The sequence below is a fragment of the Arachis stenosperma genome, chromosome 4 (assembly GCF_014773155.1).
Source record: "Arachis stenosperma cultivar V10309 chromosome 4, arast.V10309.gnm1.PFL2, whole genome shotgun sequence".
In the NCBI taxonomy this organism is placed as follows: Eukaryota; Viridiplantae; Streptophyta; class Magnoliopsida; order Fabales; family Fabaceae; genus Arachis; species Arachis stenosperma.
This window is the reverse complement of record NC_080380.1, coordinates 117211645-117283733: the sequence shown is the minus strand read 5'-3', so window position 1 is coordinate 117283733 and position 72089 is coordinate 117211645. Positions and strand designations below refer to the sequence as shown.

Sequence of the window (72089 nt, the reverse complement as noted above, 5' to 3'; positions counted from 1 at the left end):
GGCGTTTAACGCCAGTAATGGTACCATTTTGGGCGTTAAACGCCAGAATGGGCACCATTCTGGGCGTTTAACGCCAGGTGTGCAGCATCCTGGGCGTTTTGGAAAAACGCCCAGTGATAAAGGATTTCTGGCGTTTAACGCCAGCCAGGGCACCTGGCTGGGCGTTAAACGCCCAAAAGGGGTAGCAAATGGGCGTTAAACGCCAGAATGGGTGCCATTCTGGGCGTTTAACGCCAGAAAGGTGGGGGGACCACATTTTTGTTTTCAACTCAATTTTTTTTCAAACTTTCCTCTTTTTAACCATACTCTTCTACATAAATGCACTTCAACCTTTCATTATTCACTTTCAAATCTTCACAAATCAAAACCATTCTTCAAATCTATTTCAAATTAATCCCAAATCTTCTTCAAAAACTCACCCTTTTCTCAATTTCTTTTCATATCTTCTCAAATCTCCTTTCAAATTTTTATTTTTTTCGAAATCTCTTCTCCCCTCCCTTATAAATTCACGTTTGGGACCCCCTTTTACCCACACCATTCGAATTTTCTCTTCCTCCCCCTCTCTTCTCTCTTTCTTTTTGCTTGAGGACAAGCAAACCTCTAAGTTTGGTGTGCTTTTCCGTGATCACTAAGCCAAGATTCATCAATATCATGGCTCCTAAGGGAAAACAAACCAATTTAAGAGGCAAGAAAGAGAATAATCCAAAGAATCTTTGGAATGAAGAGAAGTTCTTAACCAAAGAACATGAAGACCATTATCATAAAATAATGGGTCTGAGGTCAGTGATCCCGGAAGTTAAATTTGATCTGAAAGAAGATGAATATCTGGGGATCCAAGAGCAAATTCGAAACAGAGGATGGGAAGTTCTAACCAATCCCGAGACAAAGGTTGGAAGGAACATGGTTCAGGAATTCTACTCAAATCTGTGGCTAACAGATAAGCAGAGAATGACTGGAACTGCTTACCATACCCATAGAACCATGGTCAGAGGGAAAGTTATATACTTCCATCTGGACAAAATAAGAGAAATATTCAAGTTGCCTCAACTGCAAGATGATCCTGATTCCTTTAATAGGAGGATGGTGAGAGTAGATAAGGGGTTGGATCAGGTTCTAGAGGACATATGCCTCCCTGGAACTAAGTGGATAACCAATTCTAAGGGTGTCCCAAACCAACTCAAGAGGGGAGACCTCAAACCAATTGCAAGAGGTTGGCTAGACTTTATTGGGCATTCCATATTGCCCACTAGCAACCGTTCTGAGGTCACCATCAAGAGAGCAGTGATGATTCATTGCATTATGCTTGGAAAAGAGGTGGAGGTCCATCATGTGATTGCTTGTGAGATTTACACAATTGCAAATAAGAATTCCACTGAAGCCAAATTGGCTTACCCAAGCTTGATTTCCTTGCTCTGTAAAGAGGCTGGAGTGAAGATGGGAGTAGATGAGTTCATACCCATTGAACACCCAATCACCAAAAAGTCAATGGAAGGACAAGTGCAAGACAACTCCATCAAAAGGAGGGCGCATGAGTTCCTCCCTGAACTCCCTGAAATTGGCTACTGGGCCAACCTAGAAGCATCTATTAACAAGTTGCAAGAGACTATGGAGCAACTGAAGGAAGAACAGCAGAATCAAAACTGCATGCTCTGCAAATTGCTGAAGGAACAAGAGAAGCAGGGGCGTGAAATCCAAGAGATGAAACGCCAAAAGCTCTCCTCTCAAGCTGAGGGAGCATCCACTTCTCAAAATCAAGGTTGTTGAGTCCTAAATCTGTGAAAACCTCTATCATTAGGAGCCTATTTTTTTTCGTTTTTCTTGTCTTATTTTATATTTTTTTTTAGTCTCATCTTATATCTATATTTGAGTCTTGTTCTTAGTTCATAATTAATAAAATTTAAGTTTATGCCTTAAAGCTATGAATGTCCTATGAATCCATCACCCCTCTTAAAAGAAAAATGCTTTAATCACAAAAGAACAAGAAGTACAGGGTTTCAAAATTTATCTCTGAAACTAGTTGAATTAGTTTGATGTGGTGACAATACTTTTTGTTTTCTGAATGAATGCTTGAACAGTGCATATGTCTGTTGAATTTGTTGTTTTTAAGAATGTTAAATTTGTTGGCTCTTGAAAGAATGAGGAGAAAAGAGAACTGTTATTGAGGATCTGAAAAATCATCAAATTGATTCTTGAAGCAAGAAAAAGCAGTGAATCCAAAAAAAAAATTTCGAAAAAAAAAAGAAAGAAAAAGAAGGAAATAAAGTTGTGATCCAAGGCAAAAGAGTGTGCTTAAGAACCCTGGACACCTCTAATTGGGGGCTTTAGCAAAGCTGAGTCACAATCTAAAAAAGGGTTCACCCAATTATGTGTCTGTGGCATGTATGTATCCGGTGGTAATACTGGAAGACAGAGTGCTTTGGGCCACAGCCAAGACTCATACACTAGCTATGTTCAAGAATCAATATACTTAACTAGGAGAATCAATAACACTATCTGAGTTCTGAGTTCTTATAGATGCCAATCATTCTGAACTTCAAAGGATAGAGTGAGATGCCAAAACTGTTCGGAGGCAAAAAGCTACTAGTCCCGCTCATCTAATTGGAGCTATGTTTCTTTGATATTTTGGAGTCTATAGTATGTTCTCTTCTTTTTATCCTATTTTGATTTTCAGTTGCTTGGGGACAAGCAACAATTTAAGTTTGGTGTTGTGATGAGCGGATAATTTGTATGCTTTTTGGCATTGTTTTTAGTATGTTTTTAGTATCTTTTAGTTAGTTTTTAGTATATTTTATTAGTTTTTAATTAAAATTCACTTTTCTGGACTTTACTATGAGTTTGTGTGTTTTTCTGTGATTTCAGGTATTTTTTGACTGAAATTGAGGGTCCTGAGCAAAAATCTGATCCAGAGACTGAAAAGGACTGCAGATGCTGTTGGATTCTGACCTCCCTGCACTCAAAGTGGATTTTCTGGAGCTACAGAAGCCCAATTGGCGCGCTCTCAACGGCATTGGAAAGTAGACATCCTGGGCTTTCCAGCAATATATAATAGTCCATACTTTGCCCAAGATTTGATGGCCCAAACCGGCGCTCAAAGTCACCTACAGAAATTCCAGCGTTAAACGCCGGAACTGGCATAAAATTTGGAGTTAAACGCCCAAACTGGCATGAAAGCTGGCGTTTAACTCCAGAAAAGGTCTCTACACGAAATTCCTTCATTGCTCAGCCCAAGCACACACCAAGTGGGCCCGGAAGTGGATTTTTCTGTCATTTACTCAATTCTGTAAACCTTAGGACACTAGTTTACTACTTATAGGATCTTTTGACATTGTATCCGTACCGAATGACCTCATAACATTTTGTACACGTTTCTTTCCACAGTATGAGCCTCTAAACCCCATGGTTGGGGGTGAGGAGCTCTGCTGTGTCTTGATGGATTAATGCAATTACTACTGTTTCTTATTCAATCATGCTTGCTTCGATTCCAAGATAACACTTGTTCTTAATCCGGATGAATGTGATGATCCGTGACAATCATCATCATTCTCAACTATGAACACGTGCCTGACAACCACCTCTGTTCTATCTTAGATTGAGTAGTTATCTCTTGGGTTCTTTAATCGGAATCTTCGTGGTATAGGCAGGACCTGATGGCAGCATTCAAGAGAATCCGGAAGGTCTAAACCTTGTCTGTGGTATTCTGAGTAGGATTCAATGATTGAATGACTGTGACGTGCTTCAAACCTGTAACCTACTGGGCGTTAGTGACAGACGCAAAAGAGGGATTCTATTCCGGTAGGAGAGGGAACCAAACCGGTGATTGGCAGTACTGTGACAGAGTGCGTGCATTAACTTTCACTGCGAGGATGGGAGGTAGCCATTGACAACGGTGAGACCCTACACGAGCTTGCCATGGAAGGAGACTTGCGTGTTTGATGAAGAAGACAATAGGAAAGCAGAGATTCGGAAGATGGGGCATCTCCAAACCTCAACCCATTCTCCATTACTGCAATACAAGTAACCATTACATGTTCTTTTGCTTTTTACAATCAATCCTGATAATTTCTGATATCCTGACTAAGATTTACAAGATAACCATAGATTGCTTCAAGCCGACAATCTCCGTGGGATCGACCCTTGCTCACGCAAGGTATTACTTGGACGACCCAGTGCACTTGCTGGTTAGTTGTGCGGGATTGCAAAAGTGTTATTGCAATTTCGTGCACCAGTTAGAAAAATGGGTTCTAAAAAGAAACCTGAAAGTGGTTTGATTCAAATGAACCGGTTCCGTTTCAAATGAGTTGATTTTTGGACCGGGTTGGAACTTGTGATTTTGTATGGCCGGTTTTATAGTAAATTCAGTTTTATTTACTTGAACCGAGAAATCTATGATTTTAAGAGTTTCAGTGAATTTTAAGGAATTGATATAGGTTGACCTTCCCTAAAGACTTGGGACTCTGCCGAGAAACTTTTGTTATAAAATCCCATTGTTGGATGGGTGATTTTGAATGCTTTGAAATAAATTCTTAACTTGCCATGGTTTGGAAGTTTGGAAAGAGAATGCCGAGAGTGGCTCTGTTTTAAAAAGGAAACTCACTTCGAGTAAATTTGGCTTATGAGCCTGAGATGATTTGAGAAATGAGATTTCTAAAAGCCAAGGCTAAAAAGAGTGGAAATTTGATTTCAAAGAAAAATGAATTGAGAAAATGATTTATGGCTTAAATGTCGATTTCATGAATTTGATGATTTTGAATGTGGAAGTGCTGTTTTGTTGAGAGTCGGATTGGCTGTGTATGTTATGAAGAGTTAATTATTTGTTATTGAGATGCTCTGTAGTGCTTTAGATTATTATTTTTGTACCCTCGCCTTTATCTTGATATATTCTATGAGAGGGATAGGAATTGTACTGGATAATGTTTGTAATATTATTTATATATATGTATGTATATATATATGGATGTACTCTTTATGAGTTTTTGTAAGTTGTATGGTTTCTTTGGATGTACGTTATCGAACGAAAGTATTTTTGGGAACGGTATTTGCGGTTTAAAGTTTCAAACAGGCTCATATTTTAATAATAAATAGCATAAGAGTCGTCGTAATATCCGAGCTATCAGAGTAGCGCAGCCGGAAGCGTGAGCTTTGGTAGTTAGGGTGTTACATTATGGTATCAGAGCAGTCCTTCCTGTAGAGCCTGAGGAATGGACCGACTATGCTTCAATTGCATACTCTGAGCGCTTGTCATGTATTAGGTCTTGTCGAATGACGAGAGTTAGAGCTTTATGCACATGACGGTCTATTGATTAATGCTGTTAGTCTTGCATTGCAAAATTCTTGGTGTTAAGTTTGGCCGGCTTAATACTAGTGAATTTTGTATATGAAAGCGCTAATGGGTTATCATAGATGATATACGAGTTTTGAGTAAAGCGAATCGCGGGTTTTGGGAACGTTAGAAACTTTTTCTCGAGGCTATTCAGTTGTGTTTTGAATTCTGTTCGAGTCGACCTATTCTTTCGTATCCTAACTTGAAGTTCTTGGTTGCTAATCCTTTTGAAACGTAGCTTGATTTTTCAACTTTATTCCTCCATTCATATGCATTCCTGTTTGAACTTAATTGCATATGCTTGTTTGGAATCCTTGTTGCATCTATCTTCCTCGGTTTGAGTTCTTCTTGATTCACGTATTCTTTGATATAGTTTTGAACTTGTCTTGATGCGCTGTGCCTTTTTACTCCGGATTTCGAGTTCATTATTAGAGAGATTGTTGATTCAATTTTTCTCCTATTTAACAGTGATTACAGCCAATTTTTGAGATTTTTATGAAAATTTCGGTTGAATAGATATATACTATATATGAACTTTGAAGATTTCTTATACAGTCTAATAACTATTTATCTCTAATATCTTGCCTGTACTTTTACTAATTTACGGAACTACATTTACTTTAAAATACAATTTGACTTCTAGTAATTTTACTATAGTTCCAATGCACATCTTCATTTGATTATGTACTTGGATATTTTTCAAAATTTTGGAAAGGAAAGATTTTTCACTTTTATCCCGGTTGAGTTCCGTTTGATAAGCTTTACTTAACTTATTTTGAATTGAGTTTGATTTAGCATGCTATATGATTTATGCCATCGTTGTTCTTTTGAGAGTGTTGGACTCATAGCTTTCTTCCTATGAACGGACTAAATTCTCTACTAAACCTTCCATCTATATGAATGTCATACTTGACCTTATTTTTAACTAATCTTTTACAATTGTGAACATTACATTGAATTTGGTTTTTCCAATCTTGTGAATCTCATTCTTATATGAGTCAGTTTGATTCGTTTTAAAATAGTGCATCATTTATATATCCTCTCATTATCTTTACAAGAGTTTTTAGTCAAAGATTTATCCTTGAGAAATTACTAATGATTGAGTTGTCTTTTCCTACGACTTTTCTTTTGGGTTAATTTGAAGCTTGTTGGATGTTTCACGACTAGTGAATCTTGTTTGAACTACTTTGATTTAAAACCCTTTCTTGCATGGCTTGACTCTTTTTAAGTACATCCTAATTTTCTTGAATATCTTTTTGAGACGGTGATTTCAAGTATACTTTGGATTCTTGTTTCGGACTTTTTGAACTTTTGAATTCTCTTTGAAAAGGTTCTAAACTGAATTTATTTTTCTGTTGCTTGATTGAAATTGAAATCATTGTTCAATTTTGACAAAGATGATTTAAAGTTGACATGCGCTATTTTAAATGAGGTTTTGAGAAGTTTCCTTGTTTAACGGACACCTGTTCGTTGTAACACACCACTTAATTCCTTTACCAATTTATAGCAAACTTTTACCTCGGATTTTCTTTTCTAAATAGAGTTTAACTTTCTCTTTCGACCTCGCTAAGATTTTTATACACGCTTGTTGGAATGTGGACCTTGAGAATTTTTTTTAAACAAGCATTTGATTTTTTTTCCGAGTCTTCTGAACTACTTTTGGCTGAGTTTGTGCACCTGACTATCTTTCTAAAATATTTGAGGAAATATTTTGGCTCTTAGCCAAACTTGTGTGCATTTTGTTTTAAAACTCTACATAATCTACTTCAACGTGAAATTGATTTAGAGCAAAGCCACATTTGTGCTTTTGTTACTCTCTTGAAGAATGTTTATTACTTAATTTTCTTCTAAACTGCGAAGTAATTTTTCTGCAAGTTTTCGATTCTTTTATGAACAATGTATTTGGAAGTATTTTTAATCATGCTCTTAAGTTCTGTGAGCTTTGCCTTGGGTTTGAGATATTCTCTTCTGTAAACCTCATACTTCTTCGACTCAGCTTGAATTTGTTTCAAACCAATGCGCTGATTTTCTTCCTATGGATCCTATTGAATTTCTTTGATCCAAGGGTCATCTTTGAGGTTGTCAATTGATTTATTTCTAGCAAACTTCATTTGCTTGATCATCCTTGTTGTCTGGAATTGGATACACTGTCTTGAATCTATGAGTATTATCCTTGACAATTGCCTCTTCTTTCTAAATCTTGTATCCTTCTGAGTAGACTCGAGAATTGTTTTGATATCACGTGCGACTTGTAGACATAGTAACGCGATGCGTTAGTTCTTTAAGACGTGATATGTGTATAAGGAAGTTGAAGCGGTAGGTGTGCAACGTTATGCGTTGTGGATGTTTTGTTCCTTGCGAACGGACTTGCGGTCGTTAGGCTTATGATCGGTTATGGGGATTGAAAAGTGCCTGATGAGGTTGAAAAGTTGAAGCCTTGAGGCTGATATGAGATTAGTATGCGGATGTTGAACACGTTGTTTTAACCCCATCATGTGTTATACCCTTCGAAGCCTTGCTTTACTATCACATGATTGACCCATATCATCTTTTGTATTGAGCCTACCTTGTAATGTTGCTTTGCACTCACATTCCTACCTTTGTATCTTTATGCATATGACCACCCAAGTATTTGGAAACCGTATATATATGTTTATATGTTGAGATATTTTTGCTTCTTCCTCAAATGTGTTCAAGGGTGAACTGTTATGAAATTTCTTTCATTTTGTATCAATTTTCGAGGGCGAAAATTTTTATAAGGTGGGTAGAATGTAAGACCCAGAACTTTTGAAAAGTCTTATTATGATCAAGTCTCAAATCATATATTTATTTATAGCCTTAATTTCGGAAATTGTTTTATTAAAGACAATTAAGGCAAGTTTTGATTTATTGAATTTGAGACGAGTTATGATTATTATCCAATTTTATAATTATTGGATTATTTTCTATATTTAAATTATAAAGTTGGCAGTTATGAAATAATAAGGATTTTATACGATTTGGATTAGATAAGTAATATTTGGAATATTAATACTGCTATTTCGAAAAATGAAGAAATTAAGTATATTATTTCTAATTATTTGATTTGGGTATTTTATTGAAAGTAATTTGTAAAAATAGAGGAACAAATAGTATTTTATACATTATTATTGTTGGACTAGAATTTACTTCTAATTACTATATTATTTCCACTTTCATTTGAAATTACCATTTTATCCCTAACCCTAATTTTCAAAATAATGAAACCCTAACCCAGTGAACCGTTACCCGACCCGGTTCCCTTTTCACCCACACTCAGCTCCCAAACCCAGCCGCCACACTAAATCTGTCTTCATTCCTTCTTTCATTCACGCCACACACGGTTTCCCTTCTGTTTCCATGAAAGAAAGAAAAAGAGAAAGGGAGGAGAGAAACGGGAGATCAGAGAAGAGGGAGGCAGCGCGGTGGGTGCCACTGCCACCGTCGCCGCCGTTGCGAGCTGAGGGGAAAGAGAGTTCTGGGTAAAGAGAGAGAGAGCTCGCGAACCAGGGAGATCGACCCACGCCTCGCCGCCGCGCTACCGTCGTTCAGTCCGCCCGCGAGCTGCCGCCGTGAAGCCATGCCATTCATCTCTGCCCATTCGCGATTCTGCTACCCATCTCCCCGTTCTGTCGCCTGAAGGGTATCACGAAGGCGAGAAGGAGCTCGTGAGTGAAAGGAGCGCGCAGGGGAGAGGAAGGAGAAGCTGGTTGGTCGCCGCACCTCGCCGTCGTTGCTGGAGGTCTGGGAGATGCCATCAATCGCCGTTGAGCCGCGCCGGACCCAGGACTGCGAATGTGAGGGGTGCGATGCAGGGGGCCGATGAGAGAAAAGGGGAACGCACGTGCGCGCGCAGGGGAAGGGCGCCGCTGCTATTACCGCCGATTCTGAGCTGCCGCCGCCATTGCCGTTGGAAGCCGCCATTAGGATCGCCATTGCTTTGGTAAGCTTGCCCTGTTTCTGGTTCTTCTTAGTTCCATCAATTCAATTTTAGTTTGAAGCTGCCACTGAAACTGTTGTGTTTAAGAAAAGGGGCTGTCATATGATATGTTGTCGCTGCCGGAGGACCTGCGGCTCTGCATTTCCGACCGCCGGTGGTGGCGCGGGTGTTGCTGGAATCTCTGTTAGCTTGCCCTGTGCTGTTGAGTCACCACCGATGCTGAGAATAGGTGCTGAGAACTGCTAACGGAGCAGGCTGAGTCGTGGCAATTCCGGCTGCCAACAGCGGTTCTGTGGTTGTCGGAACCACTGCTGAAGCTTCTGTCCTTTGGTTCAGTTAGTATTCTTTAGTTGCCGTAAGTACCTCTGCCTCGAGACCTTGCCAGTTCATATCCCGTGATGTATTTTAAGATTTTCTCAATAATAATGTTTTCTAGGATTAAGTTATCGGAGCCACATGTTGCGCGTAAGGGTTGTCCTTGCTGCTGCGAGAGTAAACAAAGCTATGATGTAAGCTGCCGGTAAATTCAGGTTGATTGAGAGTTCTGGTGACGCTTTTAGATTATGATATTGCGTTTTGAGGTAGGGGCGCTTTCCAAAAACTATGTTTTATGTATTGGAATTATTACATATGGATACTGATGTGAGATATTGTGTATTTAGTGATTGTATCTGCCTTATGTATTATTTGATTGACTCGAATGATTATGGATGTTGGTTTGGCTGAATTTGTTGTGCGGCTTGTGAAATGTAATGTTTGAAGTTGATTATTTAAAGATCTGAATTTGAGTTTAATCCGTTGAGGATTGATTTGATTTGAGCCAATTATTTTAATGATGTGAAAAGTCGAATGCACTTTTGAATTCAACTTGGTTTATTTTAATTGATTTGGTTTTGGACAAATGATTTGTTATTGAACCGTTTCTTTAAAGCTTTAGAAATGAGTTATATTGATTGATATTGAGTTGGTTTTGAAATGATTTCCTTGAGGTACGCCACTGAGGCGATTGTTGGATTTAGCTTGCTTTAAATTGATTTCTGGTTTTGAGCTGTTGAAAAGGAATGAGAAATGGTTTAGTTGGGACCCGAACCGGGTGGCAAAAGTCCAAGTTTTAGGGGAGGTGCTGCCGAAATTTCTGCAAAATCCTAGTCTTGTTTGAAAAGTTATTTAAGAAGGGTTAGATTTGAGAAATTGTATTATTTGATTTATTAAGAGGATATTTATGTTTTCAAGCTTAATTTATTTAATGAACCTTATACGTTGAGTTCGGCTTATTTAGAACTGAACTATTTTTACTGTTTGAATCACTGAAGGAAAGAATGACGCTCTAATATTGATTTTAATATAAAAAGGGGTTTTTAGTGATTTCAAAGGAATCTAGACTTTTGATTGATTAATCAAGTTTGAGGCATTTTGGAAGAGTTAGAAAAATGGGTTCTAAAAAGAAACCTGAAAGTGGTTTGATTCAAATGAACCGGTTCCGTTTCAAATGAGTTGATTTTTGGACCGGGTTGGAACTTGTGATTTTGTATAGCCGGTTTTATAGTAAATTCAGTTTTATTTACTTGAACCGAGAAATCTATGATTTTAAGAGTTTCAGTGAATTTTAAGGAATTGATATAGGTTGACCTTCCCTAAAGACTTGGGACTCTGCCGAGAAACTTTTGTTATAAAATCCCATTGTTGGATGGGTGATTTTGAATGCTTTGAAATAAATTCTTAACTTGCCATGGTTTGGAAGTTTGGAAAGAGAATGCCGAGAGTGGCTCTGTTTTAAAAAGGAAACTCACTTCGAGTAAATTTGGCTTATGAGCCTGAGATGATTTGAGAAATGAGATTTCTAAAAGCCAAGGCTAAAAAGAGTCGAAATTTGATTTCAGAGAAAAATGAATTGAGAAAATGATTTATGGCTTAAATGCCGATTTCATGAATTTGATGATTTTGAATGTGGAAGTGCTGTTTTGTTGAGAGCCGGATTGGCTGTGTATGTTTATACATATTGATTGGTTCTGGATTGAACCGTGAGCCGGAATGGATGTGTATGATATGAATATTGGCTGGTTCTGGAATGAACCGTGAGCCGGATGGCTGAGATGGATGGTGATCCATGGATGAGGTTGAATGCATGTTTATGCTGAATCATTGATAAATGTGAATGTTGCACTTCCACTATCTGAGATACGGGTTTCCCTGGGTAGTAGCAGCGGCTAGCCACCATGTGCTCCAGGTTGAGACTTGATACTCTGTTAACCCTATGTCGTAAGTGTGGCCGGGCACTGTGAAAGTCCCGGATGAGCTCGCCCCCGAAATATTCACCAGTGAGGGTGATGGATATGGATCATGTTTATGATCAAGTTTATGATGAGTATAACTCGAGTTGGGGATGCGCGACAGAGGGACAGTCCAATGGTTAGCTACCAGGACTTGTCGGGTTGGCTCTATAACCGACAGATGATATCATCAGCCACTAGGGACAGGCATGCATCATATGCATCTATGTGACATTATTTGGGTATGCATATTGTACTTGGTTTGCCTATGTGATTAACTGCTAATTGTTCTACTTGCAATAACTGTTTGTTTGTGTGTGCATCTTCCTACTTGTGTTTGCTTCTGGAACTATGTTGGATTGTGGTGGATTGGTTGTGGTTGGATTGTTTGGGCCTAGGGCCGTGGTTGAATGAGATGGGCCGATGGTTGATTTCGGTTTTGTGGTTCTGGTTTGGAATAAGATATGAAAGGTTATTTTGGTTTAGTATAGATAAACCTTTTTGAAATGCTTTGATGTTCTGAGAATTGAACGGTTCCTCTTTCAGAAAAGATTTCCGACTTTTCTTTTATTATAAACCGTTGTTTTTGAAAAGAGGCATAAGACGGTTATTAATCACTGGTACGGTTTATCTTCATGTATCCTATTACAGTAATTCCCAAAAACCCTCTACTGAGAACCCTTTCGAGGATGATGTTCTCACCCCCTACATTTTTCCCCTTTCAGGATTTGGGCGCAGAAATTATGAAGAGTTAATTATTTGTTATTGAGATGCTCTGTAGTGCTTTAGATTATTATTTTTGTACCCTCGCCTTTATCTTGATATATTCTATGAGAGGGATAGGAATTGTACTGGATAATGTTTGTAATATTATTTATATATATGTATGTATATATATATGGATGTACTCTTTATGAGTTTTTGTAAGTTGTATGGTTTCTTTGGATGTACGTTATCGAACGAAAGTATTTTTGGGAACGGTATTTGCGGTTTAAAGTTTCAAACAGGCTCATATTTTAATAATAAATAGCATAAGAGTCGTCGTAATATCCGAGCTATCAGAGTAGCGCAGCCGGAAGCGTGAGCTTTGGTAGTTAGGGTGTTACATTATGGTATCAGAGCAGTCCTTCCTGTAGAGCCTGAGGAATGGACCGACTATGCTTCAATTGCATACTCTGAGCGCTTGTCATGTATTAGGTCTTGTCGAATGACGAGAGTTAGAGCTTTATGCACATGACGGTCTATTGATTAATGCTGTTAGTCTTGCATTGCAAAACTCTTGGTGTTAAGTTTGGCCGGCTTAATACTAGTGAATTTTGTATATGAAAGCGCTAATGGGTTATCATAGATGATATACGAGTTTTGAGTAAAGCGAATCGCGGGTTTTGGGAACGTTAGAAACTTTTTCTCGAGGCTATTCAGTTGTGTGTTTTGAATTCTGTTCGAGTCGACCTATTCTTTCGTATCCTAACTTGAAGTTCTTGGTTGCTAATCCTTTTGAAACGTAGCTTGATTTTTCAACTTTATTCCTCCATTCATATGCATTCCTGTTTGAACTTAATTGCATATGCTTGTTTGGAATCCTTGTTGCATCTATCTTCCTCGGTTTGAGTTCTTCTTGATTCACGTATTCTTTGATATAGTTTTGAACTTGTCTTGATGCGCTGTGCCTTTTTACTCCGGATTTCGAGTTCATTATTAGAGAGATTGTTGATTCAATTTTTCTCCTATTTAACAGTGATTACAGCCAATTTTTGAGATTTTTATGAAAATTTCGGTTGAATAGATATATACTATATATGAACTTTGAAGATTTCTTATACAGTCTAATAACTATTTATCTCTAATATCTTGCCTGTACTTTTACTAATTTACGGAACTACATTTACTTTAAAATACAATTTGACTTCTAGTAATTTTACTATAGTTCCAATGCACATCTTCATTTGATTATGTACTTGGATATTTTTCAAAATTTTGGAAAGGAAAGATTTTTCACTTTTATCCCGGTTGAGTTCCGTTTGATAAGCTTTACTTAACTTATTTTGAATTGAGTTTGATTTAGCATGCTATATGATTTATGCCATCGTTGTTCTTTTGAGAGTGTTGGACTCATAGCTTTCTTCCTATGAACGGACTAAATTCTCTACTAAACCTTCCATCTATATGAATGTCATACTTGACCTTATTTTTAACTAATCTTTTACAATTGTGAACATTACATTGAATTTGGTTTTTCCAATCTTGTGAATCTCATTCTTATATGAGTCAGTTTGATTCGTTTTAAAATAGTGCATCATTTATATATCCTCTCATTATCTTTACAAGAGTTTTTAGTCAAAGATTTATCCTTGAGAAATTACTAATGATTGAGTTGTCTTTTCCTACGACTTTTCTTTTGGGTTAATTTGAAGCTTGTTGGATGTTTCACGACTAGTGAATCTTGTTTGAACTACTTTGATTTAAAACCCTTTCTTGCATGGCTTGACTCTTTTTAAGTACATCCTAATTTTCTTGAATATCTTTTTGAGACGGTGATTTCAAGTATACTTTGGATTCTTGTTTCGGACTTTTTGAACTTTTGAATTCTCTTTGAAAAGGTTCTAAACTGAATTTATTTTTCTGTTGCTTGATTGAAATTGAAATCATTGTTCAATTTTGACAAAGATGATTTAAAGTTGACATGCGCTATTTTAAATGAGGTTTTGAGAAGTTTCCTTGTTTAACGGACACCTGTTCGTTGTAACACACCACTTAATTCCTATACCAATTTATAGCAAACTTTTACCTCGGATTTTCTTTTCTAAATAGAGCTTAACTTTCTCTTTCGACCTCGCTAAGATTTTTATACACGCTTGTTGGAATGTGGACCTTGAGAATTTTTTTTAAACAAGCATTTGATTTTTCTTCCGAGTCTTCTGAACTACTTTTGGCTGAGTTTGTGCACCTGACTATCTTTCTAAAATATTTGAGGAAATATTTTGGCTCTTAGCCAAACTTGTGTGCATTTTGTTTTAAAACTCTACATAATCTACTTCAACGTGAAATTGATTTAGAGCAAAGCCACATTTGTGCTTTTGTTACTCTCTTGAAGAATGTTTATTACTTAATTTTCTTCTAAACTGCGAAGTAATTTTTCTGCAAGTTTTCGATTCTTTTATGAACAATGTATTTAGAAGTATTTTTAATCATGCTCTTAAGTTCTGTGAGCTTTGCCTTGGGTTTGAGATATTCTCTTCTATAAACCTCATACTTCTTCGACTCAGCTTGAATTTGTTTCAAACCAATGCGCTGATTTTCTTCCTATGGATCCTATTGAATTTCTTTGATCCAAGGGTCATCTTTGAGGTTGTCAATTGATTTATTTCTAGCAAACTTCATTTGCTTGATCATCCTTGTTGTCTGGAATTGGATACACTGTCTTGAATCTATGAGTATTATCCTTGACAATTGCCTCTTCTTTCTAAATCTTGTATCCTTCTGAGTAGACTCGAGAATTGTTTTGATATCACGTGCGACTTGTAGACATAGTAACGCGATGCGTTAGTTCTTTAAGACGTGATATGTGTATAAGGAAGTTGAAGCGGTAGGTGTGCAACGTTATGCGTTGTGGATGTTTTGTTCCTTGCGAACGGACTTGCGGTCGTTAGGCTTATGATCGGTTATGGGGATTGAAAAGTGCCTGATGAGGTTGGAAAGTTGAAGCCTTGAGGCTGATATGAGATTAGTGTGCGGATGTTGAACACGTTGTTTTAACCCCATCATGTGTTATACCCTTCGAAGCCTTGCTTTACTATCACATGATTGACCCATATCATCTTTTGTATTGAGCCTACCTTGTAATGTTGCTTTGCACTCACATTCCTACCTTTGTATCTTTATGCATATGACCACCCAAGTATTTGGAAACCGTATATATATGTTTATATGTTGAGATATTTTTGCTTCTTCCTCAAATGTGTTCAAGGGTGAACTGTTATTAAATTTCTTTCATTTTGTATCAATTTTCGAGGGCGAAAATTTTTATAAGGTGGGTAGAATGTAAGACCCAGAACTTTTGAAAAGTCTTATTATGATCAAGTCTCAAATCATATATTTATTTATAGCCTTAATTTCGGAAATTGTTTTATTAAAGACAATTAAGGCAAGTTTTGATTTATTGAATTTGAGACGAGTTATGATTATTATCCAATTTTATAATTATTGGATTATTTTCTATATTTAAATTATAAAGTTGGCAGTTATGAAATAATAAGGATTTTATACGATTTGGATTAGATAAGTAATATTTGGAATATTAATACTGCTATTTCGAAAAATGAAGAAATTAAGTATATTATTTCTAATTATTTGATTTGGGTATTTTATTGAAAGTAATTTGTAAAAATAGAGGAACAAATAGTATTTTTATACATTATTATTGTTGGACTAGAATTTACTTCTAATTACTATATTATTTCCACTTTCATTTGAAATTACCATTTTATCCCTAACCCTAATTTTCAAAATAATGAAACCCTAACCCAGTGAACCGTTACCCGACCCGGTTCCCTTTTCACCCACACTCAGCTCCCAAACCCAGCCGCCACACTAAATCTGTCTTCATTCCTTCTTTCATTCACGCCACACACGGTTTCCCTTCTGTTTCCATGAAAGAAAGAAAAAGAGAAAGGGAGGAGAGAAACGGGAGATCAGAGAAGAGGGAGGCAGCGCGGTGGGTGCCACTGCCACCGTCGCCGCCGTTGCAAGCTGAGGGGAAAGAGAGTTCTGGGTAAAGAGAGAGAGAGCTCGCGAACCAGGGAGATCGACCCACGCCTCGCCGCCGCGCTACCGTCGTTCAGTCCGCCCGCGAGCTGCCGCCGTGAAGCCGTGCCGTTCATCTCTGCCCATTCGCGATTCTGCTACCCATCTCCCCGTTCTGTCGCCTGAAGGGTATCACGAAGGCGAGAAGGAGCTCGTGAGTGAAAGGAGCGCGCAGGGGAGAGGAAGGAGAAGCTGGTTGGTCGCCGCACCTCGCCGTCGTTGCTGGAGGTCTGGGAGATGCCATCAATCGCCGTTGAGCCGCGCCGGACCCAGGACTGCGAATGTGAGGGGTGCGATACAGGGGGCCGATGAGAGAAAAGGGGAACGCACGTGCGCGCGCAGGGGAAGGGCGCCGCTGCTATTACCGCCGATTCTGAGCTGCCGCCGCCACTGCCGTTGGAAGCCGCCATTAGGATCGCCATTGCTTTGGTAAGCTTGCCCTGTTTCTGGTTCTTCTTAGTTCCATCAATTCAATTTTAGTTTGAAGCTGCCACTGAAACTGTTGTGTTTAAGAAAAGGGGCTGTCATATGATATGTTGTCGCTGCCGGAGGACCTGCGGCTCTGCATTTCCGACCGCCGGTGGTGGCGCGGGTGTTGCTGGAATCTCTGTTAGCTTGCCCTGTGCTGTTGAGTCACCACCGATGCTGAGAATAGGTGCTGGGAACTGCTAACGGAGCAGGCTGAGTCGCGGCAATTCCGGCTGCCAACAGCGGTTCTGTGGTTGTCGGAACCACTGCTGAAGCTTCTGTCCTTTGGTTCAGTTAGTATTCTTTAGTTGCCGTAAGTACCTCTGCCTCGAGACCTTGCCAGTTCATATCCCGTGATGTATTTTAAGATTTTCTCAATAATAATGTTTTCTAGGATTAAGTTATCGGAGCCACATGTTGCGCGTAAGGGTTATCCTTGCTGCTGCGAGAGTAAACAAAGCTATGATGTAAGCTGCCGGTAAATTCAGGTTGATTGAGAGTTCCGGTGACGCTTTTGGATTATGATATTGTGTTTTGAGGTAGGGGCGCTTTCCAAAAACTATGTTTTATGTATTGGAATTATTACATATGGATACTGATGTGAGATATTGTGTATTTAGTAATTGTATCTGCCTTATGTATTATTTAATTGACTCGAATGATTATGGATGTTGGTTTGGCTGAATTTGTTGTGCGGCTTGTGAAATGTAATGTTTGAAGTTGATTCTTTAAAGATCTGAATTTGAGTTTAATCCGTTGAGGATTGATTTGATTTGAGCCAATTATTTTAATGATGTGAAAAGTCGAATGCACTTTTGAATTCAACTTGGTTTATTTTAATTGATTTGGTTTTGGACAAATGATTTGTTATTGAACCGTTTCTTTAAAGCTTTAGAAATGAGTTATATTGATTGATATTGAGTTGGTTTTGAAATGATTTCCTTGAGGTATGCCACTGAGGCGATTGTTGGATTTAGCTTGCTTTAAATTGATTTCTGGTTTTGAGCTGTTGAAAAGGAATGAGAAATGGTTTAGTTGGGACCCGAACCGGGTGGCAAAAGTCCAAGTTTTAGGGGAGGTGCTGCCGAAATTTCTGTAAAATCCTAGTCTTGTTTGAAAAGTTATTTAAGAAGGGTTAGATTTGAGAAATTGTATTATTTGATTTATTAAGAGGATATTTATGTTTTCAAGCTTAATTTATTTAATGAACCTTATACGTTGAGTTCGGCTTATTTAGAACTGAACTATTTTTACTGTTTGAATCACTGAAGGAAAGAATGACGCTCTAATATTGATTTTAATATAAAAAGGGGTTTTTAGTGATTTCAAAGGAGTCTAGACTTTTGATTGATTAATCAAGTTTGAGGCATTTTGGAAGAGTTAGAAAAATGGGTTCTAAAAAGAAACCTGAAAGTGGTTTGATTCAAATGAACCGGTTCCGTTTCAAATGAGTTGATTTTTGGACCGGGTTGGAACTTGTGATTTTGTATGGCCGGTTTTATAGTAAATTCAGTTTTATTTACTTGAACCGAGAAATCTATGATTTTAAGAGTTTCAGTGAATTTTAAGGAATTGATATAGGTTGACCTTCCCTAAAGACTTGGGACTCTGCCGAGAAACTTTTGTTATAAAATCCCATTGTTGGATGGGTGATTTTGAATGCTTTGAAATAAATTCTTAACTTGCCATGGTTTGGAAGTTTGGAAAGAGAATGCCGAGAGTGGCTCTGTTTTAAAAAGGAAACTCACTTCGAGTAAATTTGGCTTATGAGCCTGAGATGATTTAAGAAATGAGATTTCTAAAAGCCAAGGCTAAAAAGAGTCGAAATTTGATTTCAGAGAAAAATGAATTGAGAAAATGATTTATGGCTTAAATGCCGATTTCATGAATTTGATGATTTTGAATGTGGAAGTGCTGTTTTGTTGAGAGCCGGATTGGCTGTGTATGTTTATACATATTGATTGGTTCTGGATTGAACCGTGAGCCGGAATGGCTGTGTATGATATGAATATTGGCTGGTTCTGGAATGAACCGTGAGCCGGATGGCTGAGATGGATGGTGATCCATGGATGAGGTTGAATGCATGTTTATGCTGAATCATTGATAAATGTGAATGTTGCACTTCCACTATCTGAGATACGGGTTTCCCTGGGTAGTAGCAGCGGCTAGCCACCATGTGCTCCAGGTTGAGACTTGATACTCTGTTAACCCTATGTCGTAAGTGTGGCCGGGCACTGTGAAAGTCCCGGATGAGCTCGCCCCCGAAATATTCACCAGTGAGGGTGATGGATATGGATCATGTTTATGATCAAGTTTATGATGAGTATAACTCGAGTTGGGGATGCGCGACAGAGGGACAGTCCAATGGTTAGCTACCAGGACTTGTCGGGTTGGCTCTATAACCGACAGATGATATCATCAGCCACTAGGGACAGGCATGCATCATATGCATCTATGTGACATTGTTTGGGTATGCATATTGTACTTGGTTTGCCTATGTGATTAACTGCTAATTGTTCTACTTGCAATAACTGTTTGTTTGTGTGTGCATCTTCCTACTTGTGTTTGCTTCTGGAACTATGTTGGATTGTGGTGGATTGGTTGTGGTTGGATTGTTTGGGCCTAGGGCCGTGGTTGAATGAGATGGGCCGATGGTTGATTTCGGTTTTGTGGTTCTGGTTTGGAATAAGATATGAAAGGTTATTTTGGTTTAGTATAGATAAACCTTTTTGAAATGCTTTGATGTTCTGAGAATTGAACGGTTCCTCTTTCAGAAAAGATTTCCGACTTTTCTTTTATTATAAACCGTTGTTTTTGAAAAGAGGCATAAGACGGTTATTAATCACTGGTACGGTTTATCTTCATGTATCCTATTACAGTAATTCCCAAAAACCCTCTACTGAGAACCCTTTCGAGGATGATGTTCTCACCCCCTACATTTTTCCCCTTTCAGGATTTGGGCGCAGAAATTATGAAGAGTTAATTATTTGTTATTGAGATGCTCTGTAGTGCTTTAGATTATTATTTTTGTACCCTCGCCTTTATCTTGATATATTCTATGAGAGGGATAGGAATTGTACTGGATAATGTTTGTAATATTATTTATATATATGTATGTATATATATATGGATGTACTCTTTATGAGTTTTTGTAAGTTGTATGGTTTCTTTGGATGTACGTTATCGAACGAAAGTATTTTTGGGAACGGTATTTGCGGTTTAAAGTTTCAAACAGGCTCATATTTTAATAATAAATAGCATAAGAGTCGTCGTAATATCCGAGCTATCAGAGTAGCGCAGCCGGAAGCGTGAGCTTTGGTAGTTAGGGTGTTACAACTTGAGGATCAAACTAATTATTCCACTTGACTTTCCTTTGCTTTAGTAAAGGTTAGCTAAGTGGGATTAAAATCCAATTCTCATCACAATTGATAAGGATAGGACTTCCAGTTCTAATACCTTGCCAAAAGTTTATTTTATTATTACTATTTTAATTTTACTTGTCATTTAACATACTTCTTTCTTACTTTCAAAATCCCCAATTTACAAGATTCATAACCAATAATAAGAACATACCTCCCTGCAATTCCTTGAGAAGACGACCCGAGGTTTGAATACTTCGGTTATCAATTTATTTAGGGGTTTGTTACTTGTGACAACCTAAACGTTTTGTACGAAGGAATTTTCTGTTGGTTTAGAATCTATACTTACAACGCGACTATATTTTTATAAAATTCTTTACTAGCAAAAATCCTAACGTCATGGAGCGTCCAACTTAAGGACGTTAAAGCAAAGTGCTGGGTGGGAGACAACCCACCATGGTATGATCACTCTTTTCCCTCTCCTTAGTTTTCTTTTTCAATAACTCTTCTCACTATTAGTACATATAGTTGCATCTTCATTCTGCATCCTGCATCATAAAAAAATGGCATGTGACGTGACAGCGTCGCCGACGCGTCCGCGTCATATGTGCCTTGGAAAGAGAAGAGAATTTTACAGAGAGTCGCGTGAAAGCGTGGCTGGAGGCGTGCCTTTGGCACAAATACGTCCACGCGACCACGTCGCTGACGCGTCTGCGTCATGTGGAAAAATGGCCTCCCACACGTCCGTGTCACCCACGCGAATGCGTGTTCCAAAAATCAACGTAAAAAGGGGTGTATGGCAGAATGTTAGGCTGGAATGGGGTTGGAACCATGCTAGAAGCACAAGCCCAACCGTGTGACCGCGTGCACCACGCGTCTGTGTCATTTTTCAAAAAATGGCATTTCACGCGATCGCGTCACCCACGCGAACGCGTCACCCTCAATTTTGGCAAAATGAGTTTGAAACAGAAAGTTGTGCGAACGCGAGGCTGCTCTCGCGCCAATAGCACAATTCATATCACGCGTACGCGTGACCCACGTGTACGCGTGACCCACGCGTCCGCGTCACTTAGAAATCGCACCAACCGCGCGTTCGCATTGCCTGCGCCGCATAGCTTATCCAGATCAGCCAAATATCATATCTTTTCTTCCCCAAATCCTAATTTTTCTTTTTCCTTCTTCTTTCTTTCTTCTTCCTTCCTTCCCTCTTCATTCTTTCCCACTTCTTACTTACTTTCCCCCCCCCCCTTTCTTTTTCCACTCATCATCAAGGTTCTTCTCTTTCCTTCTTCTCTCTTTACTTTTCCATTTATTATTTTTATTTTCTTCTTCTTTTTCTTTTTTCCTTTCATTATCTATGTTTTCTTTTTCTTTTTCTTTTAAACCCTTTTTATTGGTGTTGGAAATTTATTTGGGTCTTTATTCTCTATATTTCGATTGTGGATTATTAAGGATTGGCAGAAGGAGCATTTTTGCTCGCCACTTGGTGCAGGGATGAATTATCCTTGACACCTCAGGATCTGTGGACCCCACAGGATCCCCACCTACCCCACCACTCTCTCTTTTCTTTCTTCTTTTGCTCGAGGACGAGCAAACCTTCTAAGTTTGGTGTGGTAAAAGCGTTGCTTTTTATTTCTCCATAACCATTTATGGCACCTAAGGCCGGAGAAACCTCTAGAAAGAGGAAAGGGAAGGCAAAAGCTTCCACCTCCGAGCCATGGGAGATGGAGAGATTCATCTCAAGGGATGCACTTTCCTCCACAAAACTATTGGGAGCAAATCAACACCTCCCTAGGAGAATTGAGTTCCAACATGGGACAACTAAGGGTGGAGCACCAAGAACATTTCATCCTCCTCCATGAAATTAAAGAAGATCAAAGAATCATGAGAGAGGAGCAACAAAGGCAAGGAAGAGACATTGAGGAGCTCAAGCACTCCATAAGATCTTCAAGAGGAAGAACAAGCCGCCATCACTAAAGTGGACCCGTTCTTTAATCTCCTTGTTCTTTATTTTCTGTTTTTCGAATTTTTATGCTTATGTTTATCTAGTGTCTTATTACATGATCATTAGTATCTTAGTGTCTATGCCTTAAAGTTATGAATGTCCTATGAATCCATCACCTTTCTTAAATGAAAAATGTTTTTATTACAAAAGAACAAGAAGTACAGGATTTCGAATTTATCTCTGAAACTAGTTGAATTAGTTTGATGTGGTGACAATACTTTTTGTTTTCTGAATGAATGCTTGAACAGTGCATAGGTCTTTTGAATTTGTTGTTTAAAGAATGTTAAATTTGTTGGCTCTTGAAAGAATGATGGAAAAGGAGAAATGTTATTGAGGATCTAAAAAATCATCAAATTGATTCTTGAAGCAAGAAAAAGCAAAAAAAAAGGAGAAGAAGAAAAAGCAAGCAGAAAAAGCCAATAGCCCTTTAAACCAAAAGGCAAGGGTAGAAATAAAAAGTGATCCAAGGCAAAAAGAAGTGTGCTTAAGAACCCTAGACACCTCTAATTAAGGACTCTAGCAAAGCTGAGTCACAATCTAAAAAGGTTCACCCAGTTATGTGTCTGTGGCATGTATGTATCCGGTGGTAATACTGGAAGACAGAGTGCTTTGGGCCACAGCCAAGACTCATAAAGTAGCTATGTTCAAGAATCATCATACTTAACTAGGAGAATCAATAACACTATCTGAATTCTGAGTTCCTATAGATGCCAATCATTCTAAACTTCAAAGGATAAAGTGAGATGCCAAAACTGTTCAGAAGCAAAAAGCTACTAGTCCCGCTCATCTAATTGGAGCTAAGTTTCATTGATATTTTGGAGTCTATAGTATGTTCTCTTCTTTTTATCCTATTTGATTTTCAGTTGCTTGGGGACAAGCAACAATTTAAGTTTGGTGTTGTGATGAGCAGATAATTTATACGCTTTTTGGCATTATTTTTAGTATATTTTTAGTATATTTTAGTTAGTTTTTATTACATTTTTATTAGTTTTTAGTTAAAATTCACTTTTATGGGCTTTACTATGAGTTTGTGTGTTTTTCTGTGATTTCAGGTATTTTTTGACTGAAATTGAGGGACCTGAGCAAAAATCTGATTCAGAGGCTGAAAAGAACTCGAAATGGATTTTCTGGAGCTACAGAAGCCCAATTGGCGTGCTCTCAACTGCGTTGGAAAGTAGACATCCTGGGCTTTCCAGCAATGCATAATAGTCCATACTTTGCCCGAGATTTGATGGCCCAAACCGGCGTTGCAAATCAGCTTTAGAATTCCCGGCGTTTAACGCCGAAACTGGCACAAAAATTGGAGTTAAACGCCCAAACTGGCATAAAAGCTGGCGTTTAACTCCAGAAAAAAAGTCTCTACACATGAAAGCTTCAATGCTCAGCCCAAGCACATACCAAATGGACCCCGGAAGTGGATTTTTACGTCAGTTACTTATTTCTGTATACCCTAGGTTACTAGTTCACTATTAATAGGACCTTTTGATATTGTATCTCTACCTCATGACACTTTACACGTTTTACATTGTACCTTCTATAGCATGAGTCTCTAAACCCCATGGTTGGGGGTGAGGAGCTCTGCTGTGTCTTGATGGATTAATGCAATTACTACTGTTTTTCATTCAATCATGCTTGCTTCTATTCTAAGATATCACTTGTTCCTAAACTTGATGAATGCGATGATCCGTGACACTCATCATCATTCTCACCTATGAACGTGTGCCTGACAACCACCTCCGTTCTACTTTAGATTGAGTAGATATCTCTTGGATTCTTTAATCAGAATCTTCGTGGTATAAGCTAGAACTGATGGCGGCATTCAAGAGAATCCGGAAGGTCTAAACCTTGTCTGTGGTATTCTGAGTAGGATTCAAGGATTGAATGACTGTGACGAGCTTCAAACTCCTGAAGGCTGGGCGTTAGTGACAGACGCAAAAAAATCACTGGATTCTATTCCAACCTGATTGAGAACCGACAGATGATTAGCCGTGCTGTGACAAAGCGCGTTGATCATTTTCACTGAGAGGATGGGAGGTAGCCATTGACAACGGTGAAACCCTACATACAGCTTGCCATGGAAGGAGTCTTGCGTGCTTGAAGAAGAAGACAGTAGGAAAGCAGAGATTCAGAAGATATAGCATCTCCAAAACCTCAACCTGTTCTCCATTACTGCAAAACAAGTACTTATTTCATGTTCTTTTACTTTTCACAATCAACCCTGATAATTATTGATATCCTGACTAAGAGTTACAAGATAACCATAGCTTGCTTCAAGCCGACAATCTTCGTGGGATCGACCCTTACTCACGTAAGGTATTACTTGGACGACCCAGTGCACTTGCTAGTTAGTTATGCGGAATTGCAAAAGTGTGATTGCAATTTCGTGCACCAAGGATCATCAAGGTCGATGAAAAAGAGAAAGCCTTTCCAGTAAAGGACACTGCACGGTTCACTAACCGCTACTGTGAGCAGATGTTCCCCATTCTGGCGGAGAGGAACTATAACAATGAGCACCTTCTCATCCTCCCGACCCAAATTACTGAATTGGTTGAGCCCTGCATTGAGCGGAGACAATGGGGATTCCTACAGAGACAACCACGACAGGTTAATCTATCATGGGTAGTTGAATTCTACTCTAACTTTCACTTGCCAACCCTACAGTCTGTCTATGTCCGTCAGAAGCAAGTCCCCATCACAAAAGAGGCCATTCAAAAAGCTTTAGATCTTCCCCCTGCTCTAGAAGGATTGGACGCATTTCAAGAAGCCTCACTCAAGCGCCAGACATACCAATTTGACTGTGACGATGTTCTCAGAGTTATCGCACAACCTGGCAGTAGATGGATTTATGGATACCATCGATCCCGACCAAAAGGGATATCGGCTTCTGCACTTACCTTGGAGGCTTGAGTATGGGCACATATTATGTCCCATTACATCTTTTCGAGCACTCATGAGTCCTCTTTCACTGCAGACATGGCTGTTCTACTCTGGTGTATCATTACAGACTAGCCTCTAAACTTACCAAGACACATCTGGAATGCCATGGGACACGTACAAATTACGGGCAACTTACCTTTTCCCGCTTTAGTTTCGGATCTAGTCTCAGCAGCTGGAGTCTCATACAGAGCTGGAGACACCAGCGCCATGCTTCCACGGAGTGATCAGTACGTTCTTAACGGGAAATATATCAGACCTCCAACAGCCACTACCAGCCAACCTGCAGAACAGGCTGAAGACATTCCTCCCACAAGCACCTTCAACAAGTCAGCTGCTCCATCAGATACTGGAGAGGTTGGACCGACAAGAGCAGAAAGCGAAGCTAAGGGAGCGTCGTAACCAGCGCCGATTCACATACCTCAAGAAGCTACTCACAGAAAACCACAGACCTGACAAAGACCCAGACACTCCAGACTCTACTTCATTTACCAGCACAGGGAGCCATGACGGTCCCGACTGTGGAGATACTGCTACCAGCCCCCCTTTGCTCCTGACAGATGGCACCGAGGACGGTGCAAAGCCTTAAGTGTAGGGAGGTCGGTCAGTACCTGACTTCCGGAGGTAACTTCTCTTTCCTAATATCAATAAAGTAGTATATTTAATTATTTTTCCTTTGATTAGGATAGGATAGATCATTAGATTGTATAATAATAGGTTATTTGCATGCATGTTCTATTTGGTTGAAATATAATGAGTTTCTTTTTAAGACCCTATTTTTGAAAAATTTCATTAATTTAAATCAAAACTTTTTGTTTTAAATTTGTTTGAAGTTGTATTTGGAACATGGTTTTTTTAGCTAAAGAACACACAACCCGTGAGATTTTGAGCTTATTTATATGGTTACACTATTTAACCATAAACATTTCATTCTTGTGTGTTTACTTCTCTATGATTGTAATTTATATTTTGTTTCATCCTATATGTCCAATGCTTAATGTGTTATATGCATGCATATGATTGAGGCCATTACTTATTTAGCTCACTTATCCCAAATGAGCCTACCCCTTAAATCACTCTTGTCAGCCACTTTGAGCCTTTTAAACCCCATTTGTTCTATATTTTACCATATCACTAGCCTTAAGCAAAAAGTAATATAATTATCCCAAATTAAATCTTTTGTTAGCTTAAGATAGAGACTGTGTGTTAATTGAGTGTGGGGAAAACTGTGGGAACATGGGTTAATAAGGGAATATGTTATGCTCTTACTTTAATAAAATATTGGAAATTTGGGTGCCTACTCATGTGAAACAGAAAAATTAAAAATCCATCAGTATGGAATGTAAAAGTGGGAAATTATGGGTAGCTAGGCATGATTCTAGAGTTATATAGAGTATATGTATGTTAGGTGAAAGCTTCGGTTAATTAAAGATTCGTATTTTAGCTTACTTAGCCTTATATATATACCCTTACCCTTACCTTAGCCCCATTACAACCTTGAAAAGACCTCATGATGTTTGCATTGGTACATTAAATATTGTTGATTGGTTAGGAAAAGAACAAAGCTTAGAAAGGATGATTAGAGAAGGATAGAGTGATTACCCTATACACTAGAGAGATTAGAGTGCACATACACCATCAATGAGGGTTCAATGCTTGATCCTATATTCCCTGCTTTTATGAGCTGTCTTCTTACAAGTTTACCTGTTCTTACTATATGACTTGAATGAGTGGAATTTGAATTATGTTTGTCTTAAAGAACTTATTTGCTTTTAACCAAGTAGACAAAATTATATAGTTGCATTCATATATATAGGTTGCATTGCATTGCATGAGTCTTACATTCCCGCTACTCATTTATTTTATCTCCTTGAACTAAGCATGAGGACATGCTAATGTTTAAGTGTGGGGAGGTTGATAAACCATTATTTTATGATTTATATTGTGTTTAATTGAGTGGTTTTATCAAGTCTTTACCCACTTATTCATATGATTAGCATGATATTACAATTCCTTCCCAAAGTTGTTCTATGGTTAAAAACTTGCTTCCTAGAGATCTTTTTATTGTGTATTTTAATTCTCTTTTATACCATCCGATGACGTGATTCGTGTGTTAAATGTTTCAAGTTTCATAGGGCAGGAATGGCTTAGAGAATGGAAAGGAAGCTTGCAAAAAGGGAAGGAGCACAAGAAATAAAGGAGACAACCAGCGAACAGCGACGCGCACGCATGGCTGACGCGTGCGCGCGATTTGGACAAAATCACAATGACGCGTGCAAGTACTTGACGCGTACGCGTGGATTGGAGTTCGCGCAAACGACGCGAGTGCGTGCCTGACGCGCACGCGTGGAGAGGAAAATCGTCAAACGACGCATACGCATGACTGACGCGTACGCGTGACATGCGCGATCTGTAGAAAATTCAGAAAATGCTGGGGGCTATTTTGGGCCGCGTTTTGACCCAGTTTTCGGTCCAGAAACATAGACTAAAGTCTAGAAACATGTAGAGACTCAAAAGAGATTCTCATGAGGATAGTTTTTAGTTTTTAGATAAGATTTTACTCCTCCTCTAGGTTTTCTCTCTACACATTCATAGTTCTTAGAATTTTATTTGCTTTTGAATTTGGATATTGAGAATAGTTGTTATCTCCGCCAAGACTTCGTCATTTTAGTTTGTTTCTTACTTTTTAATTACTCTTTCATATCCTTAATTTGTCCAGAGTTACAATTGGATTATTTTTAGAGTTTATTAATACAAGAACTATTTTTATTTTTAATTGATCTTTTTTATTATTGTTTATCATGTCTTTCTTTATTTTCCCTCTTAATTTTGTGAAGTCTACATTCATGATAATGGAGTAGTTCCCCAACTTGATTGGGAGTTGATTAAAAGGAGAACCTTGAGTTGGAATACTCAAGAGTCAAATTGTAATTGGGTTTATTGTTGGTTGACTCTCTAGTCACTAACGCTAATCCTTCCCAAGGGAGAGGATTAGAACTTGTGAATAGAAGTTGACTCCCAACTTACTTGACTTTCCTTTATTTAGTAAAGGATAACTAAGTGGAAACAACTACCAATTATCAATTGATCTTGAGAAAAATCCAACAAGGATAGAACTTCCAATTAATCTTCTCCCGGTCAAGATCTTTATCTAAATTACATAAATTCTCTTATTTATTTTTCTGTTTCTCAAACTCAAAATTTCTTGGAAAACCTCTGACCAATAAGTTGCACTCTTTTGTCAACTCGTTGGGAGATGACCTGGGATTCATACTCCCAGTATTTTTATTCTAATTTTGTGACAACCCTTTTAAATTGATAAGCGAATTTTCACTGGTTAAGAACTGTACTTAGAACGTATTTATTCCATTAAATTCTTAATCGGTCAATTTCTGCCTCCGTCACTTACTCCAAATGTTGGGGATATAAATAATATTTTATCCTTTATTAATCGATTCATAAGCACGAAATTGGATTTCAATAATTTAATTATGAATTAACATAGCTTCTTCTTGGGTATATCTTTGAAGTTTATTTTGTTTGATTCATTAAACTAAATCAATTATAGCAGATTGTAAATAATCTATTATTATACCAATTATTTGATTTTAGATGGAATTAATAACATGTCATATGTAACACTTTTCTCCAATTCATTTAATGCAACATAGTGAACCTAATTATATTAATATGCTAACATTAACCTGAGTTATTAATAAGGTTTTTTTTTCATGAAAATAATAATGTTTTATTTTTTATTTTATGATATAATTAATATTCAAATGAATATTGTACAACAGTTTTTTCATTTAAATCACATTAAATATATTATTTTCATATACTTATATATAGTTGTAAGTTTTCATCTACTATTTAACACTCATCATGTAAACCCTAGCAATGAATAACCTCTCGCAATTCCAATTATGTATCTAAGTATCTTTGATGTAAGAAGTCTATACATACTTTCCATGTGTGCCTTCACAACATCTAACATGTCACAAAAGTGAGACATCAGGTGAATCATACATGTTGGGGTAAGGTCATGGTTGTGGTCAAGGATCACCTTCCTAACCTTCCAAGTGAAGGTACCTCGATCCAAATATATTAGTAATTTTTTCTCGCAGTTTGTGCGTATTTCTGGTTTATGCATTCTCTTCCTATCTAATCTTGCATAGTGCTTCCCATCTCTCAACCCGGCCCTATTACAAAAGAACCTTCTATAGATCAAATTTTCATTTTCATTCTTGCCGTAATCCCCTTTTCGGACACCAAACTCTTGGCATTTTTCTAATCGCATGTAAAATTCATAGGCTCGTAATCCAAAACACCATCCAATTAATATCCTCTGCTGTCAGTCTCAATACATCTCCGTAATCAGATGCTTCCTTATCTGAATCCTCCTTCATTATGTCGAACTCAACAGAGTCATCTGATTCCTTACCTGGACCATACCTAACATCCCTTTTACTCTCTCCATCTTTAACTTTACTCTCCATGAAGTGGCTAATTCCCATATGTGAAGTCAAAATACATACATCAAAATGTCCATAACCAAACTCAGCATATACAACTTCACAACTAAACAAAAAAGTAGTGCCGACTAACTTATACTTCTTTATCTTTAACTTACTAACTTTCTTTTTTAATTCTTAAAAAGTTGTCATTTTTTAAGAATGATACAGTTTATTGAGTATATTGTTAATTTCTAAAACACCAACAATATGGACTAAGGATAAAGCAATTATGCCAGGAAATTTGACTCATTGATAGGATGATAATAATAATTTTAAGTCCAACCTACTGTAATCAACAATTTGTTCATGTACAATAGTAATAAAATCTTAATAAACGATCACACTGAAATAAAAGCTTTACTATAATTGGCAACAAATAGTATCGTTCGTTAGAGTAGTTTTTTATTTTTAGGTTGCAATACATTAATGGCTTAAACAATGTAGCTCTAAACCTATTGGGATAAGAGATGTTAGCAAAATAAGAAAATACAAATGAAAATTCTTGACAAATACAGATTATTATTTTTGTTTACACTAACATGTCATCTTTTTTCTCCCCTTTTTCCTAAAAAAAAATCATTTTACCATTTGGCTATGAAAAGGATGAACATTTTTTCTTTTAATTAGATGAATGCTTTGTCCTTTTTAATTTTTTCCATAGAATAAAATGTGAATTTCATTTTCTTTTCCTCGTTCTTTTCACATTTATCAACAATGTACTCAACTACTCCCTTATTTTCATTAACGGTCATTCATACCTTATGCATAAATATTCATACTTATTCATTTCATACCAAATATCACCTAATTAGTTTTTATCATAATAAGTTATGAAAAATAAATTATACATACAATAATTGATATAAGTCATTTCTTGCACAACTAATCTAAACACTCCTTACAAGAGCCTTCAATGTGTTTGTAGAAATGCTTGTTGAAGATGCTTTTAGGAAACACAAGCTAATGCACATGCTCAGGTGGAAGCAACCAATGCAATGAAAATAGAAGTGGACAAGAAAGTAGAAGCTAACCTGAAAGCAATTGGAAAAATTAAGGTTGCAACATATATGGCTCTTAGGAATGCAGATATGGCAGATTCTACGAAAGAAGCAGTCGAGGATGAGCTAAGAAGGTGGCGTGAAGAACAAAATAGCGATATGGCCTACGCAGAAAATTCTGCAACATCAATCTCCTTGCAAATCTACAAAGTAATAGAAAGTCAAAGATCAGATATTTAGATAGTGTTCAATCTATAATCAAAAGGAGCAATAGGAAATCATATTGGTTGTGGCATTTCAAATTTTACCCTTTTTCTTTTGGATTTGGGAGGTTAGTTTCAACTACATGTCTATGACGATCATTTTATGGATCAACAGCTTCCATCAAACATTTTGCAAATACAGATCAGCTCATTATCAACATCTATTTTAAAGTTTTGGGTTCCTAGGACCCTTAAAACTTCCAAAAACTTAAAAATAAAAAAACACCATGGTTTAGAAGAAAATATTTAGATTTAACTTCTCTTTAGGGGACCTTCTTTACTTTGCAAAATATAAAGGACATTTGCAATTTGTTTCCAAACAAGACAACAAAATGGACAAGGCCAACTTCTAGTAATAGTGCGTTGCAAAATGAAGAGTTAAAAAAATAAACAAATCAACCTTCACAATATTTAACTAATTCAGAAGTTCATCAGGCAAGAACAAAAAGAATTTTTCAGATAATGGAAATGGGTAAACTAGCTTCTGTAATCATAATTGCAAACTTTAGGCACTAGATTGTTCGCATCAGAAATTATGAATATGGTCCTACAAACATAGAATCAAAACTCTAACCTTTCCTTAGAAAGCACATCGTCTTCGCCTAAACAAGACCATACCCACATTTCAGAGATCAAAAAAACTTATGACATAATAGTTTCATCTGGACTTTGGTCAAGGAAAATAGACAATGCATACCTCCACCAGCAGATTGCAATTGACGGCAGCCTCGCCTAGCTCCGGTAATCCATTTTTGGCGCAGCAACACCATTTCACCCACCAAACCATGCACTCTCTAGTGAAGCCAATCAATCTACCCCAATACACGTGGAGTCGCCACCTAGGGGAGCTCAACCTTGCTCAGGTGTCGGAGAAGGACCAACTTCTCTCTATCTAGGGTTTTTATTTTTTCTTCCTTAAGTTCGTTACCTGAGTTACACTCTTTCTATTTCCAGCAAAGCAACCTGAAGCCACCACCAAAGCCATTTTTTCTCCTCCATTTACAAATAGTTTAGAACAAAAAAACTCACTTCAGAGAGGCCCATTATTAGCTATTATAACGGATCACGTAATACAACCTAATTAAAATTAACATATTTCATCCCGTAACATTTTCAACTCACTCTCAACACTCACGGTTTCATTGTCTTCCCTGCACGTTGCCACCAACTTTCTCAGATTTGGTCTCCTAAAGTGGACAAATGTCGCTATCCTGTCACCAGCTTTCTATACATGTGGAACATGGTTCCCTTTCTATACTAGAGAATCCACCTTTATATTAAATATGAATGCCTCATAATAAGGGTACTTTAAAACATCCAGAAAAGTACATGGCACAATGAAACATTTTCAATTTTGTATAAAAATAATTACATGTGAATACTTTTTCTAAAAGTAAAATATATATTTCAATTTAAAGTATTTTATAATAGTTGTGGCTATCAAAAATAATATTTTGGCATTGCTTAAAGTGGTAAATTTTAATATAACGAAAATTTGTTTTATATGTAAATTTAATTATATATTTGTTATGTCAATAAAATATATATTTTTTAATTTGTAGTCATCGAAAAGAAGCGAGGGACACTATAAGAAAAATATTGAGTACCGTCAAATTTATCGGCGGAAAAATAAAAATAATCCGCCGGTAATATAATTAGAGTTGCATTTTTGTCGGGTAAATTACAATGGTATAAACCTCGCCGGTAAATATTTATCGTCAGATTTTTTTGTTCGACAGTAACTTGCAGCAGAATACGATGTTTTAGTGATGAAAACGTGATCAGTATTATCGGCGAAAACAATCTGATGGTAAAGTTGGCGCTATTAATAAACACTTCATGCGTCTTTTTCTGTCGAACAAATCCAACAGTAAATCTGACGAAAAAAGGTGTTTTTGTTTTTTTTTAAAATATGAATAATCGCTACTGTTGGGACTTTCTGTTGGTAAATCTGACGGTAGCGAGAATCTTTTTTATTTTTTCCGATCTATGATGTACCCTGATAATTAACAATTGATAATCAACTCTCAATTAACATCGAACAAATTGTGTTTTATCTGAGAATAGTGATTTATATATTATGTAAAATATCAAATATACTTAATGTAAACATGAAATGAAAGTTTGATAAATATAAGATAGAACTATATTGACATTAGTCTTATTCAGATTCATCATCTTCTTCTTCTGGTTCATCTTCATCTCTATTAACCTCGTCTTCTTCTTGAAGATCGTTGTTGTCCAGTGGTAGTGTGTCATCATCTACCCTAAGGTCGATGATATCATTATCCATAACAGCCGACCTAAGGGTCATCGGAACACTAGTATCAACCACCATGTTCGAAGGAGTTGGGTCATGAATTTGGAAAGGTTCATGACCTTCTGTCCTATTAGACTCGATATAACCTCTTGGCTTAATCTTAACCACAACCACCCGAGTAGACTTGCATAACCCCGAATAAGACAAATAGTTGAAACCTAGATACCCCTTGAGACCTAAACTACTTAGTCAGCTGACACTTATAGCACGAACACCTAGATACCTCTTGAGACCTAAACGGTTCTATGTTGAAGACATATGCAACAAACGCATCAACTCCCTCAAAGAATTCGGGTTTTAAACCCCCTTCCATTGTTGTCCTTATCATACATCCACAGACAATGATTTAGAATCATCTTGCAACAAACACCCTAGAATTCATCTAACAACAAAACTTTCCCTTAATTTAGAGACAACCAATCTCACAAACCAAACATGTTTTAAACAAATTAAACAATATTTCGGCAGAATTTTCCCTTAATTCAGAGACAACCAATCTCACAAACCAAACATGTTTTAAACAAATTAAACAAAATTTTGGCAGAACTTTTCCTTGATTCAGAAACATCCACCAAACAAACCAAACATGTTTTAAACATATTAAACAAAATTTTGGCAGAACTTTTCCTTAATTCAGAGACATCCAACAAACAAATCAAACATGTTTTAAAACAAATTAAACAAAATTTTGGTAGAACTTTTCCTTAATTCAGAGATATCCACCAAATAAATTTAACAGTCACAAAGAAAATAGTTGTAGGCATAAATTAAAACAAACACGAATTCAATAACACATCAAATTCTAACCGTTCTAGTGCACAACCCCTTATAACTCCACAATTTTTCAGCAAACAAGGATTTTGAAAAGGAACCTCTACATGACCTTCTCCCACTGCTGTCCTAAAATGCTATCCTAGGAATAGTAAATTTGGCATAAAATTTAAATAATTGATTATATTTAGAGATAGAAAACCTACCTGGAACATGGATGCAAAGAATACGGAAGAAGCAAAATCTAATTGATCTTAGAGAAATAGCAATATCCTAATAAAAAAGAAAACTTATTAAACTCACAAGGTGAAACTAATTAATTCAACAAATTACACAAAGTCTTCCAACAATGTCGAACACTCTTAATGTCACCCTACTTAACCTACTTTAACTTAATTTAATTTCTATTTATATTAAATTAACATAAGAAATCCTAATGACAAACTTCATTACCCTAATTTAATCAATAATTTGATGATAAAACACATAACAAAATCCTAAATTTACAAAAAAAATCTAAAACAACTAAAAACCCGAAACCAAGTCCTAATCACAAACTTTATTACACTAGTTTAATCAATAATTTGGTAAAATACCTAACAAAATCCTAAACTCACAAAAAATCTGAAAAATCCTAAAAAACTATACCAAATCCTAATTATAAATTTTATTACACTAATTTAATCAATAATTTCATAAACTACTTAACAAAAAATCCTAAACTCACATAATATCTTTAAAAAAATGCCAAAAGTATCTCTGATAATGGCTGCAAGATGGTGGAGGCGTGGTGCGTGTTAACAAGAGGCGACAGTGACCACAAACGCAAACAGCGGCGGTGTTCCCGACGGCTTCAATAGTGATTGACAGCTTCAGAGGTGAGAATATCCAACGGTGGCGGTAACAGAGGCTCCAACGGGTGGCGGCGACGACGGTAGCTTCAAGGACAACGAGAGAACACAAGAGAGAGAGAGAGAGAGAGAGAGAGTAACTTCGCAAAAGTAAGAGGGAGGGGGTTTGCATTTGAATTTTACCCCAATATTACTGTCAGATTTACTGGTGGAACATTCCAACGATAAATTACGTAAACACAGCATTTCACTAAAGCGAGTTATCGTCGGCAGAATCTGACGGTAGATCCGCCGGTATAGCTAGCGCCAATAAAATAAGATATTGCGCCACTTATCACCATCAAATTTAGAGTCGAAACATAAAATTCGATGGTAAACAATTCGGGGAACCAGATCTACCTTGTATTCAACGCGAAATTCAAGGCTAAATCCGACGGTAATAAACACTGCTAAATTCAACATTATACAGCGTTTTTTGTAGTGGGATATAATTATATGATTAGACCATTTTGTAATAAACTTTTGTTTAATTAACATTTTTCTAAGAGAAAATAGCCATTTTGGCATTTAAAAGATTTAATTTTTGACAAAATGAATTTTAATATTTGTTTTTGTCCAAATGACTACCAAAAAATATATTTTGTTTGATAAAGTGGCATAAACGTTTAGTTAATAATTTATTCATCTGGTCGACAATGAAATTTTAAGAAAATTACTAATCTATCATTGTCATCATCATTACCAGTCACCATTATTACTCCCATCCCATTCATTTCTTTTTCCTAATCTCATTCCTTTGTCACCACCTATGTCCGCATCCAACCTCACCCACTGCATCATTGTTATTGCAGTCACTCCCATCCCACTTCTTTTTTCTTGTTCTATTCCATCTCTCTGTCACCACTACATTCTGTCGTCCTTATCTACTAGCATCACCAGCATCTTTATCGCCACCATCCAGAGAGTATTCATCCTAAATTGGAATTGATATTGTTGAACTTTCAGAAAATACATGGACAAAAAATAAACAAAAAATATAAAAAAAACAAAAAATAGTACCATAAAGAGGAGGGCTAGAAAAGAAAACAGCAACATCATAGAACTTGGAGAAACAGACGACGGGTCAGTCGCAATGCAGGCCAAATGAAGGTAGCGATGCTCAAGGGGGCAAGAGATGGTAGAGTTTAAGGTGTGATGAATCGTGAATGGTGAAACTCGAGGCTCGGTAAATTGTAGATAGCATAACTTTAGGCACTGGAAATAATAGCTGAGGTCTAGGCGTAATTAATGGCAGACGATAAAGCAAGAGCTTCTGTGTAGAATGAAGATGTTGTAAATAGTAAATGGTAAATGAGAGATTGATTTAGAATTTGTAAATGTGATTGTTATAGTGTTGTATGCAGTGATATAAGGACTTAAGATTAACGAGTAAAGTGAATATTGAGGTTGTGGTGGTGAAAGTGGAAGTGGAGGAGGTAAACTAGCAATGAGAGTATAATTGATAAAGAATAAGAAAAATGATGATAGGTAATGATGATAAGAGAAAATGAGTAAATTAGTAATTTTTTATGTGAAAAAAGAATAAATTAGTATTTTCATGAAAAATTTAAGAATTGACTAAGAAAATTATTCATTGACCAAATGTTTAGTTTATTTTGTCAAACTAAATATATTTTTTAGAGATTATTTTGTCAAAAATAAATATTGAGTTTTGGTTTGTCAAAAATTAAATTTTTTCAATGCATCTCCAATGTTTGATATTAATTTCATTTTATTTTGGGTCTTATAAGATACCACATAAGTATTTGTGAGACTATATATTATAAGATTTGATTTGAAACTAATGTAAAATTTGTCACTCCAATACTTAGTTTCATTTCAATTTAAACTTTTAATTATTTTTAATTATTTTATATAAATTTAATTAAATTGTAAAAAATTAACTAAAATATAAAATATAAAATTATAAAATTAATAATTATATACCATATTTGGATTAGAAGAAAAATTAAAATTTTATAAATAATTAAACAATAACTTGTATTAAATTGATTTGGATCCATTTTTCTATCAAATTGACAAGAAAATAATAAAAAATAGAGTAATAAAATGCTGCATACAATGGAATATATCTAATTTATTTGAGTAAATTTTAATTGAATTGTTGTTACAAGTGTTTCAATAAAATAACGTTACAATAACAATGTTACAATAACACCATTAGTATTCATTTAATAGATTTAAATAAGTGGCAATATTTTATTCTTCTTTTTTTAAAATGATATGATATTTTTTTATTGATATCAGTATCATTTCAAAAATAGTATTTAATGCAAATTTTAATTTTAAATTAGTTCATTTTAAATCAGTGCATTTATTGTATAAGTTAAAAATGATATCCAAAATTAATCCCATTAGATTGGGAATGGATACTCTCAATTGTTAAAAAAAAAATTGAAAAAATAAAGTGTGATCTAACTCTTTATTATTCTCTCTCATGTTTTTTCGTCCCACTTATAAAATTAATAATAAGAAATCACACCTTACTTCCTCAATTGTTAAAAAAGGAGTGAACTACTAATCCGGTCCCTGGCAATTTTTCAGAATGACAATGCGATCCCTCATAAAAAAAACGATCCACTTCGATCCTTATCCTCTACTTCTGTGACACAACGCGGTCCCTGTGAGGGGGTTTTCCGTCAACTCCGAACGTAAAACATTAAGGCATAAAAAAAACGATCCACTTCGATCCTTATCCTCTACTTCTGTGACACAACGCGGTCCCTGTGAGGGGGTTTTCCGTCAACTCCGAACGTAAAACATTAAGGTGTCAGGTTCATAAATGGATAGGGGTCTAATTACCTCTAAATTCAAATTGGCTAAGGATTTATTTGTTCTTATTCTTTAAACAATATCTTTTTTAAATTATTGTTTATTATTATATTAAATTTTTTAATATTTTATTGAATATATGGTATAATAAATACAAACTAATTAATAAATTATTCAAATTTAAAAATATCATTTATTATACTAAAAATTATTCATAATAAATGATATTTTTAAATTTGAATAATTTATTAATTAGTTTGTACTTATTATACTATATATTCAATAATTTATTAAAAAAATATTAATATAATGAATAAAAAAATTTAAAAAGATATTGTTTAAAGAATAGAGACAAATAAATCTCTAATCAATTTGAATTTAGAGACAATTAGGTATTTGTTTATTTTTGAACTGATACATCAATAGTATTTTTTGTTTAAAATTGACAGAAAAATACCGATATAAACTACGTTGTGTCATAGAAATAGAGGACAATAATCAAAGTGGATTGTTTTTATTGTGATTAATCACATTGTCATTATGAAAAATAGATTAAGACCAAATTAATAATTCACTCTTAAAAAAAATTAAGAGGATACATTCCTCTTCTCAGTTCTCAGTGTCAAAATAGTTATTTATTATTATTATTATTATTATTATTATTATTATTATTCCCTATTTTTCCCGTTTATGTTGCGAATCCGCCAAATGATAGTAGTCGTCTCACGACTTGCTCAGACTCAAATCAATCATCCCCATTCAGAGCTCAGAGCTTGAGCTTCAATGGCGACGAAGAAGCAGAACGATGATAACACCAAGAAGGCGGGCTCTACTCACTAGTGACCCCGCAGTCCCCAACCTTCGTTCTCACCGTCGAAGAAGCCGTACGCTCGCCGTCGTTCTCACCCTCAAGCAGCCGACTCGCTTTCGCCCTTCCCTCAACTCCCCTTTTCTAGCAAAACAGTTCTGGAACTGCCCTCCTGAGGTTTTTTTAGATAACTTATTTTTCATGAATTTGATTTGCCTGAATTATGATACAGTTCTGAATTTATTTGTTATTTGATTTGATATTGTTTGGAAATTTTGTTATTGATTTGATATTGTTCTGAAAATTTTCATGATTTATTGTTTCTTCAATCTGATATAGTTCTAAAATCTGAGATAGTGAGCGTGGTCAGAGAAATTCTTACCTATACCGAGAGCAAATCTCTCTCATGCTCTAAGCCAATCTGTTAACCATAACACACAGAGCCGTCAGCCAATGCTAACCTTGTATTAGTTAGATAGTTTCAAGGGTTTGCTTCATGTTAAACTGATTCATGAAATAATTACTTAATTTCTTGTGTAATTTTCTTTCATGATTCATGAAATTTGTTGTGTGTTGCTAAAATGTGGTTGTCAAATACTCAAACTTTTCAGTCTATTTACGGGAAATCTGACCAAGGTGGCAAGTACTACAGGTAGAAAAAGAGGGCATTGTCATGGTTGGAATTGGTGGTCCTAGTGGCTCTGGAAATCAAGGTATTGATGTTGTTAATTTATTATTTTGGATGTGTTCTGTTGACGTGAATTCCGGTGTATGCTGTTGCTTTGGTTTCATCTCAACTGTTACTGGTTTCAATTTCATGTTTTCGACAAAACTTGTAGCTTTCAATATCTGGTTTTGTATAGAGAAAGAAAGAAAGAAAGATTGATAATTGCCTAATAAAATAGTAACACATGTTCAAAGTTGATCTGCAGAAATATCCTCAAGTAAATTAGAGTGTCTGATAATATAGAGAGTGTGTACATTGAGTTTACTGTAGTTGGAACTGTAATAATTAGTTCATATGGAGCTCCCTTCTCTATCATTGTCACATATTAGTTAACTAAGCTAATTCTTAGGAGCTTTGATTAGGGAAATCTGGAATTGCTGTAGACGGTCTAGATGGTTTCCTGTCAGTATCTCTTCAGCAAGGGTGGGGGTCACCTACAATAACACTCAAACGTTCAAGTCAGAATGGATCAGAGAATACCCAGCTCCCCTTTATATATTGTGGGTGAGGGTTGGTTGCGAATTCCGGATTCTGGGGGTTGTTATAGAGTGAGTGGGGCTTCCTGGATTCGAATCCAAAAAGCCGTTAGGATGGAATTTCGTTGCGAGTTTGGGCCGTAAGGAACCCGAGGAGACCCTTGATAGTATGGGTTAGCCGTTGATAGGCCTTTGGTCAGGTCCAGAAACAATTAGTAATGTCATATAATGTATTCAAAATGTATCTCTTGGATTCAAAACACAATATATAAAATGGTTTCCAATGTGAGATGATTAGTTAACTTCAATTTTTTTTTTTGGATTCATCTCTACGTAAACCATATTACAAATGGTGAAGAAATTTTTAAAAGTATCATAAGTTGGTTGCTATAGATACCGTATTTTTTAATAATAAAATAAGCATTTTGGAAAAGAAATAAATAAATAGTTAGTAAGGCTTTGTGGTTGGTCTGCTATGATACTGCGTTTCTATTAATAACTAACTTCATCTGGAAGCAAATTTTGGTTTCTCGAAGTTGTCTTTTTTTACAAAAAATATGTGCAAGTATGGACTCGTAATACTAAGGAAACTGGTCACTCACTATTTAATGGTTGTTTTATGCATGTGACTGTACCATGATCGTTGTGCCTATCACTTCCTATATTATATCTAGCCAGTCCTTATATTGAGTGTTACAATCTGAACTAAATTTCTATAAAACCTTGTTGCTGGCTTTCTTATGTTTTAGCTGTCACTGTGAGGCATTGAACCAGCAAGTGCTTTCTCATCTTTGAAGAAAAAATACCTTTTGCTTGTAGGGTAAAAGTGTTTGGCAAAAAGAGCCTTGAGACTTAACCATTTTGGTCAGTTCTTTGCATTCAAGGACATGTTGAAATATCAAATCCAGTAACCAATACATCCCAGAAGAAAAACAAACCCAGCCATTGATTTCTTGCCACTGGACACTTTCATCACTAGCCATAGCCACCATCACCTTCATCTCCCCCGTTCTTAACTTATTCCAGTGCCCTCCTGTTCGTCCATATTTTCGGTCTTTGGCCATTGCCTGCCACAAACCTGCAACACTCACAGGAGAGAGATTCCACGGCGAGAGAGCTGCTGGAGGCTCTTGATGATGGTGCTAGACTAGCTGCTCTTTGCAGCCTGCTTTTCATTTCTCTGGAGCATTTTGACAAACACGTTCAGCTACAACTTTGAGAAGCCGACTGAAGTGGGGTTTGCTATTTTCTCAATCATGATCAGAGCTCGGTCCAAGCTATCTCTTTTCTCTGACATGGCACGGTGCATCAGCCACAGATCACTCCCTTTTTCTTACTTTCACAGACTTCAGCAGCCCCTTGTGAGTGCTGGTTTCGGATTTGGAGACCCTTCAAGCCCTGACACTTGTTCAGCTGTGCCTGAATTTGGCTTCTCAGTGAGGCTACTTTGTACTTCATCTTCAATAAGATTCTCTGGGGTCACTGATGCTCCTGTTCTAGGACTGGATAAGGCACTAACTGCTGCTAATGATGGTGATTATGATGATTGTAATGATGAGGATGATGACCAAGGCAAGAAGAATTATGAGATTGGTTCCCATTTTAGTCGGTTAGATTTAAGGGGTGATGGTCTTCTTGCCCAAGATGTTAAAACCATTTTGGATATAATTCATGAACCAAGTTCTGGACCATCTGGAATCAAGCACAAGCTTGAACATTGCGGTGTTTCAGCATCCTCGGAGCTGGTTGTGGAGGTCCTTTCAAGAATTCGCAACGATTGGGAAGCAGCTTTCACCTTCTTCTTGTGGGCTGGCAAGCAACCCAAGTATGCTCATTCGGTTCGCGAGTACCATTCAATGATCTCTATTCTTGCCAAGATGAGGAAGTTTGATACTGCCTGGACCTTAATTGAGGAAATGAGAGGCGGAAGTACTGGTCCATCTCTTGTGACGCCTCAAACTCTTATGATTATGATTAGGAGATATTGTGCCGTGCATGATGTTGGAAGGGCTATAAACACATTTTATGTTCATAAAAGGTTTAACTTTCAAGTTGGATTAGAAGAATTTCAAGGCCTTCTATCTGCTCTTTGTAGGTACAAGAATGTAGAAGATGCTGAGCACTTGTTGTTCTGCAATAAGAATGTATTTCCACTTGACACCAAAAGCTTTAACATCATTCTGAATGGATGGTGCAATTTAATTGTTAGCACACGTAATGCAGACCGAATTTGGCAGGAGATGAGCAAGAGAGGAATCCGGTATGATGTCGTCTCCTATTCGAGTATCATATCTTGCTATTCAAAAACTTCTACACTTTACAAGGTGCTCAAGCTGTTTGACGAGATGAAGACAAGGAACATTACTCCTGATAGGAAGGTTTATAATGCAGTCATCCATGCCCTTGCCAAAGCTAGGCACATAAAAGAAGCTGTCAATCTCATTGGAACAATGGAAGCCAACAATGTTACCCCAGATGCTGTTACTTACAACTCCCTGATAAAGCCTCTGTGCAAAGCTCGTAAAATGGACGAAGCTAAAGAGGTCTTTGATGACATGTTGAAGCGGGGTCTATCACCTACAGTTCGGACTTTTCATGCTTTCTTTCGTATATTAAGGACCAGAGAAGAGGTATTTGAGCTTTTAGACAAAATGAGAGAACTCAGATGCTGTCCAACTATCGAGACCTACATAATGCTGATAAGAAAGTTCTGCCGTTGGCGCCAGCTTGATGATGTCTTAAAGATATGGAATAAAATGAGAGAAGATGGAGTCAGCCATGATCGTAGTTCGTATATTGTACTGATTCATGGGCTATTTTTGAATGAAAAGCTAGAGGAAGCACATAAATATTATGTAGAAATGCTGGAGAAAGGCTTTGCTCCCGAACCCAAGACAGAAAAAATTATTCAGGCATGGATTTATGGGAGACAAGTAACACAAGATCGGGTGACAGATTTACATGACGATCAAGTGGAACATGATACACTGAGAAAGAAAGACAAGGCTAAACCAAGTAAATTTGAGAAGGAAAAATCTTTTCTTCACAAACCAGAGACCAGAAGAGTAATTAGAGAGAAGGGGTTTTCTTTCTGGGAGCAATAAATCCTTCATGACCTTTTTTGTTTACAGATTGTACTTGTTTCTTGCACTTCTCGAATTCAATTCTACAGTGCTAATTGGTGATGTCTGGAGACTTCATGCTTTAATTGCTTTGCCATAACCGAGAGTTATAAAGGTTGGTGCATTTTTTTTAACAATCTTTTTGTTTCCCTTATACACTTGTAAACTATTCCATAAAGTCTATACAGATATAAACTTAAATTCTTATTGGCTTAATAATTAACTTTGGGAAATGTTCTAATACTGGACCTGACCTGAACTCAGGTATATTTGTGAAACTGAGTTTGGGGTTTTATATTCCAAAGTGGAGTTAGAAACCGAAACCAATGCTGTGATCTCTTTGATTGCAGAGGAAAATATGATTTCGTAGCCATCTGTAGAGACCTGTTAAACTATGCATTTCGGAGGTAAAATTATCACAGAAGCTGCATGAAAAATCTGAATAATTTACCTTGAGTTACGAGGTGGGAAGGTGAAAGAAACATACACACATCGTTCAACTGCAACTGAAAGGCTTCCCCTGAACCAAAGACAAAAAACTACTTCAGGATCTTGTTTCTGTGCTCCAATCGAATAATGTTTATCTATGAAGATTATGCTTATTGGTGTGTGCACATTTCAATTACAAAACTTCTATGCTCCAAACTGCACTTGTCATCCTCTTAGTGTATTTGGAGACTTCAATTGCCTTGTCATAAGCTAGAGTTACAGGGTTCTTCTGTTTCTAAAATAACCCCAATTTCGTTTGTAGCTTCACAATCGCGAAAGATGCAGCGTAGCCATGTTCACATGGCTATTCTCACTAGTATTAGTTCGAATTCTGTCTTTTCCGCCCATACATGAGTATCTTACTGTTTAAATTATGGACAAGGCCTTGTACTAAGATGTTAATTATTCTTGCAATTTTAATTAACTTGTTCATTGTTGTAGACTGGTGTCGCTGATCCAAACAAATCGAATTCCAATGTTCTTCTGGTGGATTACAAGGTTTCTGCTAAGAGAGCATGTGATGAAAGCATTCTTATATTCCCTTAACAGCAAGGAGAGACTTCCCTATGTATGCATGGATCTCACATACCAATATACACTGCTCGTTGAGGGATTTGGTAAGTTTGCAATATAGTTATGCATCTTAAAGTTTATGACAAATTCTATAGATTAAAAGATATTAAATAATCATTTTTAGTTTCTTGTATTTCTAGGAATATAGGAATATCTTGATCCTGAATGTGATATACCCTAAATTTTGGAGATTAGTTTTTATATCTATGCACAGGTCTGTTTGGTATTAGAGGGTTCAACAAGGGATTTACTTAGATATGAAACGTAGTATATATAGCTTTGAGCCTTTGATGAATTGTCTAACTAATTTGAAAAGAAGTTTGCATTACGATACTAAGTCTTTAACCCAAGGCACAGAGAATGTTAATTAGTTATAATATAGGCATATACATTTGTGCACCTTAGTGCATGACGATTAATCGGTTACCAAATAAATCCCACCCCATTCCTAGTAATATTCCTTACAGAAAATGGAAATAAAAATTTTGGCACTTAAAGTTGCTAGCAAGAAAACGTTTATTTTCAAAGCCTGCTTTAAAATTATAATATTTTGGTTCGGTCAGACATACCTAAATGCACCTTACTAATGACACTTGATTATAATACAATAGGTTAAGTGATGGTTTGTTTCTACTTAATTGAAATGAAATCATTTTAGTTGACCATCGTATTCATATATATATAATCGAGTTAAAGTGGCAACTGTATTGCGACAGCTAAGAAAAAAATCAAAATCGAGTTTAATTACGAGAGGCTGCTACAATGACTCAATGAGTCAATTGTGTCACCGTCGTAGCCGCCACAATCTTCCAAATGGTAGTGTAATTCAGGTAAATGGTAGTGTTAGATGTTGAAATCTGCTGGGGGCTAATTTTAGATAGGGACATGTAATTCCCCCATCGATTTTTTAGTGTCCTACATTAAGTTTATTTTAAATTAAGTTCAAATTATTTATTGAGTTTGATCCCATCTTAAAATAAAAATGATTTCATCAAGTTGGATCCGTCATTCAGAAAACAATAGTATATGATTAAAGAGAATTTTTCATAAAGACCTTTTCTGTTTAGTAAGAGTTTGGTTCTTTAATCATGTGGAATATGAATGGTTAAATAATTATTTTGTAATATATATTGAAAGGGATACAATTGATGATTCTATTCAGAATAATAAAATTATTTAGAGAAAGTATAGGGAGCTAATAGAATATTTGTACAATGCGTACAATGGAGGTTTAGGGAGTATTAGAGATATAACCATTAGTGTTACCTTTTTTCATTAGTGTAAGCTTTTGGGATGAGTGGTATCATGACATGATATTAGAGCTCTAGATCTGAAACATCAAGAGTTCAATCCTTGGTGAACCTCAAAATCAGCTTAAACACATGAGATGTTTATTATCCCTAATACCCGAATGATTATTTTGGATATTATCCCTAGCAGGACTCATTGTAGATATCTGAAAGAGAAAATCTATGAACCATTTTTATATGCAGCCAAACAGTTAATTTTTTAAAATATTCTAATTTTAAAATTTTAAGAAAATAGTTTTATGCTAAAAAAAAATATGCATCTTCCTAGTCTCCTTCCTTTTTTTTTCTCTTTCTTTGCGTCTCTTCTCCCCTCTCTACGCCTCTCTCTCCATGTCTCTTCTCCGGATCACTGTCGCTTGTTGCTCCGCGCGCTCATCACTGTCGCTCAGAAGCCATCCCATTCGCCCTTAATAGCCGTGCGTCCTTCACTCAAATGATGTTGAAAAACTCCCGTCATGGTTACGCCACACACGACGTTCCAAATTCGCGTCGTTGTGACGCACTGCTCTTCAATGAACGTCGCTTATAAGTCGTTCATCACTAGCATCCGCACATCCCCCGCTTTGAACGATGCAGGAGAACATTCGTTCTTTTTCGCCGCTTGCAAGAGTTTGCACTAACGTGGTAATGTTATTCTTTCAAGTTTTTTTTTTTTGAGTTAAGTTTTGGATGTTCTTTTTTTATGATTTTAGATATTTTTCTATTGTTTTTGGATGTAATTTTTTAAAACATAAAAAAGAAACATTTAAAACTATTAAAAAAATATATATAAAACCTAACATCCAAAACATAATAGAAAGAAACATTTGAAAAATAAAAAGAAGAAACGTCTAACATTATTAAAAAAAATCCAAAACTGAATAAGAAAAAACATCCAAAATTATTGGAAAAAAACATCGTAACCAACCAGTGAGAGGGACGAAACTTTCCAACGTCTATGTCAACATCCTCTCACTTCTCAACTTTGGAGGAGTTGGCACGGCGGTGAGCCAATTGGAGATGACGCTAAACTGCGCGGCTAGTGAAATGGGAGATAATGAAAAGGATTTTGCGGTTGTTTTTTTTTACTATGAATGGAAATAAAAGTGAAATTAGTACTACTCTATTTAGAGATGCGTTTTTTTTTTTTCATTGAACTTCTTTTGCAATCTATATATTAATTGGCTGCAGCTGACTAGTACCCTAATTGATTACCTAACAAAATTATATTTAAAATTGAATCCCGCCTAATGCATGCAGTAACTCATTGGCTAGCGGCAGATCCTTAAATGGAGCTCAAATCCGCGACGGATTAGTTCTTGACCTGTCGGGTTGGGGGATACCGTAGAAAACAAAAAAAAAGTTATATTTAAAAATTTGCAGAGGGTAAATTCTGCATGACCCTCAACATATTTTGTATACTTTACGATATATTTTGTATGTATTTGTGAATTAAAAAAAAATTTGCCACCTATAAATTCGTAAAATTAAAATTAAAATCGAAATGTGGATTTGCTCCTGCGAATTCACAAAATTAAAACGTCAAAAAATTAATTTGTTCTTGATGAATTGTCTAATCAAAATTAGCTCCTAACAATTTTTCAAACTCTCATATTTCAGAAAATGACCTGCATAGCTCATTTTTCAAAATTTCACAAATTAAAGTTATCTATCATATCAGAAATTTTTAGTCTATACCTTCTTTCTTACATTTGTAGCCTATATTTACGGATAACTCGGAGTCGTACAAAGAAACACTCGTAAAATAGACACTTTTGTAGTGCAAATATTTCATATGCAATAATTTTAAGAATTTGATTTTTTTTAGCACTTTTACAATAATGATTATTAAACGCATTTTTATTTTGTGTCAAACTTTAGATGACAAAAAAGTGAATTTGTGTAGGACTATTGTTATTTTAACGAAGCTAATATCGTACAGATGAAGAAAAGGTCAAGGAAAAAAAAAGTAACCTAAAAAAATTATTTGGGTACATAAATTCGTCTTTAAAAGATAATTAATTTTTTAAAATTTTAAAAATATTTTACTAATTATATTAATTCTTGAAAAATATAATAGTCAGTCAAATCGATCATTTCATTATTCTAAAAACGATGTGACACTTAACGCAACATATTATGATTAAAATAACGAAAAAATTAATTTGATTAATGTTTATATTTTTTTAGAGACAAATATAACTAACAAAATCTTTTAGAAGATTGATTTAAATAATAAATTATCTTTTAAGAACCAATTAAACTATTAATTCATTTTTAAATTGTGGAAAACACCTATTCAAATTTGTCCCTCACAATACAGAAGTGCATGAATAAGTTGTTGGGAATATGGTAGGAGAAGATGACAAAATCTTATATTTGTGTAGTGGTTTCAAGGCACGATTAGATCACTTTCTTTAGAGAGATATTTGTCCCCACACTTAGTTGCTATAGGGTTGATGACAATACTCTCCCAGGATACAATGAAACCTAAGAATTTCTTAATTAGCAATAGTAAGAAATTCTCAACTCTCTTGAACAAAGAAAATCTCTTAATAGTAGTGTAAATTGTACGCTTAGTACTTCATTTCTGAAATAGTGGACAAGGACTTATTTATACATATTGCACGTAGCAATTATGATTAGTTACGTATACAAATGGTTGTGTCATTTCTATTGCCAATAGATACAATGTTTTGAACATATACAACTCTTAAAGAGTTGTGTCCCTTTAGCCAATAGACACAATATTTTGAACATACACAATCCTTAAAAGGTTGTGTCCCTTCAACCAAATGGTACAAAATAGTTAGTAACCGTTTATTAATATTAATAATATTAATAATAATATTAATAATATTAATAATATTAATTAATCAAATTTGTAAATACCCTTCAATCCCCCACTATTTACAAAATTTAAATGTCATACAAGTATATGCATAAAGAATGTGTCACTAAGATTAAACATTCTTTTAGTGTAAATTTTAAAGTTCTAACGAAGTAATAGGTGTCTAATCGATTAAACCTATACTCCATATGCTAGTACCGAAAATCACACACATTACTTATACCCTCCAAGTTCAAGAGTTTACAATTTTAAGCACTTATATGGCCTTGTACTCATCCTGGTTTCATGAATATTTACGAGAATAAAACCTCTAAAATTCTCGATTAGAGCGGCACCACTCTTATATTCATATAAGTGGAATCTTTGATAGATAATATTATCATTCCATTAAGAGTTTAAACTCACCCTCCTAATTTATTGTAAATAGCACTAAATCATATACCTTAGTGCTCCAATTGCTAAATAACTTGTTATTACCCATTAAACCTTGAAACTAGTGGTCTACTAGAATAAGGTTGGGTTCCCATCATTTAGCAATAATAGGTTTTAATCTTATTTTAGCAGCAGTTTCTTTGATTTTATCCTTTGACAAACCTTTAGTCAAAGCGTCTGCTAAATTTTCTTGAGATCTTACATAAGTGATGGTAATTACACCATCATCTATTAGTTGCCTCACAAATTCATATCTCAAACTTATATGTCTAGACTTTCCATTATAAACCTTATTATATGCTCGAGACATGGTTGATTCACTATCACAGAAGATTGAAATGGCTGTCGTCTGCTCTGGCCACAGCTTTATATCATATAACAAATTTCTTAACCATTCCGCTTCTTTACCTGCGGCTGATAAAGCTACAAACTCAGCCTCCATAGTAGAATGTGTAATACATGTTTGTTTCTTTGAGGCCCAACTTATTGCTCCACCACCTATGGTGAAAATCCATCCTGAAGTGGATTTGTTATCACTAAGATTTGTAATCCAACTTGCGTCAGAATAACCTTCTAAAACTGCGGGATAATCACTATAATGTAATCCCAAGTTTATGGTTTTCTTGAGATAACCAAGAACTCTTGTTATAGCTTTCCAATGTTGATTGCTAGGCTTTCCTATAAGCCTTGATAATTTGCACACAGAAAATGCTATATCAGGTCTAGTACAATGCATTGTATACATTAAACTTCCTATAGCACTAGCATATTCAAATTGTGCTATAGATCTTCCCATGTTTTCTTCTAATTTAAGATTAGGATCATACGGCGTATTGGATTCTTTAATTGTGAGATGATCAAACTTTTCCAATACCTTTTTAATATAATGAGATTGACTTAAAGTAAAGCCAACTTCATTCTTATGCACCTTTATGCCTAATATTGTATCAACTTCATTCAAATCCTTCATCTTGAATTTAGAAGTTAGATACTCCTTCGTTATACGAATTCCTTCTAAATTTGTTCCGATGATTAACATATCATCAACATATAAACAAATTATTACTCCATAATTTTTAGTAAATTTTTGAGTAAATACATTTATCTGCACTATTATGTAAGAAGCCATTTGATAACACCACTGAATCAAACTTCTCATGCCATTGTTTAGGCACTTAGCCCATACAAAGACTTAATTAATTTGAAAACTTTCTTTTCATTTTCGGGTAGCACATAGCTTTTCGGTTGCTCCATATATATTTCTTGTGAAACATTAGTATCATTTCGGGGATATTCTAAATTAGAAGTTGAATAATTGATAAATTTATTTTCAATAAATGCTATCTCTCTTGATTCAACAACTACATTAGACACTAAGTCTAATATAATATTTATATGCTTTAGAATTTTAAGCATATCCTATAAAAGTGCCTTTTATGCCTCTTGGCCCCAATTTGGTTCTCTTTTGATAAGGAACTCAATAAAAGGCTAAACACCCCCACACTTTAAGATAATATAAATTAGGTTTCCTTTCTTTCCAAATTTCATAAGGAGAAACCTTTCTATGTCTTGATGATATCCTATTATGGATATGACATGATGTCAATAATGTTTCACCCCACAAATTGTAAGGCAATTTTGCATTTAGTAACATTGAATTAACCATATCCACTAAGGTACGGTTCTTTCTTTCCGCCAAACCATTTTGTTGTGGAGTATATGGAGCGGAAGATTCATGCACAATACCATGTAATTCACAAAAGTGATCAAATTCATTAGAGTCGATCACTACGAAGAACTTTTATTTTCTTATCATGCATATTTTCTACTTCCATTTTATATTTCTTAAACATTTCAAAAGCTTCATCTTTATTTCTAAGCAAATACACATAAGTAAATCTAGAACAATCATCAATGAAGGTTATAAAGTATCTTTTTTCTCCTCTAGTAATATTGCCATTTAGCTCACAAATATCACTTTTCTTACTAAAATCCTTGTTACTAAGATCAATATAGTTATTCTTTTGCATATATTCAATTGATTTGTAATTTAAGTGTGCTAATCTACTATGCCATAAATCACAAGAATCAACAACATACAAGGAAACATTCATTTTATTAATACTAAGTTTAAACATGCCTTCAGTACAATATCCTTTTCCTATGAATACATCATTCTTAAGCAAGATCACTTTATCGGATTCCATTACAACTTTGAATCCTTTCTTACACAAGAGACTAACAGAAACTAAATTTTTTCTCAAATCTGGAACATGAAGTACATTTATTAAACTTAATTTCTTTTCAGATGTAAAATTTAATTCCACACTTCCTTGACCACAAACTTTGGCTGAGTTGTCATTGTCCATCAAGACTGCTCTATTGTTCATTTCTTCATATGTTTTGAATTGGTTGCGATCATTGCAAACGTGAACAGTAGCCCCAGAATCTAACCACCACTCAAGTGATTTTCCTTGTGTTGCTATGTTGACTTCGGTAACCATGCCAATATGCATGTTTTGTACTTTTTCTACAACCATAGCAATTAGATCCTTCTCTTCCACTAAGTTGGTCTTTGGTGCTTCCCTTTTCAGAAGTCTACATTCTTTGATATAGTGTCCTTTCTTGTGACAATGATAACACTCTCTTTGTCTCTTCTTATCTTGCTTTGAATCTTTAGAGAACTTTCTTTTCTTCTTATTGGTGTTGTTTTCACCAATATGATTCACTTTAGAACTTTGAGAAAGATACACAGCATCACGTTTTCGAGTTTCCTCCTCTATACGTATATGCCTTAGTAATTTCTCAATTGTGAAGTCCTCACCAAGATGTAAAAGTTTCTTCCTATAACCATTCCAAGATGAAGGCAATTTTGAAATAATTGCTCCAACTTGTAATGATTCAGGGATCACCACTTGTAGATCACGAAGTCTACTTACAAGGATTTGTAATTCATGAATTTGATCCATGACAGGCATAGTATCATTCATAATAAATTCAAAATATTTCATCATAATAAACTTATTTGTTCCTTGTCGTTCGGTATTGTACTTTTCTTCCAGAGATTTCCAAATCTCTAATGGTGATTGAATTGACATGTAGAGATCATAGAGTCGGTCGGATAAAGTATTGAGAATATGACCTCGACATGCAAAAGTATCTTCATCACGTTTCTTTTTCAATTGAACAATCTTTTCTTTCTCTTTCGGTGTGGAATTTTCAGCGGCATCGGCAATTGGTGTAGTCTTTGGGTCAATCACATATGCAAGATTGAGAACTGAAAGAAGAAACACCATCTTGTCTTTCCAACGGTTGAAGTTCGTTCCATCAAAGCGATCTAATTTGACAAACTCTTGATTCATGACCTTGAACGTAGTGTTTTGATCTTGTGCCATCTTCAAGAAATATCTCTCTAAAATTGTTGTGAATATGGTAGGAGAAGATGACAAAATCTTATATTTGTGTAGTGGTTTCAAGGCACGATTAGATCGCTTTCTTTAGAGAGATATTTGTCCCCACACTTAGTTGCTATAGGGTTGATGACAATACTCTCCCAGGATACAATGAAACCTAAGAATTTTTTAATTAGCAATAGTAAAAAATTCTCAACTCTCTTGAACAAAGAAAATCTCTTAATAGTAGTGTAAATTGTACGCTTAGTACTTCATTTCTGAAATAGTGGACAAGGACTTATTTATACATATTGCACGTAGCAATTATGATTAGTTACGTATACAAATGGTCGTGTCATTTCTATTGCCAATAGATACAATGTTTTGAATATATACAACTCTTAAAGAGTTGTGTCCCTTTAGCCAATAGACACAATGTTTTGAACATACACAATCCTTAAAAGATTGTGTCTCTTCAACCAAATGGTACAAAACAGTTAGTAACCGTTTATTAATATTAATAATATTAATAATAATATTAATAATATTAATAATATTAATTAATCAAATTTGTAAATACACTTCATAAGTGCATAATTAGAGTTTGCTAACATTATCTTTTTTGGCCTCAACTGAATCATCAACGTCCCAACTAATTATTAGACTTTTCTATTTGTTCGACCTAAGCTAAATTGAGATCTCACAAATTGAATATCTAGGCTGCTTTTTTTCTCACTAGAATAATATATATAGGCTCTTTGGCATAATGTTTACCACTCATAGCCCAAAATTTCTGTCATAGCTTTTGTATTAGTTTAATTTTCACGTTTCATCTCCCAGGTGACAATAGCCAATTCAGATTTTAATGCTGAATATATAAACACATTTAAGCACAGACCGATCAATAATAATGGTGCCACAGTTCTCAATTGCACATATTTTATTTTCTTTGCTATTATCATTATATCATCATTATGAATGAGATTGACTCGTTCCTCTTGGTGATGATCACTCATGGCCAGAGAGTTAGAATTGAATCTTAGAAAGATATTTTATACATAGTACAGTGATTGAGTGATTCAAAATGAATAATGAAATCCTCTTCAATTTATTAATTGATGCTGTGTATCCATCCGTATATGATGCTTCGTTTTCAATTAGATCCATTATTAAAACCAAAACCTTGTAGGGTTGTTGCTATTACAAGTACAAACAAAGTTTTGAATTGAAGTGAAAGCTGAAATTTTGAAGATAGAAGAGTAATTTGTCTTCTTATGTCACATGCAAAATTATTAGTGGAGCATGTTAATGTTACGTAGTGTATCATGCATGAGATGAGAGATAAGAGGTACGCAATCTAAAAAGCATGACTCGTAAAGCCACGTGTCGGTTTCAGATATGGAAATCCAAGTTGAAGAGTTTGAGATCAAATAAACTACCATCACTACTGCAGCCACGTGTTGCTTTGCAGTGAAGCCAAACCCATTTTTGGCTTTTGCATGGTACTATTAGTAGCCTTGATTGTTTAAAATTAATCATTAAATAGTAACCATAATACTTAGAGGAGAGAGAGAAAAAAAGTATTTGTTTTATTTAATATTTATTAATTATTAATAAATATTAAATAAAATACCTTTTAGTTAATTTTTAGTTAATTTTTTGTTATTAAATATTTTTAAATTAATAATTTTATTTTTATCAAATTTATAGATTGATATTTTTCAGCTTGTTAGTGGTAAAATAATATTATATGATCGGCAAAAGAGTTTATTATTTTTTATTAATATTTAACTAGTTTAAATTTTAATAGCATAAAAATAAAATATTACCTAATATTGATAAAAAAGTTAATCTTTTAATATTTTTTGAATAATATTAAAAAATTAAATTTTTAATCAATATTAATTAATTTTTTAAATTATTTTATTTATTTTAAATTTGAGATTTTAAATAATAAATTATTAATCTAAAATCCTAAATTATAAATTAAAAAAATTAAAATTAAAAAATATAATTAATATTAACTAACAAAAATTAATTTTTGTTACTTTTTATATATAAATTGTGCTAGTCAAATATGATTGACGAAAGATATTGATTAGTTATATTTTCAATTTTTGTTCCACGAAAAACACTACAAAAATAGGATTGGATCGTTAAACAATTTATAAATATCTAATCATATGCATGTGGTAGAACAATATTAAACAGCCTTCAAATTGACGAGCAAGCAGTTATGAGTTTGAGAAGAAATTTTAAATTCGTGTATTACGTATGCAATTCAGTTAAAAAAATACTGTTTTGGGTCCTGAATAAACGATGAATAATATTCAACACAAATCATTAAGATTATATTGACCAATTTCATGCTTATGAATTGGATTAAAAACTTAAAAGATAAAACAATAAGCTAAGTAAGTATGAGTAATCTATGTTGATATTTTGGCCACACCTTTTTGTGGTGTTATTGAGAGGACAAGCATGCAAAAAGGTCGACAAAATGCGAACAAGCCGTTACCACAGTACGGTAATCCTTGAACGTTGCTGGTCCCGAGTTGTACGGACGATTATGTGATGGATCAAAATCAAATAGGTATTAAATGGATTCGAATCTTCCGTGCGGATCGGAAAACCACAGGATATAAAGTTGTGAAATTTAAGTAACTAATAAACTGTGCAAAGCAAGCATTAGGCTCCTTTGTTGCAATTCTTATAATAAGAGTGTCCACATGTAGTTTTGTTTTACTAATTTTGTTCTTTTGCTATTTGTTTATGATAATGATTTTTCAAAAATTGTGGATTCACAGGTCATTAGACGAGCTTCTATGGAAAAAAATTTATTGATGTTCTTTAAAAAACGAAGATAACTATATTTTTTGTCCGTGAAATTTGACAAAAATTTTAAAAATATTTTTAAATTTTATTTTGTTTTAATTTTATTCCAAAAATTTTTTATTTGCATCAAATATATTTCTGATGGCTAATTTTTTAAAAAATTTAAGACCGATTCAACAACAATTTCATAAAAACAACCCCTCAACACATGCAAATCAAGCATAATTTGTTATTGTTAGATTAGTCTTAAATTTTTTAAAATTTTAGCCGTCGAGGGTATATTTGATACAAATTGAAAATTTTTGGAATAAAATTGAAACAAAATAAAACTTAAGGGTATTTTTGAAACTTTTACCAAACTTTAGGGACAAAAAGTATACTTTATCCAAAATATTAAAAAATAAAAATAATTTTATATTTAAATATATATAAAAATGTTATTTTATTTAATAATTATGTTGGAGTATTATTTTAAAAGTTACCTGAAACTGTGATTTGGGTCTAAACTTGAGGTCCAATATCCTTTTGAGGTTTTGTCCGACATTTCTGGTGCTGAGGTGCCGTCGTCCGACATCTTGGTGAAGGTGAAGGGTGGTACCTACAAGAAACTCCGATACTTAAGTTTGCAAAGATTTTAGGCAGATTTTTATGTAGATTAAAGTTGAGAAAAACGTAAGATGGAGAGGGTATTTATATAGTTGGAATGGTGGCAACCACCTTTGTAACCTCCCATCCTATCTTATTGAGTAGTTATCTTCTCTCTTTTTATCTAGGAGTTGTTGGGTTGTTATGATCTCATATTTTGAATATGAGTTTGTTAGTAGAGGCAGTTATGGTCCTGCCAAGAGGTCAGGTAGACGAAGTCGGTTGCGAGGGTTTTATAGACCTTCGGCTTCATTTGTTTTGGACCTGACTTTAAGTTTTGGGTCAAGATATAAATAGTGTCCCTACTTAAGGCCAAGCTTCTTCAGGTCAGGCTCAAACACTTCTAAGTCGATCTTGATTTCTTGTAGCTTTAGCTCAGATAAGTCGGGTTTTATGATTTGCCTTGGGGAACAAATCGGATACTCGAGATGATTTAGATTTGATTGTTATGTCTTTTTGTAATTATTCGCGCGTCTTTTCGGATACCTTGATTACCGTGGATGTCATTAAATGAGGGATAGAATTACTGTTTTGCCCCTAGTGGTTATATATACACAATCCTCTTTCTCTTTTATCGCTTCTTCAATTTCTGAGAATTTGCTTCATTTCTCTCAAAACTTCCTTCTTCTTCACTGTGACTCTCATTTTTATTGATCAAGTCTTCTCTCAAGATTTCTCCATCTTAGAGTTCTGCTTCAAGTCTTCGTGTTTCTTGAGACGTTTGGGATCGTTTGTATGCATTGTTGTTGCGCGCGTTCTCCTTGCCTTCTGTTCATCATTAAGGTTGCCTTTCCTTTCTGTTCATACCCTGGGTTGAGCTGTACGATCCAAGCTGACCAAAGACACAAGTGACCGACCTCTTCAGGTTGGGTCGCCACCGACCTCTTCTAAAAGAGTTCGGCCAAAACACCATAGAGGCCCAAGCAGGCCCAAACAAAGGAACACTGCCCAATCTAAAGGCAGCAAAATCCTAGAAAGGTAAGGCAGTTTCCCTAAAAGATAAGATGACTTCACTCAAAGGATAAGATAAGATAACTAAACTTATCTCATAGAAAGGTCATTCCCCACTACTATAAATATACTGGAGCACCCAGGTATAACTCATACTCTGATTCTACACAAAAATCCTGCCTAAAGCACGTGCTAACTTAAGCATCGGAGTCTCTTGCAAGTACCACTACCCTCCAGTTATCAAGGATTAGCAGCACCACCAAGTCCAACAAGTCGGACACGACAGCTCCGGCCACAACAACAGATCTCATCCGAGATCGACCTTCAGTTTCAGGTAACCCTCGGAACATTGGCGCCATTGCCGAGGACCTTGAAAGTCATTCCATCATCATGGCAGACAACCTTTACAACGATCATAACTCCGGTTTAGAAGAAAGGACGCCGCATAAAAACACGGACATCACACCGAAAGATACATCTCAACCAAACGGAGACAAGCATTCTCCAAACACAGAAATTCTAGATGCTCTCCGAGAATAGCAAGACCGTCTCAAGCAGCTCGAACAAGAAGCCGAACACCAGCGCAAAGTCGAAAGAGACCTTCGGAGGGAAACAAGACGACGTCGAGAGCTAGAAGATAAGCTCTTAAAGCTCGAGGCTGATCTCAAATCTAAAACCATTCGATCCAATCAGGAAGATAGCTCGCCCAAGGACTAAGATCCATTCACCAAAGAGATCATGAAAGCTAAAGTCCCAAAGGACTTCAAAGCTCCTGACATGACCCCATACGATGGTACATCGGATCCAAGCCATCATCTCAACAATTTTAGAAGTAGGATGTACCTCACCGATGCCTCCGATGTAATCCGCTGTAAAGCTTTCCCAACCACCTTAACCAAAACGGCAAAGTGGTTCGACAGCTTGCCACCAAGGTCAATAGCAAGCTTCGATGACCTCGCCAAAAAGTTCCTAGCCAGATTCTCCATCCAAAAGGACAAAGCCAAACATGCCCCAAACCTATTAGGGATTAAGCAAGGAGATTGGGAGAGCCTCCGCAACTACATGGAAAGATTCAACAAGGTGTGTCTAGACATACAAAGTCTGCTAATAGAAGCATCCATCATGGGTCTCATCAATGGTCTACGAGAAGGACCCTTTAGCCACTCCATATCAAAAAAGTATCCAACAACTCTAAACGAGGTACAAGAACGGGCGGAAAAGTATATTAACATGGAGGAGAACACTCGACTAGGAGAAAATTCAAAATCCGGATTCTGCTACCCTCCTCGGGACAAGGCTAAAGAGTTCGGAAAAAAAGAAGACTAACCTACTGAAAAACCTAGAAAATATCACAACTACACTCCACTAAGAGTGTCCCTTGTGGATGTATATAGGGAGACATGCAACACTGAGAAGATCCCCCCACCTCGCCCAATCAAACACAAAAGAGGAGGGGGAAACCGGACAGAGTACTGCGAATACCACCGAATCTATGGACACTCTACCAACAAGTGCTTCGACCTAAAGAATGTAATAGAGAAATTGGCAAGAGAAGGGTGACTAGATCGGTACTTAGCCAATAAAGCGAATGAGCCAAGAAAAAGAAGAAGGGATGAAGAGATCGAACGAACTGAACGCCCACCTCACACCCCTGAGAGACATGTTCATATGATAAATTGGGGATTCGCAGGAGGAGGAATTTATAAATCATCCCGCAAACGACACCTTAAAGAGGTATATCATGTCGGAGAAGGGGACAGGTCGCTCAACCTCTCCACTATTACCTTTACCCAAGAGGACGCAACAGGCATCATCCCGGGGCATGACGATCCCATGGTCATCACCATCATACTGGCCAATGCTAATCTCCACCGAACATTGGTAGACCAGGGGAGCTCCACAGACATCTTGTTCAAAGCCGCCTTTGACAAGCTCGGCCTACAAGAGAAAGAGCTCAGAGCGTACCCGAATAGCTTGTTCGGACTAGGGGACACTGATGAGCGGAAAATTTATACGCTTTTTGGCATTGTTTTTAGGTAGTTTTTATTAAGTTCAAGCTACTTTTAGGGATGTTTTCATTAGTTTTTATGTTAAATTCACATTTCTGGACTTTACTATGAGTTTGTGTGTTTTTCTGTGATTTCAGGTAATTTCTGGCTGAAATTGAGGGACTTGAGCAAAACTCTGAAAAAGGCTGACAAAAGGACTGCTGATGCTGTTGGAATCTGACCTCCCTGCACTCAAAATGGATTTTCTGGAGCTACAGAACTCTAAATGGTACGCTCTCGACGGCGTTGGAAAGTAGACATCCAGGACTTTCCAGCAATATATAATAGTCCATACTTTATTCGGAAATTTACGACGTAACTTGGCGTTGAACGCCAAGTACATGCTGCTGTCTGGAGTTAAACGCCAGAAAAACGTCATGATCCGGAGTTGAACGCCCAAAACACGTCATAACTTGGAGTTCAACTCCAATAAAAGCCTCAGCTCGTGGATAGATCAAGCTCAGCCCAAACATACACCAAGTGGGCCCCAGAAGTGGATTTATGCATCAATTACTTACTCATGTAAACCCTAGGAGCTAGTTTATTATAAATAGAACATTTAACTAATGTATTTGACATCTTGGGATGATTAGTTCTCAGATCATGGGGGCTGGCCATTCGGCCATGCCTGAACCTTTTACTTATGTATTTTCAACGGTGGAGTTTCTACACACCATAGATTAAGGGTGTGGAGCTCTGCTGTACCTCAAGTATTAATGCAATTCTATTTTCTTTTATTCAATTCTCTCTTATTCTTATTCCAAGATATTCATTCGTACCCAAGAACATGATGAATGTGATGATTATGTGACGCTCATCATCATTCTCACCTATGAACGCGCGTGATTGACAACCACCTACGTTCTACATGCAACCGAGCTTGAATGTGTATCTCTTAGATTCCCCAACAGAATCTTCGTGGTATAAGCTAGATAGATGGCGGCATTTATGAGGATCCGGAAAGTCTCACCTTGTCTGTGGTATTCCGAGTAGGATCCTGGGAATCCGAAAAGTCTAACCTTGTATGTGGTATTCCGAGTAGGATTCCGGTAATGAATGACTGTGACGTGCTTCAGACTCGCAAGTGCTGGGCGTTAGTGACAGACGCAAAAGAATCAAGGGATTCTATTCCAGTAGGAGCGGGAACCAACCAGTGATTAGCCGTGCTGTGACAGAGCACGTGAGCGTAGTTTTCACTGCGAGGATGGGATGTAGCCTTCGGCCAGTGTGATGCCTCCAGACGATTAGCCATGCGAGTGACAGCCGCAGAGGACCATTTTCCCGAGAGGATAGAAAGTAGCCATCGTCGAACGGTGAACCCCTATACACAGCTTGCCATGGAAAGGAGTAAGAAGGATTGAGCTGAAGCAGTAGGAAAGTAGGCGTTCTTGAGCCATACAGTATCTCCATTCGCTTATCTGAAATTCCCACCAATGAATCTGCATAAGTATTCTATCCCTTTTATTATTTCTTTTTATTAATTATATTTGATTTTCTAAATTCCATAATTTTAATCTGCCTAACTGAGATTTACGAGGTGACCATAGCTTGCTTCATACCAACAATCTCTGTGGGATCGACCCTTACTCGCGTAAGGTTTATTACTTGGACGACCCAGTACACTTGCTGGTTAGTTGAACGGAGTTGTGTTCACTCGTGTCAATTTCAAATTCCATAAAAGTACAAGGAGTACAAATACAAAGAACATGGATCACAATTTCGTCCACCAAGTTTTTGGCGCCGTTGCCGGGGATTGTTCGAGTATGGACAACTGACGGTTCATCTTGTTGCTCAGATTAGGTAATTTTCTTTTCAAAAAGTTTTCAAAATTTTTTATTTATTTATTTTCGTTTTTCTAAAGGATATTTTCGAAAAAAATAAAAGAAAATACAAAAAAATCATAAAATCATAAAAAAACCAAAAATATTTTGTGTTCTTGTTTGAGTCTTGAGTCAATTTTTAAGTTTGGTGTCAATTGCATGTTTTTAAAATTTATGCATTATTTTTTCGAAAATTTCATGCATTCATAGTGTTCTTCATGATCTTCAAGTTGTTCTTGGTAAGTTTTCTTGTTTGATCTTGATGTTTTCTTGTTTTGTATCTTTTGTTGTTTTTCATATGCATTTTTCGTTTGTTAGAAGTCCATGCATTAAAGATTTCTAAGTTTGGTGTCTTGCATGTTTTCTTTGCATCAAAAATTTTTCAAAAAATATGTTCTTGATGTTCATCATGATCTTCAAAGTGTTCTTGGTGTTCATCTTGACATTCATAGTGTTCTTGCATGCATCTTGTGTTTTGATTCAAAATTTTCATGTTTTGGGTCATTTTTATGTTTTTCTCTCTCATAATTAAAATATTTCAAAAATCAAAAAAATATATTTTCCTTATTTTTCTCCAAAATTTCGAAAATTTGAAGTTGACTTAGTCAAAAATTTTCAAAATTAGTTGTTTCTTACAAGTCAAATCAAATTTTCAATTTTAAAAATCTTATCTTTTCAAAAACTTTTTCAAAAATTAAATCTTTTCCTTTTTTTTTCTCATTAATTTTCGAAATTTTTTAAAATATTTTTCAAAATCTTTTTCTTATCTTTTACATCATATTTTCGAAAATTAACTAACAAGTAAATGTGATTGATTAAAAATTTGAAGTTTGTTACTTTCTTGTTAAGAAAGGTTCAATCTTTAAATTCTAGAATCTTATCTTTTAGTTTCTTGTTAGTTAAGTAATTAATTTTAATTTTAAAAATTAAATCTTTTTCAAAACTAATTTCAATCATATCTTTTTAAAACCATATCTTTTAAAATCATATCTTTTCAAAAAAAAATATCTTTTTAATCTTATCTTTTCAAAAATCATATCTTTTTATCTTATCTAATTATCTTATCTTTTTATCTTATCTTTTTCAAAATTTTATCTTTTTCAAAATTTGATTTCAAGATATCTTATCTAACTTATTTTCTTATCTTTTTCAAATTTGACTTTTTGGTTGTTTCTTATCTTTTTCAAAACCACCTAACTACCTTTCCCTCTTCTATTTTCGAAAAATATCTCTCTTTTCAAAAATTCTTTTTAATTAATTAATTGTTTCAAATTTTAATTTTAATTTTAATTTTATCTTTAATTTTCGAAAATTACTAACCCCTTTTTCAAAATTAATTTCGAATTCTCCTTCTCTTTTCTTATTCTATTTAATTATTTAATTACTAACACTTCTCTTCACCTCCCTTCATCTAAAAATCCGAATTCTTCTTCATTCTTCTACCCCCTTCTTTTTCTACTAACATAAAGGAATCTCTATACTGTGACATAGAGGATTCCTCTTTCTTTTCTTGTTTTCTTCTCTTTCATATGAGCAGGAACAGGGAAAAAGGCACTCTTGTTGAAATTGATCCAGAACCTGAAAGGACTCTGAAAAGGAAGTTAAGAGAAGCTAAATTACATTATTCTAAAGGTAACCTTTCAGAAACATTGGAACAAGAGAAGGAGATGGCAGCCGAAAATAATAATAATGCAAGGAGAATGCTTGGTGACTTCACAAAACCAACGTCCAAATTTGATGGAAGAAGCATCTCCATTCCTGCCATTGGAGCCAATAACTTTGAGCTGAAACCTCAGCTAGTTGCCTTAATGCAACAAAACTGCAAGTTTTATGGACTTCCATCTGAAGATTCTTATCAGTTTTTAACTGAGTTCTTGCAGATCTGTGAGACTGTAAAGACGAATGGAGTTGATCCTGAAGTCTACAGACTCATGCTTTTCCCTTTTGCTGTAAGAGACAGAGCTAGAATATGGTTGGATTCACAACCTAAGGATAGCCTGGACTCCTGGGATAAGTTGGTCACAGCCTTCTTGGATAAATTCTTTCCTCCTCAAAAGCTGAGCAAGCTAAGAGTGGATGTTCAAACCTTCAAACAAAAAGATGGTGAATCCCTCTATGAAGCTTGGGAAAGATACAAGCAGCTGACCAAAAGATGTCCATCTGACATGTTTTCAGAATGGACCATATTAGATATATTCTATTATGGTCTATCTGAATTTTCGAAAATGTCATTGGACCATTCTGCAGGTGGATCTATTCACCTGAAGAAAACGCCTGAAGAGGCTCAAGAGCTCATTAACATGGTTGCAAACAACCAATTCATGTACACTTCTGAGAGGAATTCCGTAAATAATGGGATACCTCAAAAGAAAGGAGTTCTTGAAATTGATACTCTGAATGCCATATTGGCTCAGAACAAAGTGTTGACTCAACAGGTCAACATGATCTCTCAAAATCTGAATGGATGGCAACATGCATCCAACAGTACTAGAGAGGCAGCTTCTGAAGAAGCTTATGATCCTGAGAACCCTGCCATGGCAGAGGTTAATTACATGGGTGAACCTTATGGAAACACTTATAACCCATCATGGAGAAATCATCCAAATTTCTCATGGAAGGATCAACGAAAGCCTCAACAAGGCTTTAACAATGGTGGACGCAACAGGCTGAACAATAGCAAGCCATATCCATCATCTTCTCAGCAACAGACAGAGAATTCTGAACAAAACACCTCTAATTTAGCCAATGTAGTCTCTGATCTGTCAAAGGTCACTTTCAGTTTCATGAGTGAAACAAGATCCTCCATTAGAAATCTGGAGGCACAAGTGGGCCAGCTGAGTAAGAAAGTCATTGAAACTCCTCCCAGTATTCTCCCAAGCAATACAGAAGAGAATCCAAAAGGAGAGTGCAAAGCCATTGACATAGTCGATATGGCCGAATGCACAAGGGAGGAGGAGGACGAAAATCCTAGTGAGGAAGACCTCCTGGGACGTTCCTCAAGCAAGAAGGAGTTTCCTATTAAGGATCCAAAGGAATCTGAGGCTCATACAGAGACCATAGAGATTCCATTGAATCTCCTTCTGCCATTCATGAGCTCTAAAGACTATTCATCCTCTGAAGAGGATGAAGATGTGACTGGAGAGCAAGTTGCTCAATATTTAGGGGCTATCATGAAGCTGAATGCTAAGTTATTTGGTAATGGGACTTGGGAAAGTGAACCTCCCTTGCTCATTAATGAACTGGATACTTGGATTCAGAAAATTCTACCTCAAAAGAAACAAGATCCTGGCAAGTTCTTAATACCTTGTACCATAGGCACCATGATCTTTGAAAAAGCTCTGTGTGATCTGGGGTCAGGGATAAATCTTATGCTACTCTCTGTAATGGAGAAGCTGGGGATCATTGAGGTACAACCTGCCTTGTTCTCATTACAACTGGCAGACAAGTCATTGAGACAAGCCTATGGAATAGTAGAGGACGTGTTAGTAAAGGTTGAAGGCCTTTACATCCCTGCTGATTTCATAATCTTAGACAATAGGAAGGAAGAGGATGATTGCATCATCCTTGGAAGACCTTTCCTAGCCACAGCAGGAGCTGTGATAGATGTCAACAGAGGTGAATTAGTCCTTCAATTGAATGGAGACTACCTTTTGTTTAAGGCACAAGGCCATCCCTCTGTGACAGAAGAGAGTAAGCATGAAGAGCTTCTCTCAGTTCAGAGTCAAGAAGAGCCCACACAGTCAAACTCTAAGTTTGGTGTTGTGAGGCCACAACCAAACTCTAAGTTTGGTGTTGGCAACTATACAACATTGACCTGATCACCTTGTGGCTCCATGAGAGCCACTGTCAAGCTATTGACATTAAAGAAGCGCTTGTTGGGAGGCAACCCAATTTTATTTATCTAATTTTTATTTTATTCTATATTATTGTTATTTTGTGTTTTATTAGGTACATGATCATGAGGAGTCACAAAAAAATCATAAAAATTAAAAACAGAATCAAAAACAGCAGAAGAAAAAATTCACACCCTGGAGGACGCACAGGCTGGCGTTCAACGCTAGCAAGATGCATCTGGCTGGCGTTCAACGCCAGAACAGAGCACCATTCTGGCGCTGAACGCCAGAAACAAGCAACATTCTGGCGCTGAACGCCAGGAATGTGCCCAGAAAGGAAAAACTGGCGCTGAACGCCAGTAACAAGCATGAAACTGGCGTTCAACGCCAGAAACATGCTTTACATGGGTGTTGAACGCCCAGAATGTGCACCAATGGGCGTTTAAACGCCAGAATGGTGTGCAAAGGCATTTTACATGCCTATTTGGTGCAGGGATGGAATTCCTTGACACCTCAGGATCTGTGGACCTCACAGGATCCCCACCTAGCTCGCCCTCTCTCTTTCCATTCATGGTCATCCCTTCTGCTTTTCATTCACCACCTACATCTATCCACTCTTCCCCATACACCCCACCTACCTTTACAATTCAACTTCTCTTTCCCACCCAATCCCACCCATATAGCCGAATCCATCTCCCCTCACTCACCTCCATTTTCTTCTGCTTCTTCTTCCTCTCTTCTTTCTTCTCTTGCTCGAGGGCGAGCAATATTTTAAGTTTGGTGTGGTAAAAGCATAGCTTTTTTTGCTTTTCCATTACCATTAATGGCACCTAAGGCCAGAGAAACCTCAAAGGGAAGACAAAAGCTTCCACCTCTGAGTCTTGGGAGATGGAAAGACTCATATAAAGCCGTCATAGCTCAGTGGTAGAACATGTGGCTGCAAATCAAGAGATCCCTGAGATACCTGGTGGACGAAATTGTGATCCATGTTCTAACTATTTTGAGATGAAAGCTTTATTATGGCACTGGTTGAATTCACAACTCCGTTTAACTAACCAGCAAGTGTACTGGGTCGTCCAAGTAATAAACCTTACGTGAGTAAGGGTCGATCCCACAGAGATTGTTGGTATGAAGCAAGCTATGGTCACCTTGTAAATCTCAGTTAGGCAGATTAAAATTGTTTATGGTTTCGGAAATTAATAATAATAATAAAATAGGTGAAATAATAAAAGGGATAGAACATTTATGCAGATTCATTGGTGGAAATTTCAGATAAGCATATGGAGATACTGTAAGGCTCAAGGATGCCTGCTCTCCTACTGCTTCAACTCAATCCTTCTTACTCCTTTCCATGGCAAGCTGTATGTAGGGCATCACCGTTGTCAGTGGCTACATCCCATCCTCTCAGTGAAAATGGTCCTCTGCGGCTGTCACTCGCATGGCTAATCATCTGTCGGTTCTCAATCAGGTTGGAATAGAATCTATTGATTCTTTTGCGCTTGTCATCACGCCCAGCCTTCAGGAGTTTGAAGCTCGTCACAGTCATTCAATCCCAGAATCCTACTCGGAATACCATAGACAAGGTTTAGACTTTCCGGATCCTCATGAATGCCGCCATCTATCTAACTTATACCACGAAGATTCTGTTGGGGAATCTAAGAGATACACATTCAAGCTCTGTTGCATGTAGAACGGAAGTGGTTGTCAATCACGTGCGTTCATAAGTGAGAATGATAATGAGGGTTATCTAATCATCACATTCATCATGTTCTTGGGTGTGAATGAATATCTTGGAATAAGAATAAGAGAGAATTGAATAAAAGAAAATAGAATTGCATTAATACTTGAGGTACAGCAGAGCGCCACACCCTTAATCTATGGTGTGCAGAAACTCCACCGTTGAAAATACATGAGTAAAAGGTTCAGGCATGGCCGAATGGCCAGCCCCCATATGGTCACAAGACCGAATGATCAAGGACTCAAACCAAGATGTCAAATACATTAGTTAAATGTTCTATTTATAATAAACTAGCTCCTAGGGTTTATATGAGTAAGTAATTGATGCATAAATCCACTTCCGGGGCCCACTTGGTGTATGCTTGGGCTGAGCTTGATCAATCCACGAGCTGAGGCTTCTCTTGGAGTTGAACTCCGAGTTATGACGTGTTTTGGGCGTTCAACTCCGGATCATGACGTTTTTCTGGCATTTAACTCCAGACAGCAGCATGAACTTGGCGTTCAACGCCAAGTTACGTCGTCAATTTTCGAATGAAGTATGGACTATTATATATTGCTGGAAAGCCCTGGATGTCTACTTTCCAACGCCGTTAGAATCGCGCCATTTAGAGTTCTGTAGCTCCAGAAAATCCATTTCGAGTGCAGGGAGGTCAGAATCCAACAGCATCAGCAGTCCTTTTGTCAGCCTTTTTCAGAGTTTTGCTCAAATCCCTCAATTTCAGTCAGAAATTACCTGAAATCACAGAAAAACACACAAACTCATAGTAAAGTCCAGAAATGTGAATTTAACATAAAAACTAATGAAAACATCCCTAAAAGTAGCTTGAACTTACTAAAAACTACCTAAAAACAATGCCAAAAAGCGTATAAATTATCCGCTCATCACAACACCAAACTTAAATTGTTGCTTGTCCCCAAGCAACTGAAAATCAAATAGGATAAAAAGAAGAGAATATACTATAAATTCAGAAATATCAATGAATATTAATTATAATTAAATGAGCGGGACTTGTAGCTTTTTGCTTCTGAACAGTTTTGGCATCTCACTTTTTCCTTTGAAGTTTAGAATGATTGGCTTCTCTAGGAACTTAGAATTTCGGATAATGTTATTGAATTTCCTAGTTAAGTATGTTGATTCTTGAACACAACTACTTATGAGTCTTGGCCATGGCCCTAAGCATTTTGTTTTCCAGTATTACCACCGGATACATAAATGCCACAGACACATAACTGGGTGAACCTTTTCAGATTGTGACTTAGCTTTGCTAAAGTCCCCAGTTAGTGGTGTCCAGAGCTCTTAAGCACACTCTTTTGCCTTGGATCACGACTTTAACCACTTAGTCTCAAGCTTTTTACTTGGACCTTCATGACACAAGCACATGGTTAGGGACAGCTTGATTTAGCCGCTTAGGCCTGGATTTTATTTCCTTGGGCCCTCCTATCCATTGATGCTCAAAGCCTTGGATCCTTTTTACCCTTGCCTTTTGGTTTTAAGGGCTATTGGCTTTTTCTACTGCTCCTTCTTTTTCTATATACTCTTTTTTTTTTTTCGAATGCTTCTTTTTTTCACTGCTTTTTCTTGCTTCAAGAATCAATTTCATGATTTTTCAGATCATCAATAACATTTCTCTTTGTTCATCATTCTTTCAAGAGCCAACAATTTTAACATTCATAAACAACAAGATCAAAAGACATATGCACTGTTCAAGCATTCATTCAGAAAATAAAAAGTATTGTCACCACATCAATATAATTAAACTAAATTCAAGAGCTATTTTCGAAATTCATGTACTTCTTGTTCTTTTGAATTAAAACATTTTTCTTTTAAGAGAGGTGAAGGATTAATGGAATTTATTCATAGCTTTAAGGCATGGTTACATACTAATGATCATGAAATAAAGACACAAAACATAGATAAACACAATACTAAAAACCGAAAACAGAAAGAAATAACGAACAAGGAATGAATCCACCTCTAGTGACGTCTTCTTCTTGAAGGACCAATGATGTTCTTCAGCTCTTCTATGTCCCTTCCTTGCCTTTGTTACTCCTCCCTCATTGCTCTTTGATCTTCTCTTATTTCTTGGAAAATGATGGAGTGCTCATGATGTTCCACCCTTAATTGTTCCACATTGTGACTCAAACCTTCTAAGGAAGTGTTGAGTTGCTCCCAATAGTTGTTTGGAGGAAAGTGCATCCCTTGAGGCATCTCAGGGATCTCTTGATGATGAGCTTCCTCATGCACCTCTTGAGGGCCGTGAGGAGCTTCTCTTGCTTGCTCCATCCTTTTCTTGGTGATGGGCTTGTCTTCTTCAATGGAGACTGATGAGCGGATAATTTATACGCTTTTTGGCATTGTTTTTAGTATGTTTTTAGTATCTTTTAGTTAGTTTTTAGTATATTTTTATTAGTTTTTAGTTAAAATTCACTTTTCTGGACTTTACTATGAGTTTGTGTGTTTTTCTGTGATTTCAGGTATTTTCTGACTGAAATTGAAGGTTCTGAGCAAAAATCTGATCCAGAGACTGAAAAGGACTGCAGATGCTGTTGGATTCTGACCTCCCTGCACTCAAAGTGGATTTTCTGGAGCTACAAAAGCCCAATTGGCGCGCTCTCAACAGCATTGGAAAGTAGACATCCTGGGCTTTCCAGCAATATATGATAGTCCATACTTTGCCCAAGATTTGATGGCCCAAACCGGTGTTCAAAGTCACCTACAGAAATTCCAGCGTTAAACGCCGGAACTGGCATAAAACTTGGAGTTAAACGCCCAAACTGGCATGAAAGCTGGCGTTTAACTCTAGAAAAGGTCTCTACACGAAATTGCTTCATTGCTCAGCCCAAGCACACACCAAGTGGGCCCGGAAGTGGATTTTTCTGTCATTTACTCATTTTTGTAAACCTTAGGATACTAGTTTACTATTTATAGGATCTTTTGACATTGTAATCAGTACCTTATGACCTCATAACACTTTTTACACGTTTCTTGTACCTTCCACGGCATGAGTCTCTAAACCCCATGGTTGGGGGTGAGGAGCTCTGCTGTGTCTTGATGGATTAATGCAATTACTACTGTTTCTTATTCAATCATGCTTGCTTCCATTCTAAGATATCACTTGCTCTTAACCCGGATGAATGTGATGATCCGTGACACTCATCATCATTCTCAACTATGAACATGTGCCTGACAACCACCTCTGTTCTACCTTAGATTAAGTAGATATCTCTTGGATTCTTTAATCGGAATCTTCGTGGTATAAGCTAGAACTGATGGCGGCATTCAAGAGAGTCCGGAAGGTCTAAACCTTGTCTGTGGTATTCTGAGTAGGACTCAATGATTGAATGACTGTGACGTGCTTCAAACTCTTGAGGGCGGGGCGTTAGTGACAGACACAAAAGAATCACTGGATTCTATTCCGGCCTGATTGAGGACCGACAGATGATTAGCCTATGCTGTGACAGAGCATCAGGGACGTATTTTCACTGAGAGGATGGGAGGTAGCCATTGACAACGGTGAAACCCTACATACAGCTTGCCATGGAAGGAGCCTTGCGTGTTTGATGAAGATGACAGTAGGAAAGCAGAGATTCGGAAGATGGAGCATCTCCAAAGCCTCAGCCTATTCTCCACTACTGCAAAACAAGTACCTTTTTCATGTTCTTTTGCTTTTTACAATCAATCCTGATAATTTCTGATATCCTGACTAAGATTTACAAGGTAACCATAGCTTGCTTCAAGCCGACAATCTCCGTGGGATCGACCCTTGCTCACGCAAGGTATTACTTGGACGACCCAGTGCACTTGCTGGTTAGTTGTGCGGGATTGCAAAAGTGTTATTGCAATTTCGTGCACCAAGTTTTTGGCGCCGTTGCCGGGGACTGTTCGAGTTTGGACAACTGACGGCTTATCTTGTTGCTTAGATTTGGACTGTTTTATTTTTGTTGGTTTAGAGTCTTTTAGTTGAGTCTAGTCTCATATTTTAAGTTTGGTGTCCATTGCATGCCTTTGTTTTTCTTCTGATTTTTCGAAATTGCATGTTCTTAGTTCCTTTTTGATTCATAAAAATTCTAAGTTTGGTGTCCTCTTTGTGTTTTTCCTTTAAAATTTTCGAAAATTAGTGTTTGAGTTTCTAAAAATTTTAAGTTTGGTGTCTTTTTGTTGTTTTTCTCTTTCCTCTTTTCAAAAATCAAATCTTTTTCATAAAAATTTTCAATCGTATCTTTTTAATTGCTGTTTTCAAAATCTTTTTAATTAACTAATTGATTCAGTTCTCAATTTGCTTTGATCTTATTTTTTTTCTTTTTGATTTTCGAATTTTTTTTTTGTGTTTTATTTTCCTTTTGTTTTATTTTATTTTTATTTTTTCGGTTTTTTTTTAAAAAAAAAAAACAAAACAAAATTTATCTTTTTGCAATCATTCTCATTTCCCTTTTGTCCTTTATGGACTTAAGTGGAATTAATCAGTCCAAGAGGACTCTGGGGTCATATGCTAACCCCATTACAGCTGCATATGGGAGTAGCATCTGTATACCTCCCATCAAAGCAAGCAGCTTTGAGCTAAACCCTCAACTCATTATCATAGTGCAGCAAAATTGCCAGTATTCCGGTCTTCCACAGGAAGAACCTACTGAGTTTCTGGCACAATTTTTACAAATTGCTGACACAGTACATGATAAAGAGGTAGATCAGGATGTCTACAGACTATTACTGTTTCCATTTGCTGTAAAAGATCAAGCAAAAAGGTGGTTAAATAACCAACCTACAGCAAGCATAAAGACATGGAAACAGTTATCAGACAAATTCCTGAATCATTTCTACCCTCCAAAGAGGATGACACAGCTAAGGCTGGACATCCAAGGCTTTAAACAAGAGGATAATGAATCCCTTTATAATGCCTGGGAGAGGTATAGAGGTATGCTTAGAAAATGTCCCTCTGAAATGTTTTCAGAGTGGGTCCAGTTGGACATCTTCTACTATGGGCTTACAGAAAAAGCTCAGATGTCTTTAGACCACTCAGCTGGTGGATCTATACACATGAGGAAGACAATTGAAGAAGCTCAAGAGCTTATAGACACTGTTGCTAGAAATCAATAATTATATTCTAGCAATGAGTTCGTACCAAAGGAGGAAGTCATGGCATTAGTCACTGATCCTAATCCTCAAGAACAGATGAATGAGCTTAATCAACAATTACTCCTGATGACAGAACAGTTAGCAGAATTTAAAGAAATGCTCCATGATACTAAGGTTGCTAACAAGAGATAGAACTGCAGTTGAATCAAGCAAAACAGCAAATATCTGAACAGATAACAGAGGAATGTCAAGCAGTTCAACTGAGGAGTGGGGAAGACACTAAATAACACTGCTCAAAAGAGCAAGAGCCAAACAAGGAACAATTGACAGAGGATAACCAAACCACTGTTCAAAATCCCTCTGAGGACAGTAAGAGCCCAGAGAGGAATGTTATTGGCGTTCAAACGCCAGAAAGGGAAGGAAAGCTGGCGTTAAACGCCCATTTCTTGCCCAATTCTGGCGTTCAAACGCCAGAAAAGGGGGAAAAGCTGGCGTTTAACGCCCCATTCCCTGCCCAGTTCTGGCGTTCAAACGCCAGAAAAGGGGGAAAAGTTGGCGTTAAACGCCCATTTTCCTCCCAATCCTGGCGTTCAAACGCCAAGGGAGAATCAGACACCTGAGAGTGCTGATAATAATCCTTCTAACAAGGCCTCTTCAACCACTTCTGTAAGGAATAAACCTGCAGCATCTAAGGTTGAAGAATATCAAGCCAAGATGCCTTATCCTCAGAAACTCCGCAAAGCGGAACATGATAAGCAATTTGCCCGCTTTGCAGACTATCTAAGGACTCTGAAATAAAGATTCCGTTTGCAGAGGCACTTGAGCAAATACCTTCTTATGCTAAGTTCATGAAAGAGATCTTAAGTCATAAGAAGGATTGGAGAGAAACTGAAAAGTGTTTCTCATTGAAGAATGCAGTGCAGTCATACTAAAAAGCTTACCAGAAAAGCTTCAAGATCCTGGAAGCTTTATAATACCATGCACATTAGAAGGTGCTTGCACCAAGACAGCCCTATGTGATCTTGGAGCAAGCATCAATCTAATACCTGCATCCACTATCAGAAAGCTTGGGTTGGCTGGAGAAGTCAAACCAACCAGGATATGCCTCCAACTTGCTGATGGCTCCATTAAACACCCATCAGGCATAATAGAGGACATGATTGTCAAGGTTGGGCCATTTGCCTTTCCCACTGACTTTGTGGTGCTGGAAATGGAGGAGCACAAAAGTGCAACTCTCATTCTAGGAAGACCATTCCTAGCAACTGGACGAAACTCTCATTGATGTACAAAAAGGGGAAGTAACCCTGAGAGTCAATGA

The 72089-nt window shown here is 36.4% G+C and overlaps 2 protein-coding genes across 5 annotated transcripts; both read left to right on the top strand.

The window, feature by feature from the left end:
• The first annotated feature begins 38367 nt into the window (after positions 1-38367).
• LOC130974384 (pentatricopeptide repeat-containing protein At5g15010, mitochondrial-like) lies at positions 38368-44824 on the top strand. 4 transcript variants are annotated; one of them, XM_057899252.1, is made up of 5 exons: positions 38368-38654; positions 39089-39190; positions 40430-42917; positions 43153-43407; positions 43733-44816. In XM_057899252.1, exon 3 carries the CDS (start codon positions 40937-40939, stop codon positions 42782-42784), a length of 1848 nt encoding a protein of 615 aa, XP_057755235.1. In that variant the 5' UTR covers positions 38368-38654; positions 39089-39190; positions 40430-40936; the 3' UTR covers positions 42785-42917; positions 43153-43407; positions 43733-44816. The 4 variants fall into 4 exon arrangements, 3 of the variants coding, with proteins under 3 accessions (XP_057755235.1, XP_057755236.1, XP_057755234.1); XM_057899253.1 differs by lacking the exon at positions 43153-43407 and having other exon boundaries at positions 40500-42917; positions 43733-44815; XM_057899251.1 differs by lacking the exon at positions 43153-43407 and having other exon boundaries at positions 43733-44815.
• A 12212-nt stretch (positions 44825-57036) lies between these two features.
• Positions 57037-57585, top strand: LOC130975365 (uncharacterized). The gene has a single exon (XM_057900172.1). It carries the CDS (start codon positions 57037-57039, stop codon positions 57583-57585), a length of 549 nt encoding a protein of 182 aa, XP_057756155.1.
• Positions 57586-72089: the final 14504 nt, after the last annotated feature.

Coding starts and splice junctions, on each gene's coding strand:
- LOC130975365 (XM_057900172.1), top strand. CDS start 57,037: ATGACCCCATACGATGGTACATCGGATCCAAGCCATCATCTCAACAAT.
- LOC130974384 (XM_057899252.1), top strand. CDS start 40,937: ATGATCAGAGCTCGGTCCAAGCTATCTCTTTTCTCTGACATGGCACGG.